Source organism: Dermochelys coriacea, chromosome 9 (assembly GCF_009764565.3).
Source record: "Dermochelys coriacea isolate rDerCor1 chromosome 9, rDerCor1.pri.v4, whole genome shotgun sequence".
Lineage (NCBI taxonomy): Eukaryota > Metazoa > Chordata > Testudines > Dermochelyidae > Dermochelys > Dermochelys coriacea.
The window spans coordinates 66028060-66099859 of NC_050076.1; the positions used below are offsets into that span (position 1 = coordinate 66028060).

The following is a 71800-nucleotide window of genomic DNA, read 5'->3' on the forward strand; positions in this document are numbered from 1 at the left end:
TCTCTGTATTACTATTGCATGGTATTAGTGGCCAGTACCATGAAGGGTATTTTCACCACAGAGAAGAGGTGATTTAGGTAGAGCTTGCACTGTAAGATCATGTGACACCATAAAAGCTTTCGGTACTGAGATTGAGGATATCAAGGAGAGCTGGACAGAGGCCAATTGTACTGATGTGGTGGGCATTGAGCTTCAGTACTGAGGAACCAACATCATGGAGACTGGAGCACACAGTGAGAATGGCAGTAGGATGCATTCTGGGCCTTGAGCTACCCTTTAAAGGGGAAGGATGAGGGGATATCTTTTTGCTATTATGACTCCATGAGGGTGACCTAGTTTTATGCCCCCACAGAGGGGGTGGGAAAAGGCCTCAAAACATCACAAGTTAAACTTCAAATAAAAGTTCATTCTGTCAAGAGTTATTCTGAAAGTCTTTCAGCAAAAGGTTCTCCTGCTCTCTGAGAAGATAGGAGCCACACTGGTGGGCATAGCCACTGATGAGAAAGTAAAAAAATAATTTCTCAGATCCACTCTTTGAACATAAGTGTTTATTAACAAAGTCATTAGCCAACACCATGACCCCAAGGCTAATATGGTCTTGGAGACAAAGGAACAAGCAGGATTTTTCAGAGGCAAGACACCACCATCTCTTGGTAACCATTGCTGAAAAAGGAAAAACCCATCAACATTTCCTGAAATGTCTCCTTTTCTGAGGCTGAAAGAAAGTACAAAACTACTTGGAATCATGATCAGTGTTCTCTCTCTTGGCTCTTCAACTTCCATGCTCAGAGGACTCGACCCTGCTTTACAACATCAGTGTGAAGTTCACCCAAAATATCCTGCTTAGGAAATGGAGTTCAGTTTCTTTTAACTGGATCCGAGTTTTAAAAAGGGTGGGAAGGAAGCAACATTTCACAAGAGTTCCTCCGCAATGGCTCTAAGCAGTATTTTACATAATATAAACATATAATACACAGTTATATACATTGCTACAAGCACAAAAGGGAAAACTGCATTTAGACTTGTCACAAGAAAATAGTGAGCTGTTAGCAATGCCCCAAGGGTGCTCAAAGCATCCATAGAACATGAACTTCAGCACAAAAATCTTCCAGCTACAGTGCGAGAATATCCTACAGAGTGGTACAAAGGAAAGCATCCTCAGGAGATTTCATACTGAAAGCAAAATCTAAGGGGTCAATTAGGCCAGCCTGTTTCAGACACCAACACAGAGGACCCAGCAGGTTCCTTAAAGTCCCCGAGTCAATATATACAATACCCTAGAAAAGTGTGTGCGCATGCATGCATTTATACATACACATGGTATTCCTCATTACACACTGCAGAGGGAAGTCAGGAATCACTTCTATGTGAAGGAGCACTGCTAAGTGCTATAACGAAATAAGAAAAGCAGAAGTGTTTGTGGCTTAGTTGAAGTAGACATTCCCAGATGAGGAAATGGATAGTGAACAGTGACATTGCACAAGACACAAACTCAGCAGTATCACACTACAGAAGTCTGGCAGGGACATCCAGGTTCAGTGCACTGTTGAATAAGGTCAGTTCAACCATTCTTTCTCTGTCCTTGTTTTCCTAAGGAGACATCAGTATCAAAATATAAACAGCTAGCTGCTCAGTCTACTTCTTCCCTAGATTACAGAGGTGTCAGAGGCAGGGCCTGCTATACTCTGGTTTCCTGGTCTGGACAATCAGAAGTATCCTTATGAACCAGTTTGTTACACCTGAACATTCCCTGACTTGGTTTGGGAGACCTGGGAAACACGATTGATGCTGCTTTCAATGAAGAGTTTCAGGCCTTGTAACCCCTGCATGTAGAGATATTCCAGATACCAGTTCCACCTCCTCCCCTATAGAAAAAGAAATATGGCAGTTAAGTGTCTGGGGCCATAGATGCAGTTGTATCCTCCTTTTGCCTTAACCTGGAAATATGCAAATACAGACTATAAAAAGCCTGAATACACCTGCCCTGCCACATGATTATGCACTGCACAAAGATTACATCCCATCCCAGGCTCCCAAGTGACTGGATGCCTCATAGGATCCGACACTGAGCCTTTTACAGATAGATCACCATTTCAAATCTGGCCTACCTTGATAGAGATCTAAAGTCATTACCATTTGGTAACTACTCAGGACCTACATAAATCCCATTTCTGGGAGACTGAAGCCCACTGGTTGTCTCCTTGGCAGGTCCAGCAAAGTGGTTGAGGATTGAATGAGTCATAAAACTGAACTCTCCATCCCACAATGAAGTTACCCTAGTTCAGTTTTAAGGCACATTGACAGGGCAGCACAAGGGGAAGCTTGAATCGTCACTGCCCAGGCTGATCCTATTCAGTGGAGAATTTCTGTCTCTAGCAGTGTTCACGGTCACTTTAGCAGTACGTTCACTTTAAAATTAAAGAAAAGAATATCCTGCTACCCCAGATCGTGAACGCTATTTAGACTGGTTTCAGAGTAGCAGCCGTGTTAGTCTGTATTCGTAAAAAGAAAAAAGGAGTACTTGTGGCACCTTAGAGACTAACTAAATTTATTAGTCTCTAAGGTGCCACAAGTACTCCTTTTCTTTTTGCTATTTAGACGGATTTTGGAAATTGACAAGCTTAATCTATTTGTGAGAGAACAATTTCCCCAGGAGCAAATTCTCCAATAGTTAAGAGGTAAGTAGAACTTCTTGACCTACAATAAATGAAGCCTCAGGACAGAGGCGTGAGAGTCCAATGGCTGTACATGGCTGCTATACCAAAATGCTCCCAGACCAGAGTACACTGCTGTAGTCATCAGGTAACACACAGTCCTGTCCTCATTGTGAGCAGCTGGAACTCTAGTGAATGCAACCGAAGCAAGCTTCTCTGGATCCACAAGTGAGTCGTCATCTTTGATTGAGTTCTCATGTGTCATGACCAGACGAGAGCATAAACCCCCCTTTCAGGCTCCTTATCTTTCTCCTGGACATGGTATTTTTGAAGATGGTGAATAGCACCCCTGTACTTGTATTACTAACCTATAGCTCAATATAGCCAGTTTTCACATACTATTTAAAAATAAAACACATTACCTTAATTAAGTTGAAGTTGAGAGTTTTATCTTCAGGCCAAGCCTTGTGGGGGGGGAAAAAAAATTAAGTAAACAGAAGTCAGATCAGATAAAACCCTCTGTCCTGAGTTGTTGGGCCTCAGCCCTGCTGAGTCCCCTTAAGGCAGGAGTTCTGTGAGTGCAAGAAAGCTATGGCAATTGTGAATACGCACCAGGATGGAGCTGTAGCATTCTCCTGACACCAGTCCATAAATAGCAAGGTACCATGGAAAGTACTCTGCCAGAAGTCAATACTTCTGGACAGAAACAAGGAATATTTATAAACTTATTGAATTCCTGTGCCTCAAAGGCTAAGGAACCACCATCTCAACACTACCAATGGGAGCAAGAATAGAGAATCCTATGAGGCTAAGTTTATTGCCTCACTGTTTCACGGATCGTTGTCTGAATCTGCTGCAGAGCAGCACCCTCTGGTGCTCTGGAAAGATTTACTCAACAATGGAGCATGTTTTCAGGAAAAGCAGGCACTGCAGACAAGAACTTTTCCTCTCCTTTGTTTTCCTAACAATGTTTAAACCTGTTTGCGGTTCCCATGCAGAGAAGAGTCAGTGATTCCGGATGAGGAATGCTAGCACTGCCCATCAGCAATGTCTTCTACAGGGTGTGGGGAGGTGTAAGAGGACCTCAGGACAAAGATGGAAGGAAAAGAAAAAAAAAGTCTTGCTATAAAGCTGAAGAAGTCAGAATTCCCTTCTCCCAATTTTTGTTTATCATGTAAAAGCATTTTTAAGAACAAAGAAAATCCCTTCGAAGTTCAGTTAAGTGAACAAGCAGCACAGTTACATTTTATAATTAGAGCAACTGGGTAGCACAAGGTAACATGCTGTGGTCTTTGAATCTAAGCAGCTATTCTTGGGGGAATTCTGTGCCACTGTGCAAGAATAGAATTAACGTTCTCACGGAAAAATTGATTTATGCATCCCTCAGGTAGTGGTTTGTGGGGGGGTAGGGCATATCTAGTTCGGGCATCGAGAACAACTGGGAGAGACTTAAATCACTGGTTTGGTGGCGGCGCTGGGCTCGCTCTGTCCCTCTCGCTATTGCATTGTGCCCAGAGCCAGGGGACACCCCTGTCAGTGGCTCCTACCCTGTGCTGGGCTCCAGCTGCTGCTCGCAGCTGGGCTGGGAAGAGGGGCAGTATACAGGACTTTTTTCCCCCTGCCCCAAACAGGCCGCTCCCATGGCTGGGTCAGACCCGCCCTCAGGTCTGCAGGAAACTCCACACACCCCCTGCTTCCTGCCCCCATGATGCCCCAGCCACAGGGCAAGGGGCCACTGTGCAAAGAGCTGCCCTCCCATCTGCCCCCCCCGTACCCAGACTCCCCTGCTGAGCCCCACCACTCTACATCCAGACCCCCAGCCCACCAAGCCCCCGCAAGCTGCACCAGGACCCCCACCCCACCCAGACCCCCCCAACCCACTAAGCCTGACTCCCCCAGCACCTGGACCCCTCCACTGAGCCCCCTGTACCCAGAACCTCTGCCATGCCCCATTCCTCCCATACAACCCTTCTGAGCCCCCAACCACCTTCACCTGGATCCCCCGAGTCCAATTCCTCCTGCACCCAGAACCTCCCAATGAGCCCCCGTGCACCCAGATCCCCCCCACTGAGCCACCCACATTAGGATCCTACCAGGCTGAGCCTGCTTGCCCTACACCTGGATCAGGGGGGTAGGGCTGGGCATGTGCGCAAGACACTGTCCCCTCTCGCTCACTATGGAGCCATATAGATGTACTAATATGCTTAGTAAAGAAACTATATCAAAAAACATTTCCTAAATTTTTTGTTGACTATTGTAACAGACATACTTGCTGACAGTTATTTGAAATAAATTACCAAAATAATTGAAAATGGTGTGTTGCATTTATGTTGACAAATAAAATATGGCGTGCAGAATTTTTTAAATATTTTTGGCATAGAATTCCCTCAGGGAGTATAAGCTGCACCCATGCACTGAACATTCAAGGGTAGGATAGGTCATGGCAGTTTTCAGAGAATGCATATGATGCATGTCCCTTGCTTTGTTTGCATTCTGCATGGGCTCCTTTTGGAAATTCTGCCCTGAGACCAAAGACTTCTGGTTTAAAAGCAATATTTGAAAAAAGTGCTCTAACACACACATGCAGACTTTGATTTTACGTTAGAAGTATTGTTAAGGAAATTAGCAGTTAGTGACTAGAGAGGAAAGGTGAAAGACAGTTAGGATAATGTAATGATGTTTCCTAAACAATGGAATTGAAGGCTTGCCTACACTTGAAAGTTAACTTGGATTAAGGTTGAGAGTGAATTTGGAGCAAAATAAAATAGCTCCAAGTGTAGATGTTTATTTGAGAATAAGTCCCTCTCCCTGCCCCCCAGGTGAGCACTGAAGTTAGACCTCTGAAAACCAGAAATACAAAGTTAAGAGATACATGCCACCCCACAATGTGACCTTAATTCAAAGATGGCAGAGTAAGGTCCCAGCATGCCAATAAAGCACATACCAGCACTTCCCTTACAGATGCTGCAAAACTCTTAGTGCTCATGTGCTGTCTTGCCAAAGTCTAAACATCTGTTTGCTGTGGGAAAACTCAGGTTTAAGACAGGAGTGGCAAACAGAACCTACTTACACTTGGCCTACACTCAAAACACTGAGGTATGTCTACACCGCAGTTAAAAACCCATGGCTGGCCAGTGCCAGCTGACTGGGGTTCACAGGGCTCGAGGTAAGGGACAGTTTATTATGTTGTAGACATTCCAGCTCAGGCTGCAGCCCAAGCTCTGGGACTCTCCCATCTCAGAGCCCGAGAGTCTGGGCTCCAGCTAGAGCATCTACACTTGCAGTTAAACAGCCCCTTAGCCTGAGCCCCACAAACCAAATCAGCTGGCATGGAACAGCCGCGGGCGTCTAACTGCAGTGTAGGCATACCCTGAGCTTACTCCACACAAGCCACCCCAGATTTGCTAAACGTTACCGCCCTTTCACCCATGTCCTAAGGATTGCTTCTGAGACATTGCCTTCATTTCCTTCTCATTAAGTCCTAAAGACCACTGTTATGTATGCCACAGAATGTTGACAATCCCCAAACCAAGGAAGAACCTGTGCACATCTCTGTGGACACACTGTACAAAACTCCGTGCTGAAATGGGGCATACTTCATCCTTCCAAGTACACATGCATTTCATCATATCACAACAGCAGCTCCGTCAACCTGCTTCAAGTTATTTGTCCCTCATTCAATACAGCTACAAATAACACAATGAAGGCATTTGGAGTGCATGCAAGTAAATGCTGGAATTCAAATCTGTGGAGACTTCCACAAATTCTCATAGAACAGCCTCATCTCTATTAATTATGCTTCCCCCCTGCTTATTGAACTATTGCCAGTAGTTAGTGCCAGCTCCAGAGGACAGCTAAGGTTGTGTTGTGGGGGAGCATGTACCCCAGTTCTGCATTTACCCGATTTTCAAGAGGTTTAAGTTTAGCCACTCTCCACATTCTAGAAGGGCGCAAGGCACCACTGGGCAACCTCAATTCCACACTAATAAAGTTTTTGGACATTTAATATTTAGCCAGGATACTTCTACCCATGCCTCAAAATGATTTGGCCACACTATAATCATGGAGTTTAAAAGCAAAACACGTTTAAAATTGTTGCCTTATGTACTTTTATACCAAGCAAACCACCAAAACTAAACTGTTCAGACTGAGCTACTTGGCTGAGATGAACACAAAGCACTGGTTTCAGCCCACCTAGCAGAGTACCAATGCTTGAAAACACAAGTCAACTCAAGCAATGCAAGAGAGGGGACAGTTCTCTACCTGAATTCTCAAGGTGGAGTGACTGATTCAGAGTGGCCCCCGACTGTTGTGCTGCCAAACATTGCTCACACCTTTACCTGCTGCAGGAATAGGATAGCATAGCCCGTCAGGGCTGGGTGGTGGACAATGTTGAAGCTGTTCCTGACCTCCTGCACTCTGGTTTTCTTCAGTACTTCCGGATCTAGGCGAATGCCCTGAGGGTGGATATCCTTCTGGAATGCACTGGAGGTCCACAGACAGCCTACCATGGCCATTATGTACTGGTTGTACTCTTGGTAAGTCTGGCTACTGAACTTGAATTGCAGTATTGTCTGATGGGATCAGAAAACAATTCTGTTGCACTGGTGTACTACCATTATTCCTTGCAACAGTGTCATTAAAGCACTGCCTCCCCAACAACTTGTTTATAACCCTTTTATTACTGTCCACTTTACTTTACTGCAAAGGTTTGTTCATGGTACCTTTTTAACCAGCTCATTTTCTTTCGCAGCTACCAAGTTGGTTCGATACCTAAAGAAATGAACAAATGGAAGAGACTTAAGTGCCCTCTGAATTCTAATGCAGATAAATGCAGGCGTGCTGCTTCAGAACAAGTAAGGCAGCTTTTATCCTCCACTAGTAAGACTACTGAGCTTTCCTCCTCCTCCAATTATAAATAAGGCTACCTTTTAGTCACGGGTATTTTTAGTAAAAAAGTCATGGACAGGTCATGGGCAGTAAACAAAAATTCATGGCCTGTCCATGACTTGTACTATATACCCCTAACTAAAACTTGGGCTGGGGGCGGTCCAGGAGTGCTGCGGGTGCTGGTGGGCCGAGATCCGCGCTGGTGCTGGCGGGAGGGGGAAGGGAGGCAGTAGCGGTGTGTGGCCCAGGACCCTTGCTGGTGCTTGGGGTGGGGGAGGGGGAAAGAGAGGGTTTGCGGGACTGGCAGGCTCCCTACCTGGTTCTGCACAGCTCCCCTGAAGCGGCTGCCATGTCCCTGCAGCTCCTAGCAGGGGGGAAGGCCAAGGGGGCATGGTGGGCTGCTCCCTCCACAAGCACTGGCTCCACAGCTCCCATTGGCCGGGAACCAATGGGAGCTGCGGGATGGTGCCTACAGGCAGGGGGAGCACGCAGAGCCCCTGGCCTCTCTGCCTACGAGCTGCAGGGACATGCCGGCCACTTCTGGGGAGCCTCCCTCCTTCCCCCCCGGCATGGTAAGCACCACCCCTTACCACAGTCCTGAACCCCCTCCCACTCCCAAACTGCTGCTGCTGGCCCAGGGGTTGCCCAGCTTGGGCAGCCCCCGAGCCAGCCACTGCAGACGTTACAGAATCCATGACCTCTGTGACAGACACGCAGCATTAATTATAAACACTGATGGAAGGATGAGTTCAACGGGACTTCACCACTTAGCACAGGGCCAGCCTCCATCCAGGGACTAAGGAGAAGGAAGATACTAAGAGATGAGCTCTCGTTCAACTAACAGACTTTGAGGTTCCTTAGTAACAGAGAATATAGGACTGGAAGGGACCTCCTTGTTGCGTGAGCAATGTGTTCCAACCAAATCAGGGACAAAATCATCTTCATATGACTCAAGCTATATGCAGTCTGCAGCCCTGAAATCTAGCACAAAAATGCAGTGTGCTTTTAAAAAGGAGCCTTTCATTCAACAAGTATAGAAAATGGAAGCCACTGGAAGTAATAGAACCCAACAGTTTTTCTGTATAAATAAGCACTAGCTGCTTTTATCTCCCGGAGAGCGCACTGTAACGTTAATTACCCTGCAGTCTCCTCAGAGAGAAAGCCACATGGACAGCCCTACACCAGCCGTCAGCAATTGGCTACTTTTCTTATCTGATGCAACCACTGGAACACACACACCAAGAACAGCAGCAGTTCAGTAGGTCCTACAGAGAAATGAACAATGCTCTCTCCAGACCTGCAGGCAGCCTTCAGGCCTCCTAGACTCAGAGGCAGCAAAACCCCTCATACTCAGTGCTGCCTAAACAGAACAGCACAGCACTCCTCTTTCTGCAAGTGAGTCTAATGGTTAGAGCAGAGGTTCTTAACCTTTTTCTTTCTGAGGCCCCCACAACATGCTAAAAAACTCCAGGCCCCATCTGTGCTGCAATAACGGATTTTCTGCATATAAAAGCCAGGGCTGGCATTAGGGGGTAGCAAGCAGGGCAATTGCCTGGGGCCCCATGCCACAGGGGCCACCCACAAAGCCACATTACTCAGGCTTTGGCTTCAGCCCCGGGTGGCAGGGCTTAGGGACCTGGGCTTCAGCCCCATGCAGTGGGGCTTCAGCTTTCTGCCCAGCGAGTCTAATGCTGGCCGTGCTTGGAGGCCCCCCTGAAACCTGCTTGAGGACCTTGGACCCCTGGTTGAAAACCACTGGGTTAGAGCACAAGCCTGGGAGTTTGACGCCCTAGGCATCAGTCAGGAATTGAACCTGTTAGGTGAGTTACTTAAGGTCTCACAAAGTATTAAGGGAATACCTCCCTCCCTCCCTCAGAAATGGCATCCTGGGGAGGGAGCAGTGACCTGAAACTTGTTTCTGTTACTTGGGATAACTATATGGAAATGGTTGAAAAAATCACTGCTGTAAAAGTATATGTCCAGCACTCAGAATAGCCCAAGAACTCTCACTCCTGCCCCTTTCACACAGAGAGTGGGAGAGAACACAGAAGATTTCATGGAATTCCCGTGCTCTTGTTTGACAACAGAGAGGCATCTCCCCAACGGATGATCAGAATAGAAGATGTGATAAAGTCAAAAGACTTCCCCCATCTTTTGTACCTGTACATAACGTAGCAGAGCTGGTTCAGACTGACAGAATCCATGCTGAGCAGTGCTGGGTAGAAAACTCCAGGAGGCGGCATCACCAACAAGGGTAGGTTATACTTAAGATAGACATCGCACACCTGCAGGAAGGAAACAAATCCAGACAAGTTGTTACAACAACCACTGTTATCAATCCCAACAACACCTACAGAGGAAAACAAGCTTTACATCACTTGTCTGCGCTCCTGTTAACTGACACCTTGGAAGGGAAGGTGGGAGAGAAGCAATTCCATTTATTCTCTCCCCAACCACATCATCAAGTCCTTCATAGATTCCAAAGCCAGAAGGCACCACTATGACCATCTAGTCTGACCTGCATAAGACAGGCCATAGAACTTCCCCAATATAATTCCTAAAGCAGATCTTTTAGAAAAACATCCAATCTTGATTTCAAAAATTGCCACTGATGTAGAATCCACCATGACCCTTGTGCAGCAGCTTGTGTAAATATCAGTCTAACCCTGAAAATTAGCCTACACTCTCGCACTGGGTAGTGGAAATCTAAATTTTTCCTTTTAGAGAACATACAGCAGCCACCTTTTCTCTGATACTTCTGTATCTGTAGCCCAGGTCTGGTTCAGTCCAAGCTAACAGCAAGTCTGGGTTAGGTATTACCAGTGAATCACATAACAGAGACCAAATAATTTTATCAGTTAGACAATTCAAGTAGTAATAATTGGCCTGTTGGGATTCCATGGTCACAGCAGAAAGCTTTGCCCTCAAGAGATTTTAAATTAAAGTGCTGTTTTGTGCACTTTGAATTGAATTTGTTTCCCTCTACATATAGCTTGATACAGAAAAGGTGCGATTTATTCATGATTTAAAATCAGCAGGCAGTAAACCTTGATTTAAAATCAGTTTTAATCTTATTTTGCATTTGTACTTTTCAGGTTATTCTTCTAAAGGAAGGTTGATTTTCATTGGTAGGTAACCATTAAAACACAGGATTTGCAATTAAATGTAGGCAAAAAGTACCAATTTTAGCAAACTGCAAGATTACGCTATATATATGCATTTATTTAAATCAATTATATAGATTAACAAAGTAAAAATTAAGAATCTGAATTAATGTATTATATTAGAAGAGGGCGACTGATGCATTTTGGATTTAGTAGATTAATATTTTACACTCGTGATTTGTATCACATTGTATGTGGATAGAAACAAATTCAATTCAAAGGACACAAACAGTTAAATAAAATTACCTTAAATGTGCTGGACACAAGAAAAAAAATCAAAATATGTTTTACGTTTAAATAACTAACCGATCTGTTAAATAAATGAAGTATTAGTAAATTGAACTAATTACTTCTGGTCACAATATCCTTTAAGATTTTAGAACTGGGATGCCTCATCCTATCACACATTGTTTTTATTCATTGATTGAAAGACGAAGACAAGTTTTTTTGCTTTTTCAACGCCTCATCAATTTCTCAACTTTGAATGAACTAGTTGATTCAAACAGTTCTGTCAAAAGCTGGATTAGCACTTCAATAAACTCTGGTTCCAGGTGTTTAGCCAGAGACTTCCTCCAGGTTCAGTAGTTTGACTTTATTTAAAAAACTATGGCCGCAAAACATGGACTGCTTGAGTGTTGGTTTTAAATTTAAAAAGATTAATAGATTATAGTAAGTTTAGACCCTAACATTGTCGTCAGTTTCAGATAGGTTTATTTTTAAAACGAAAAAGTAATTTAAATAAAATCCCTTTATTTTTAAATAATTTTAAACTCTCTGAAACAAATAGTAAAGAAAAGGTCTTCTTTTCCTGAAAAAGAGTTTTTAAAAAGTATTTAAAAGGATTGAAATTTGAGTTTTTTCTAGTTAGTTTAAAAAGATTCAGGTTGGTAGTATCCCTTTAATATCTTGCTATTGCGTGTGAGAGAATATCAATAGCACCCAATCCCCCTTTAAAAAAAAAATTCTCTAGGATAGCTACTTGGATCCATGCTTCAGGGCTTCAGCTGGTCTCCTGGAAGGGTCAGGCTGTATAGAGAATTTTCTCAGATGCTTGGCTTTTGCTCACATGCTCAGGATCAGACTGCCCTTTTTGGGTCCAGGAAGGAATTGACCCCCAGGTCAGATTGGCAGGAACCCTCTGATTTTTTTGCCTTCCACTGGAACATGGGGCTTGGGTTGCTTGCTAGGATCATCTGGTCATCTCCCACCTATTCAATTCCATGCAAATAGAGGCCCTGGGCACTAGTACCTCTCTTGGTCCCCGCTATTCTTTGTCTGTGGCACACAATTTAGTCTCCAGAGGACTGAAGTACTTGAGTCCAAAAAAAATCTACATTAGACTAAATTTGGGGGTAAACTGGGTGGAGTTTAGTGGCCTGCAATGTGCAGGTCAGACTAGATGATCTGGTAGTCCTTTCCAGCCTTAAACTTGGATGCAGAAGCTATCATCTATGATTAGTGGACCTGTCCAGCAATTAGGAGGCTCTAGCACTTAATCAGGCATAACGTCTAAAAATTATTAGAAGGAAGGATATGTTATGCTCTTGCACAATGAGTGGAAACTGCTCTTAGAGAAGTGGGACATCTTAAAATGCTAAGAGTAATGGGATATACATACTGTCTCATAGAAATCCAGAATAAAGTACAGCAAGAAAGTAGCATTGTTCTCCAAGCGCAATGCTACAGTGGAGATCCACCCTACAAAGTGGATCAGCTCAGCCACAGAGTTCACCAGTCCAGAAAGAGTGGTGTTCCTACAACAGCAGTCGGAGAAACAGACAATGTTAACACAACTCGTCAGCTTTAAAATACAGAACAGAGTTAAGTAGAATGACATGAGAACTCTAGGTTTCCCCACCCTCAGTGTTGAAGTCAGCAACATTAATTTGGATACATTCACAAAATTAAACAGAACAGAGTTATCCAAAATACTACACAAAATATGGCCACATCTTCATTGCTGGAGGGCTCTTGACTTCAATTTGCTGACTTTTGGGCCTGTATGTTCTCAATGTTAGTATTTTTATTAACATAGCTTTTTGCATCACTGCTTCAGTATTACAGCCTCAAGCCTGGATTGAGGAAACTAACCCCAACCTGCCTGCTTTGTGGTCTAAGATAAGTTGGGATATTTACATTTTGACAATTTAAAAAGCACTCACAAGTCAGAAAGGAAGGGATATGAATTAAATGTTCAGATATTACGATGAAGAGTTGGGTATGAGAACCTAGGCAGATGATTGTTCTTTTCTAAGCCTAGAAAATACTGTTTGTGTCAAGTAGAAATGAGTGAAAAAGGAATTTTGACTTAGGGAACACAAGGATTATGTGGAGGCTATCCAGCCATACCCCAGAACTCCCTTAATAAAATGCTGTAAGTGTAGTTCATGCTATTGGTACATTCATTCTCCTTTGAGTACTACATTGCTGAAAAGACATGCAAAACATTAAGATATGTACTTTTACTGACATTACTGCAAGATACAAGATATGAATAAAACCATAGCAGCCTTAATAGAAGTGATTGCAATAAATTAAAAATAAAATAAAATAAAATAGAATTCACAACTAAGCTAATTTTCACAGAAGCAGTAAAGCATTTTCCGACCCTCTAGTCAGCTTTTGTGGTGGGGAATAAAAACAGGATATTTTCATGATCACACACAAATACTGCATTGTGTGCAATTCAGATAAACTTACAAAGGACTGATTTTAGGATCAGACTCCACATCCAACTGCATTACATGCCAATTCAGCCAGTTCTGCAACAACTCCTTCAGACTCTCAAGAACACTACACTGCAAGAGGGAAAGAAAGCAGTGGATTATGTACATTGTAGAGGAGTGTCTGAATGCTAAATAAAAATAGGCCATCATTTTCAGAGTATACTGTGAAGGTTTCAGAGACGGTTTATCGTCAGGACTATGAGAAAAAAAAGACAGAGAGAGCTAGCTGAAATCTCCACGTAGGACACCTGCACTTAAGGCAGGGAGATTAACAGAGGGTCTAACAAGTGCAGGGACACAGAACTCAGGCTGAAACGATGAAACAAAAGAAAAGCTGTCTTGCTGGATTATACCAGCCTAAATCAGCATCATGGTGGGTGCAAAATATATTTGTATTTCCAATTCAAACACTGTGCCTTATTTCCAGTTGAAATTGCTTAATTAAAAAAAGGGCCAGGGGCTTCCTAAAATAGTTACCTCCCCACTATACATTTTAACCCTCTCTGTAAACTGGAGAGGACCCATGCTGGACAGGCGCAGATCCAGCTCCAAACTGGGAAGCTCATTTTACTGTCTGTAGATTGCGTCACCTACTTCCCCTAGTGGGAACAGCAATACCAACTAAATCTGCATGTGACCAATATAATATCCTTGAATTACCTTAAAATAAAGGGATGATGTGAAAAAAAGCTGTGCCAGAGGTTCACAAAGATGTGGTTTCATTTCTGAAAACAGAGGAGAGAAGTCAAACATCTGTGGAAGAATCCAATCCAGCCAGACCAGATATAGTCCAAGATCATAGTCTAGACTACATACCCGAGAAGCTGCTGAGGGGGATCCAGCTCACCAGCCTGAGGATTTGTGATCGACAGCAGAAACCATCCCAGAGGGGAAGGCTCTTATATAAGAATTCTTCACAGGAAGAGAACCCCTCCTGAAGGGTACAAGATTAAAACCTTCAACAAAAAAATTCAGCAATCCCTTCCCTTTTCCAATTCCCTGCCACAATTCACTAGAGAAGCGCAGAGACCCTACCTCTTCCCCTCCCTCATGCAATCCGTCAGCTAATGACTGCAGCTTCCCAAATTATCTTTCCTCCAGAAAGAGGAGACAGTTCAGCAACCTGGACTTGCCTTTCGAACACATTTTTGCTGATTTCTTATTGACGTTTCTAAGATTGTAATCTTTAAAGCATCTCACAGGAAATGGATGAGCCACCAATACATCTTAAGCAAAGGCTTAATTGGAATACAGGGCTTCATTAAGTAGGTGCTTACCTGCAAGAAACACTCTGTCTTGTAGATGATATCCAGGAAGTCCTTGAACTCTTCTTCATACTGCTGGTTATCAAGCTTATACCAAGTGCATTCTAAACCAGAGAGAATAAAGTAACAGAGTACAAGGAGTACAGACAAGGATGCAACAACCAGAAGCAGAATACAAACCCCCCTTCCCTGGACGGATACTGTTAGAGTCAATGCTTTCATCTCAGATATTTTTATGTACCAGTCACATATGCCTGTACAGCTAAGTACCATTACGGCCTCAAAGATATCCTTTTTCCTCCCCACCATACCTGGAAATGTTAAGTTCCTACCTTCTTGAAGAGTCTGACCCATCCAATAATAGAGCCTTAAGTAGATAGATTCATCTTTGACACAATTAATGTAGTGAAGCAGCAAGGAGTTCCTTAGCACTGAGCCCATCTGGGAAGGAAACTGCAAGAGAAGCCAGGACAACCAGCTATTGAATGGTCTGCTTCTTAAAGGTGCCAAAACAAAGCTGACACTATCAGAATAGTCCAAACCCTTTCCACCAGGGAATACACACAGGTCCCAGGTGGTCATATCACTCCCCAATACAGTATATCCCTTTGGAGATGGAGAACGTGTGCACCTATTCCCCAATAAATAGGTTATTGTGTATATATCTCCATCCATCCCTGGGTCACCTTTAAGGTTACACATGCTCATGCTGAGGCCTTCATGACACTCACCTCTAGGCGGTGAATGTTCTGTAAGAGCTGGGAGAAGGTGTTTAGCTGCTCCACTGGGAAAGATTCACTGTGACTGAGGATGTCAGCATGGTTGATTTCCTTGCTCCTAGTTGGATTGTTTGTGTTTGTGCTGCATGCAGGCAAAATCAACCTGGTATTCCATTTCTGGAGAGAGAAACAAGAAACCAAAATTAATAGTAGCAAACAGGATTTCAGTGCAGTCAGATAAATACATTAAACAAACAAGAAAACTAATATTAACCCAAACTGGAAATCACTCACTCGCTATCCTGCAAAGTGCTATCCTGTGAATCATATCCCAGACTTGCAATATAAAGGCAGAATTTCCCATTAAGTTACACTACCTTCCCCAATGTCTATCCAGACCCCAGCTCCTTTCCACAATTCAGCATGCTTGGCATTGTCTAGGATTCACATAAGTTCTCACAACTTACTCTTTTCCGGGACTGAGGGTGACCTGTGCCTAGAATCAGTTGCTGGGATGTTGGAGACGTTCCCTGATTTCTTCGCCTTATGGTGTTGATTGCTGCCTTCCACAGGCTTTCCGAGTTCTTGAAGTAGGTCTGAAAACACAATCCAGGCACCTATGTGTGAGGCCAAACTCTAAGGCAGAGTGACAGAAAAATCAATTGCCAATTTGATACATGCCACTACAGTGACATGTGCTCTATTGTAAGGACTGCGCTTGACAGTCCTAAAGGTGCTATGTTTCTCTGTCACAGTACAGTACAGCTTTTATTTCTCTGGACTTGTTATTCTTTAACTACAATCTGAAAGATGTGTTAGTAATTTTCAAGGCACATGGCCTTTCTCAAAAAGGTAAGAAAAAAAGTCCCCAGGATCTCAAAAGAATAGGAATTTGCATCTATTTTAGGATCCTGATGCTGATATGCTGTACATTCATAAAGACTGGATCTAAAGTATTTCATGTATTAAATAAAACCTGACCAGGTATACGTGTGTGTTTATAGTGAAGATCCCATGCATTCAAACAGCAGTGAGGTCTATCATAGAAGAGAACTGGGTAATCACAGCTTTCATTGAACATTGGATTAAGTTTCTAGATATCATGGCTGTGAAGAAAACTTTTGAAATAGAAATCAAATGCAAAATTGCCAGCATAAGTCTTTATCTGAACAGTTTGCATCACTGAAGTTACAATCAGTTTTTAAATCATAACCCTTAATTAATGCAAGCCCCCCCAATCCCCAATGTGGGAACTCTAAAGTTGCCTTATGAACCAATTTAACTAAAATAGTTTTAAAAAAAAATTAAGAGGTGAACTGGCCTAAGCCTGGAAATATCTATCTCCAATGCATGTGTGGATACCAAAAGTTCCAACTAGTCCCACAGATAAATCTGCAGCACAATGAAAACTGCAAATTTGGGGCAACATAAAATAATCTGAAATGAACATTAAAACAAATGCCACAAGGAAAACTTGACTGATTGTGTAACTTGCTTTCATACTGTAGTCAGTAAAAGCCTCAATTTTTAGAGCTGTACAAGTCTGCTTCACTGGAGTGCCAGAAAAACCAGGCAGCCTTGCTGCAAAATGTAGGTTTTGTTTGCTGCAGAGTTCTTGGGGGGGAGGTGTGTGTGTGTGTGTGTGTGTGTGTGTCTCTGTCTTTGTATAGTATTAAGCATATAAATAAGATAGTCAGTGTACATATTTTAATTCACCAAATACCTTGCTGTGTACACAGCACACACACATTTATGAAAATAAAGCCATCCAGTCTGTTCCTACCTTGAAACTCCCCCAAATCCATCTCAGAACACATTGTCATCTTCCCCATCATTACTTTTCATATAGCTAAAACTTTCACTGTGGGTCAGGACCCCAAAGTGTGTTGCAACACCATTTTAATGGGGTCTCCAGGGTTTGCTTAGACTTCCTGGGGTCCGAGGACTTCAGCCCTCGGCGGCGGGGCTCAGGTTACAGGCCCCCCCGGCCTGGGGCTGAAGCCCTTGGGCTTTGGCTTTTCCTCTTCCTGCGGTGGTGGGGCTCCGGCTTTGGTCCCTCATCTTGGGGTCGTGTAGTAATTTTTGTTGTCAGAAGGGGGTCACGGTGCAATGAAGTTTGAGAACCCCTGATGTAATGTTTACTCTGATTGGTGTCTTCCATTATTATTATTGTGCTGCAGCAGCACCCAAAGGTGTTTGAACAATGCCCAGCAAACTCATAGGAAGATATTACCTTCCCCTGCAGCGCTTATGATCAAATGTACAAGACATAAAAAGAGTATAACAATAAGAGGGAAAACAGGCAAGGGAGAATGAGAGTAAGGACATGGTTACACCTGCTCGCTATGTGCCCTTTTCTGCTGAATTGTTTTATAGATCTTCTCATTTCAGTATAAATAAACGGTAGCAATTCCCATAGAAAACTAATGGTTTCATTTTACTGAGTGGAGAGAGGGTACAGAATTATTCTTTCACCACTGAATTATGAAGCAAAGCTGCTTACATAGGAAGGACAGTACACACTTTAATCCCAGCACGGACACATCAGTCACTCCATTCCTCACCTTCATCTTTGCAGGCAGAGTTATAGACACCAGCTCAGGGCAGAAAAGTTTGTACAGTGATAGCAGAGCCTGCAGGTGAGGCTGCATTCCCTGGAAGAAAAAGAAGAGAGTTAAAAATGTGCACCATAAGAAACAGCAAGGAAAACCCAATTGATACTGTAAGTCTACACACTAGTGTGTCATTAATCAGTCCAAAGTAGCATTGTGCAACTGAGGAGGGAGGAAAAGGAGGAAGAAGAGAACATCTCTACTGAGGACTAGAAATAGTAAGGAAGTTCAGGTGGGAAAAGAAGAAGATACAGTTTAAATTGCCAGAGATAAAACTACTAATAAATCAAATATAATGTATGATATACATTTTATACAGCTATTTTGCCTAAATACACACGCAAGCGGTTTTATTGGGATACCCATACTCCCCAAATGCACTTCATTACCTGGAGGAGTGAACATAGCATTATATAGTTAAACTTCTTGAAGTGCTACTGATTTTGTAAAATATATTAATAGGAAGAGTTCTTATTGTACAATATGTAAGATATACAAGATAATATCCTCTAAGATTATCTGTTACAGCTCCCATGTAAACGTTAAATTGACATTAAGCCAAGGGGTGACAAGGGAGGAATTATGCCACACAGATAAGAAAAAACTGACAATTGCAGGAGTTTAACACCATTTTAAGACTTCTGTGAATAATACCAATCCTTCTGGGATAGATGTCTTTAGCTAGATTACCCAGATATAGCCACAGCACCACATTTTGTAGCCTACTCTTTCCCTCAAAACAATCATACCAGAAGCACTTATTTCCAGTCATGAAGCCTCTAAAGCACCCTTCCCAAATCATCATCATGGAAAATCCCAAAGGGACAGCCTTCCTGGAGATCAAATGCCATTGAGATCATATCTAGCTACGTCCTTAAGACTCTCTAGCTGGATGTTCAGTCTATGTCCATTACTGGCAATCTTTTTGCACCACAGATATTTTTGGTGCCCATGTGATTGCTAGCCAGGTAGCAACATTCCTTGGTAAATGCATTTCATAATTTGTTGGTCTTCCATCCTAATAGTATGTCCGTACCAAAAAAGTCAGCAAGACTGAACCAATGCTGATGAGGGTGGTGGAAGGGTTCAGCTACCAATATGCTCATTGCTGATCTTGTCCCGTCTGCCACTTAATATGCAGCAGCCAACAAAGACCACAAGAATAGAAGACTTCAGTCTGGTATTCTTCAGCCTCCCCAGCACCCATGTTTCACTGGTGTATAATAGTCCTGTAGATCCACAGCTTCATACTCTGACATTTCCTCAGAAGTCAATCAAGGACCCAGAACTTGGTGGTGGTGGCTGCTGCTCTACGAGTGTACACATCTTTTGAACATTCTCTAAAACGGTCTGTTTCCCAAAAATTCAATAGTTGCCAATTGCTCAATGTCCCATCCAGAAAGATTAATACCAAGCTGATCAGATGATAGAAAAAGTGAGACTTGGTCTTTAATGCTTCAGTGACCTTGAGCAGTTTTGAACAGAAAGCCATCCACCCTAACTAACCTCTCTGCAAAAACTTCAGCAGCAGAGCCCCAAGTTATTTGCTTCTTGCCATTGCCAGATCCTAGTAAAAAACAGCATAGCTGAAAGTGGACAGTTTGATGGTTTTAAAAAGTTAAATTATTTTCTTGGCATTTTTGTATACTGAGAATCCAACATAAAGATGACGACAGCTATTTTAATGGCAATAGCTTTGGTGGGTGGAAGAAGGGAGAGGGAGAGGGAGAGGGAGAGAGAGAGAGAGACTCCTCAACATCCAAGTGTTGAGTATCTTTCATATTTTTCAGTTTTTCACCCCCTATGTCCTGCACTATGTGAAACATTTCAGAGTCAATAAAACCCAGAAGTGTTACAGTTGGATAGACTAAAGCTCTCTCCCAAATCATTTATATTCTGTGTCTGCATATCTGTGTTGCACTCTAATACTATGATGGACAGTTTGTTAGACATCAGTGTGTTTTACGATCCATGATCTCACTTGGTAGATCTTTTACAAATCTCAGTTTGTCTGTAGGAGGTAGGGAAAGAGCAGTAGCTGCTCCTCCCTCTGGGTTCAGGTTCCCACTACCTTTCTAGTAAGGGAAAGAAGAGATGCTGGGATAACCAGGAAGATGCTGCAGTTGGGAGTCTAACGCAAGAGAAGGTAACAAAAGGATAAAAGTACCAAAGGAAAATAAATGACGTCCAAGATTGATTATAGATGCAAGAGAAGGGAAGAGAAGACAAGGAAACAGAGGACACCTAAAGAAGGGCAGACAGGGGATTGGCAGCAAAGGGAAAGAGGGAACACAAAAAGAATCAAACAGAAAGAAAAGAGAGAATAAAAGTATGGGTTGGAAGAAGCAGTCTGGTGGTTAGAAGAAGTGACCTGGCGTCAACATCCCAGGTTTTATTCCTGGCTCTGATACTGACATGGGTATCATGAGCGGGTCACAGCTTTTGTGCCTCAGTTTCCCTTTCATATAATGGAGATATCTGCCCACTGTTTTGATATTCTTGGATAACAGTGCTATAGAAGTATAAGAAATATGAAGTGAACAGGAGAGTGGAAGATAAAAGAGGGAGTGCAGGAAAGGAAAAGGGAAGCTAAGAGATCGCTTTCAAATTTGTGTAATTTTATCTTCTCTAGCTGTAAAATGTGTAATTTTTGTAAATGTCATTGTGTGGGTGCTTGGAAGGGACACAAAGTCCAAATTAGGGATATGTGCAGGTTTGGAGCAGCCCTTGTGCTAAATGGCAAGCTGTGTGCGCAGCCCCTGGCATTCCAAAGGCCGGAAGCTACTGTTCTGAAGTCTAACCACCTCATCCTTTGCAACGATATCTGCCATTCCTGTGAAAACATTAACCATAACTGGAATCTAGGCTTAAAACTCTTATCTTGCTTACTTGTTTCAGGATTTCTAGTGACTCACCATCTTTGCCTGTAGATCTACTAGTCTCCTCACGCGAAAAGGCTTAACTGGGAAAAGAAAAAATAATTAAGACCATTATAGGTAGAATACAACATATCAGACATTTGGGTACAAACGAGAAGCCTCTTGGCCAATACACCAAAGCAGATCAAGTTACACGTGGAAAAAGGCAGAAACAGCAGCAATAGACAGACCAATCATCAGCTTTATGCAGAAATTACTGGTCAAGGGTTTTTGGCCTGTTATGCAAGTCAGCCTAAAAGAGCATAATGAGTCCTTTCTGGTCTTAAAATTGATGAATTTTTGAAGCCATCATGTTAGCACTGCAGGAAGAAAGCACTGGGGAAGATAATGGTCATCGCTTTTCTGAGCGCATGAAACCAGCCCTGTATCACACAAATGGACAGTCAATGCATATTTATGTTCTGTAGGACCAAATCAACTGGAGCCATAGGAGCTGTCAGGAAGCTGACTGAATGGACTCACCGCTCTCTCTTCTGGTCAGCAGATACAATAGATGACAAACATAGGGGCACTGCAGAGAAAAAGGATGAGTAAGCAATCCGATTCATCAGGATGGTTAATAGGCTAAATTCAGAAACTATTTCCACTGGACACAACTAACAGGCTGGTATCTCATACTGAAGTAAATCTCCTCAGGATCCTGCTGCCATACTGAGGTTGAAGTGCTTCAATCAGTTCCCAGGATGCAGAACATGCACCAGATTCCTCAGGAAGAAGTCCTCACTGTCATATGTATACAGTACCAGTACATTTCTGCATTAGAACTGACAACCAATGCGTATGCCAATAGTTTCATTTGACACCATTATGCACATTCCTTGGAGAAGCTGTTCAGTCAGGGTCCATGTGGGAGATGGCCCTTGTTTCTCAAATTTAGGGCTAATCAATTCAGAAGTTGGTGAGCAAAAAGACATGAATTAATGTACACTAAACCAGCTCACAGCTGTATCAAAAACAGCTTCTTTTATCAGTGCTTATAATTGAGGCAAATGCATTGGGAATCTGGCATTGATTTCTCTGTGCCAGATATTAATCTTTGCTGCACTTTCAACTGACCTATTCCTAAAGGGTAGGAATTCAGTTGTAGGAATCCAATTTTCAGCAGAGGTCACAAGCGAAGCTGATCAAGACCAGCCAAACATACTGCAGGAAATATATCCTCTTTGGTGTAAGTCTACTGTACTGCAATACATTTTAAACACACATCATGCAGGACTTTTCACAATTAACAGCAATTAATGCGTCTTCTCTCTCATGGAAAATGCCTATAGGATTTAATAGAAAATACTCTCACTATACTATATTTTTAAAAATCCTACAGAAATAGAATGATGCTCCTGCTAGAGTATTCCATATGTCAGTTAAAAAATTCTATAGAAATGGCCTCATTCTCTCAAATTCTATAGGTTTCTAGCGTAATTTCTATAGAACTCTACGCATCTTCATTTGTTTGATGTTTTCTAACAGTCCCAGAGGGCAGCATATGAAAATGTTATATACTTTTCTGACCCCAAGTACAGTTCTGAAGAGATCAGTATTTCACACCTTCCTGACATGAAACAATGGGTGGTGACCATAAAATACTTATGTAACTACCATATAAAAAAAAGTCACGACTGCCTGATTTCCACTTAAGTGACATTTATCTTAGGTGGAATAGCATTTGGAGTCTGTTTATTAAATAAGCATTGCTTTAAAGGGCTCTTTTTATGCCTATGGTGTGCAGTCAGTTCCATCCTGGGACCTGGAGGTTTTATGACCATGTTCGCTGTCTGACATTAAAGGCAACGCTAGACACTGCAGTGTCACACTGTCTCTTGGGAACTGAGACAGCATTCACTGTCACTCTGCTCGTTACAGAGCATGAAGTCCTGGATAATCATTTACACAACCTTGCTGTAGGTGCCCAAACTAGATTAATCTTATGTTGAACTTCCATGCTGGGTGTCCTAGATTCAGAAGAAATTTTGGAATCAGTGGAAAAAAGCAGAGTGAAGAGGCCCAGTCACTCTACTATAAACACATACTCCAGCACTAGAGGAAAGGGCTCCATTCTAGTTACTCCAGACCAGCGTAAATGAACATACCGTTCAGGTGAAAACACTAAATTTGTTCAGAGCCAAAGGAACATTCTCTTGTTCTCCTTACCAGCTTCTCATCTTGCAGGGAGCAGAAGAAGAAGCCGTAGAGCGCATGAAGCTTTTCTTTGTGATCAATGAAGTCAAACATTGCAATCAACCATCTTAAGAAGAGCAGCTGCAGTGAAACAAGAGAATCACTCTGCAGTAAATGAGGAAAAAGACCAGACAGACCGAACACCACCCCATTCCAGATGATTTATTTAAAGTTGTACACCCTCCTTGAGATTAGCAAGGCAGTCAGGGAACGTTTTGAACAGTTTGGTATAGCCACTCTCTTTGTAATGGTGTTAAAGCTTGGGGAGAACAGTAAACACTAAATTTAGAATGTAAAAAAAGTGCCCTGTTTTTGAGCACATGCTAACCTCTAAGGAACTGATCACTTAAATTTAGACTGCTCTGACTAGTCTCCCATGCAGACCAGTCAGATTTATGGGATTCCAAGACAAAGACTTCAATCTATGCACCTTCAAGGATTATTGGAGGCCATATTTTGTTCAGACCTTGAATTATCATGATAGGCAGGAATGTCTTGCTGCATTTTGGGGAAATGCTTGACACCACAGGCATATTGAACATCTTGATGTAAGTAGCTTCCCTAAGAAACTCAAAAGTACAGAACTCTGTCAAAGACCTGCTCTTCCAGTGCTGGGCTTCTCTGCCAGTTTTGCTAACGGGTACCAACTATGTGATGACATTAAGCCTCTGGATTTCCTCTTCCTACAAGCAGCCTGCTCTGAATCATCTGTCCCCAGTAGCTATTACTACTACAAGTGTTTGTAAAGTTACCTGGGTGCTGCCAGAGCATTTGCCAACACAGAGCCAGGATACTGCTGAAACCACTGAACTTTCTGCTATTACTGAGGCTGGAATCAGGCACTTCAAGATCCGACTATTTACTGTATCAGCTAGAAAAAGAGACCATTTAGAGTGAGACATTGCTTCAAGTTCTAGGTTCTTTGACATGTCATATGCAGGTGAGACCATCATGTCCTTTCGGGGACAGATTATTTACATATTTGCAGCTATCACAGGCTGGAAAAATAATCTAACAAGGACTTACTGGAAAAAATTCTTACAAAAATCTTTAAGACTGGTTAATAGTCAAAAAGTAGGAACCCAATTCTCCTCACACACTCTTTTACAGATGTGCAACTCCATTAACTTCAATGCAGTTACTCTGGATTTACAGTAGCATAACTCAGAGGAAAAAAATACAGCTAGTTGACGTGCATACTGCCTTTATTAGCCTAGATACCTGGAGTATTATGGAAGTATGAGCTGAAGGAAAAAAAAAAAAGAATTTCCTTTGAATCAGCATAACGTGAGAGTATCCAAAACCATTTCAGATTATAAATCCAAGTGGCCTGAAAGCTAAACCACCACCACCTTAATTTTCCTATATTATTAGCCATTTCCAAGTTCATCCCAACTACAGATATTGTCTAGTGGACATAAAATTGGACCACCCCAGGACTTTAGTTAAAGAACTAAACACTATTTAAATAGTGGAGTCAGGCAAAAACAACATGAATTCTTTATAGCTAATATTTGACTAAGGAACAAACAACGTAAGAAAATAATACAAAACACATCATTAACAGCTGTTCTTTTGTTCCCATACAGCGTCTGAGTCAGTAGCATGACAGTGCTTGAAAGGGACTTGGACTACAAGCCAACACTATTCAATAGTGGTCTAGGATGTAAAGCACTAGTGTGCCTATTTTAAACTTATAGACTTTAAAGGTCAGAAGGGACCACTGTGATCACGTAGTCTGACCTCCTGCACCTTGCAGGCCACAGAACCTCACCTGCCCGTTCCTGTAATAGACCCCTAACCTCTGGTTGAGTTACTGAAGTACTCAAACCATGATTTAAAGACTTAATGTTACAGAGAATTAATAATTTACACTAGTTTAAACCTGCAAGTGACCTGTGCCCCATGCTACAGAGAAAGACTAATCCCCCCAGGGTCTCTGCCAGTCTGACATGAGGGAAAATTGAAATGAACCTAGCAGGTCAAATATGGACTAAAATTCGAGTTTTGTAAACATAAAACCAATAGAAATGTTTCCCTTGCTCTTTTCAAAATTTCAAATAGAGTATACTGAATGGCATTCATTACAGCATTTGCAACATGGTGCTAGTACACAAGAGCTAGAAAGTGAAACCGACTAGTCTATCGTGATTACTCAGGACAAGGGAAAAGTAAAAAAATCAGAGTAAGAGAAGAGAACCGAATTAAGTGTTTAAAATTTCACTTATGATTTGTAATGTTATCTACATGTAAAATGCGAGATTGTCAGTTTCACATCAGCAATTTAGTTTTGTAAAGAGGCACCAATTATTTTAGGCCAATAAAAAGGGACCTACTAAAGCTGTAATAATCAGAAGAAAAATATCCTCCAAACTCTAACAATCCTCCACGTCAAAAAACTAAAGATGCATGTTATTTGTTTTAAATCCATTGGCTCATCACCAATTTAAAAGCAAAATGGTGGCCAGTAATTTTGAAGAACACACTTATCAAGTCTACACTGACAATCCGTTCCTTTGTCCCTATGAGACACTACAAAAGTTGAAGCTAATATTAAGCAATCATGTCAGTTGCATGTCAGGGGAGAAGAAACCCAAACAATCCCCAGCATGGAAGAGGAGAGAAAGGTTTCTAGGGACTACAAGCCTTTAAGAGATTTTATAAAGTAAGTAAAACAGCCATATTTTTTTAAAATATTGAAGACAAGCAGTAATCCAATATTTTTTTATATATATTAACAATTTTTATCTGAAGTATTCCCTGTCCCTATTAAGTTTGCTGCACTTTTTTTAGCAAGAACTTAGAATTTACATTAAAGAACTTTAAGGATGCTGTAAATTTACAGTAAGGGACAAACCATGACAATACAACCACCATAACATATTCTCTCAAAGCCATAGATATGGTAAAAAAAAGTGGTGTCTTCCTTCCCTCCCACGTTCACAGTGGACATGTTAGCAATTTCTGAATGTTTTACCAAGGTGGCCACTGAGTGCAACATTCAGCAACACATCAAGTCCTTCTGGGGATAATCCTCTCTGCAGGGCAATGTTTTCCACAGTAGCCAAGTGTTTCTGTAGAACCTCATTCTTTTTCAGTGGAATGTAGTCTTTAACTAAAAGAAAAAAAATGTAGGGATTAAAGTGCATCCTAATAATCAGCCTGAGAAATGTGTATGTCCACATGCATTCTGTCCCCGAATCTGTCTTCTGCTCATAGTTTACTACTTTAAGAGAAAACACCCTGGTTTTCAAAAGCTGCTGTCCACCCAGAGCTCCCATTAACAGTTCCCCTGTATAGTTTGTTTTCTCTATCTGGGTGTTTTACAAAGCAATGGGGAGGGGGGAAGAATCAAGATAGGAAAATGATTATAAAACCACAAAAACAGCCAGATGGACTCAAGTTGTATGTGAAACTATTTTAAACTCATTTTAAAATGGACTAGATTTCAAGTTGATAGTACCCTTTTCAATATCAGAAGCAAAGTCATATCACTGCTCCTACCTCTCTCAAAATAGGTCAGAGCTTGCTCCAGATGGTCTTGTGTGCTGTTGCCTGCCTGGTCACTGGCAGATTGCCACTTCGCTTTCTCATGTTTCTGCACACTTTTCAAGTCCAGAGTCTTTGGGCCAGTTGTTCTCTCTCCTATTTGCCATGCAGAGAAGCTACTATGGCGAACCTGCAAAGCCTGCTTTGGATTCTTGGCATTCTCTCTTTGCTGCATCCCTTCAGTCTCCCAGCTGGGAAGGGCGAATTAAGTACTCACTCATCTGCCAGTCTGGTTCCAAATCTTTCCCCCCAAAAAAGAGGCAAGAATATAAATCAAGGCCCCACAGCCAGATATACCCCCAGCAGCTGAAGAACATCAAAGAGCCACTTGCCTGCAAGAAAATGAAAGTCAGTTTATCCACAGCCTTTCCAACAAACCCACTAAAGGATCCGGCATAAAATAACTAACTATGACTTGCCATAAACCACTTAGAGCAGCATGTGCCCCACAAAGGTCAGATAATCCAGTTAGAAGAGTACCTATATACACAGGCCATCCAGTGTGTACATACAAGCCCAATGCTTCCCTCCAGCAGAGAAAGATGAAGGAAAGCTCACAAGTAGGGATTTTTAAAGGGAAATGTTTCAGAGAATGTCATCTTGAAAAATAAATGTCTGAAAGACATTTACAATTGTAACATATAACACTGAAAACATCAGCAAAAATAATCAAATTATTTTTCCAGTTTATTTTGTGCATTTGGCACCATTTGTGCACAGTCAGTTTCACTGTTTTATTGACGACAACTTTCCACCCCAAGGACCCTCAACTTGTGAGTTATGACCCCCTACAAGGTAGAATTTGCAATTTTGCCACAGCCACAGACTTGATATTTTTTCATCTCTCTGTCCTACAGGGACCTGCCTTAAGCTGCCTCTTGTTGCTCTCTGGCTTTCCCTTCAAGGGGAAGGGAAGTAGCAGGGGAGGTTGCAACCACGGTCTCTTTTCTATGGATTAGTACTTGCAGTCTGACTTTCTCCTCTTGCACTCAGACCAAAACACCAAGCAGAATGCTTGCTAGCCCACCACAGAAGTAACACCGGGGATTACTATCCTACCCCAGGCACGAGCAGTTTGATATTGTTGGCTCTCCAGCCCACCGAACTCCCCCTGGCTAGAAAGGTTCTTAGATACATCAGCAACAGAGCAGGAAAACACGCATCTAATAACACACAGCACATATATTCTACATTTAATCAGAGTTTAAACATTCAAGTTGACAGGGCCCTTTTAAATAACCCCCACTTCTGAATTTCCACTGCCACTCGGCCCCCGCAGCACACTCCTGCAGCAGGGCCCTCAGCATGGAGCACCCGAAGGCCTCTGCGCTGCTCGGAGCTGCCCCGGCCCTAGCGAGGCTCAGAGCCCGACCCCGGACAGGACTGCGAGGTCCCCAGCTATTCTGCGCTGCAAGCCCTTGAGCCCTGCCCGACGACTGTCAGCCCCTGCTTCCCTCAGCCCCCGGGCACGGAGAGGGCTACCGACCGGCCCTCTGGTAACACGCCTGTCCCTCGAGTATCCACTTCCTCAGGCGGCTGCCCTGGTACCATCCCCGCTTTACCTGACTCCACTGGTACCGGTTTTTTTTAACCGTCCGATCAATTCAAACCCCCGCGCCACTCCCCAAGCATGCGCAGATCGCAATTGTAAGGGAGCAGAGCGAGCGAGGAGGTGATCATTTGCGCACGCGTGCGGAGCCCGCGGGTGCGGATTGGTCGGCAAAAACTGACCTCATGAGAGCGTCGATGTTCCTTGTGAGCGCGCGCAATTCTCGCGCGGAAGGGGGGGGGAAGGAGCGGGATGTCTGTACGCATGCGTATTAACGTGATTGAGGTTTGTGACTGGGCTATGCGCGTGCTCAGTGCTGTGGAGGACTTTTTTTGTCCGTTGGGTCAGCGTCCGGTGGTCACGTGACTCCAGGGGTATTGGCGCGCGGGGCGGAAGAAGAACCTTGAGTTAGCCAAGAGCGAGGTCGAGCGCGGGCCAGGCCTACGTAGGGGACCCTCCCTCATTAGGGCAAAGGGGCTTCCCCCTTCCCTGGCAGCGCCACACCCCGCAGGGGGCAAACAGGCAGAGAGCCCGCGTAGTGCCTGCCCGCAGAGGAGCCCCGGGGGCCTCTTCCCCAGTGCGCTGGGGGTACAAGGGCGCCAGAGGTTTCCTCCCTCATGTCCCTGTGGCGTTCGCACACCCCTGCCCACGAACAGACTTGTGTGCCCTGTGCTCGGGAGCATGCAGGGGAGCCATGCCCACCTCGACCCCCATGCCTGCCTCCCCACCCGCCTGCCCAAGCCCACCTACTCAGGCCTGCCTGCACATTCCGGCCTGCCCACCTACACATACCTGCCTCCACCCTGCCTGCCCAAGCCAGCCTGCCTGTGCACCTACAAATACCTGCCTCCACCTGCCTAACCAAGCCAACCTGCCCATGCCTGTCTGCCCGTCCATGCCTGCATACATACCTGCCTCCACCCTGCCTGCCCAAGCCAGCCTGTCTGTGCACCTACACATACCTGCCTCCACCTGCCTAACCAAGCCAACCTGCCCATGCCTGTCTGCCCGTCCATGCCTGCATACATACCTGCCTCCACCTGCTTGCCCAAGCCAACCTGCCCACCTACACATGCCATGCCCACCCATGCCCATAAATGCCCACACATGCCAGCCTGTCCACCGATGCCCACTTACACATGCCCACCTGCCCACCCGTCTTCCTACCCACCCATTCCCACCTACACGCATATACCTGCCCACTCATACCCATCTGCCTGCCCACCCCTGTGCACATTCCCCAATGCACCTCAGCATAGCGGGCAGCAACATGCAATCTGGCATGCCTTGCACAAGTGGAAACACAGCAGAAGGCGTGTGTGGTTTTCAGCAAGCCATGAAATTGATGCACCAACTCACCATCCCTCTTGCTTTGTCAAAGTTGCCTTTTGACTCCCACAGAGAGAGGCTCTGCCCTGTAAGCCTGCATCTCTGGCAGGGAAGTTGCTGCAGTGCCAGTCGCAACAAGCAAGGTCTCTCTCCTGCAGCTCCTATGTTGTTTCTAGGGAGGATAGGTTCTTGAAAGGGGCTGCCTAGAGAAGAGCTGAAGTGGTGGCAGCATGATGGGAGGGGACATTGCTGAATTCAGGGCAAAAGGTGAAAAAAATGAGAGTAAAAAGGAACCTGAAAGGGAAAGTTAGCATGATAAGATGCTATGCTGGGGCCTGGATTCAATTTCTGGCCCCTTATCTCTTTACTTCTAGCAAGCAGGAATGACTAGTGCTCCAAAAGTAGCACGCCAACACACATTGGGGCAGGGAGAGAGGCAAATATAGGCAAATAAAGAGCAACCCAATATAGGCAAATAAAGAGCTCTGTTGGTAGACTCCAAAAAGCAGGCCTTATCTTGTTCCTTAATGAAAGTTGTAGCTGCACTTGGGGGTCATAATAATAGTCCAATGTGGGGGAATTGTAAAGGCTCTGAAAAGGGGATGGAGGTGAAGTGATGGGAAGGTTTTCAGGCTTTCATGGCATATGAAGTGCTTTGAGATATTTCACTAAAGACATGAACCTGCTCCCAAAAGCTTTATGTAAATTTTAGATGTGACACAAGTGAGAATGGCAGCCATGCAGAGGATCACAGCAATACAACTGTGGGCACTTAGTTTAAGCATGTGCATGTCTTGGTGGTTCTGTAAAGATATTTTAAAAATAAACACAGTGACATTTAATTTTGGGTATCAGGTAAGAAATTACTTCAGAAGGTGGAACAACTACATATGCATTTGGGCTGACTTTGGAATAGTCACTTAAAACAGAAGATTCTATGACAAGCATGGTCTGTTTTATAATTTTCCCTGTATTCTCCAGGACAGCTATTGTGAGAGGTAACTAAGCACAACTGGAAGTTCTGCAAACGTCAGTCTCAATCCCCCATATTCATCCAGTTCTCCCCATAAATGTATTTTTTCACCTCCAACCTAATCTGTTCTCCAAGGTATCCTTATGACTGCATCATGACAAAATGTTAGGGAACTTGAAATAAAAATGGGGGAGATTATATACATGCAGAACAAGCTTACAAAATTGGTATCTCTCCCTTAACAATGGGGGCATCCTTAACATATATGCAGCTGAATGCTGTCTAATGTGCTGAATACAATTTTTCAAGGGCTGGGATTGAAGGTTTCTGCAATATAGGTGGCACCTAGTCTATTTCTGCTACATCCTTAAAAAAGGGGTAAAGTGGGTGGGTAGACCTGACACAGTACTCCAGGTTAATATGTATCCTTAGTTTATATAATGATAATATTTTCAGTATTATTCTGTAGCTCATTCTTCGCATACCCTAGCAAGTTTGCCTTTCTGATTGAAAAAATCTCTGCTCAGTGTGAAGAGGCAATGACTGCTTCATAATAATGGTCAGTCCCTTTCTTAAGTGGTTATAGTAAATTTAGAACACAATGATGTAGTTCAGATTGTTCTTTCCAATGTGCATTATTTAGCACTTTTCAGCACTACATTTTCCTTTCCATGATAGAAATGGTCATACTCAACCAGGAAGGGACTTTTGGGCAGATGTCATTCTAGGAAGACATTCAACTCTGCCAAGACATTTTCCTCCAAATTTCAAAAAGTTTATTTTCATGAATAATTAAAAAAAAACAAACCACAGATAACTACCAACAAAAGCAACAAAATTTAAATGCATCTGCCAAATTTTCAGATATAACACAGAGAATCAGGCGCTTTGTGACAAGACTGGTTGCCTACTTGCTCAGTGAACTCCTGTATGGATGTGAAAATGAGGATCCTGGGCACCCATAACAATAGCTGGCAATTCCATAAAGTCTGGGTGAGCAGTTGGTAGGAAAGGGTATTTATTTATTTTTGGAGGGAGACACTGACCATGGCTCCTCTTTTTGTCAGCACGTGAGTTTATTACTTGGCAAATACCAACCTTTGGACAGTTCTAATCCGTAATCCTTATTCTCCACTGAGAGAGATGGAAGGGATGCAACAATTGGCTCATGCGAAGCAGGAAACATAGTTTCTCTGTCCAGTTCATTGCTCTAGTGTTAAACCCTATACAAAAGGGAAAACCCAGGCAGGTGAGGTATAAAGGGATCACAGACCTTTTTCCCCATAACCAGTCCACACAGAAGACTTGTCACAGAGGTGGTTCTGAGTAGGTCCCTCCCATGAACACACACTTAACAAGGTACATTTTCCCCCCATGGACTAATTAAAAGACAATGTGCATGGATATGGTTAGGGAAGAGGGTAGTTCTACGGTGTTTGGGTTGCACAAGCCAACATGTGGTGACTGGCTGACAGACTGTTTCCTAAGCCCCGAATGCAACCTTTTAAACAAACAAACAAAAAAGAATAAAAAAAAAACTTTTTTTTTTTTTTGGAGAGAGCTGCCTGGAGGGTCCGTGTCCCCCAAATGCATCCTTCTAAGACACCTTTACTTTGCCTTTCTCAGGAGCTGCCTCGTGGGCAAGTGGCTGCTCATCACCATTCACCAACAGGATCCTCTTCTCAGGTGGCTGCTCCTCAGGCTGGCGGGCGATCAGTAAGCGGCAAGTGAGCAGGATCCCGAAGACTAGGGCATGGGCATAGCGCTTGAGTGGGTCACCCACTAACTGGTGAAAAAAGAGCACAGCGAGCACGAGCAGCAGGAGGAAAAAGTTGGCCACGTCCTTGGGGCGTCCAGGCACCAGTGTCATGACAATGCCACATGCCACCTCCAGGGCACCAATGCTCTTGCGGAGAAGGATTGAGCTGACTCCCATCTTCTTCAATATGGGAAGGGCTCGGACGTAGCTTTTGTAGGCTCGTTTCTGGAATCAAACAATAACAGTACAGGTACAGCACTCATTAACAGAGAGCAGTAAAGGATAGAGAAGGATAGACTGTATCTGACATTTCATCCCACAGGATTGCACAATGTTTTATTGAGTTAACTTCATATATAAAACTGTACATAAAGATCACATCACTCATCACTGTGGTATAGCTAGATACCTCTAGGGTGGTATACTGTTAAGGAAAAGTTAGTATATGTGACTCCATTTTGGTTTGGGGCCCACCATTGTCTAAAAGCAAGCACATCATGCACCAGGAGGAGTGTTCCTTAGATACTGCATTCCTGTGAAAACCCTCCCCCTTGTTTCCAGCCTGTCTCGACTCCCGGTTTCTGTTCTTTGTCTGTTCCTAACTCCCTGCCTCCTGGCCTTGTGATGTGGGCCTCCCATCCTGATAAGAATGGTTACTGATGCATTGCTTTAGGACCATGTTGTGTAGCTGAAGTAATAGTTTAGCACGGGGAATGTACCTAGCAGGGATAGGTGGTAGATAAGGGAAAGGTTTGTCTATTGGCTAAGGTTTCCGATGCACGAGAGCAACATGCTTTACTAAAAGGTATATAATCTTTGTATAACTTGCATTCGGGGTCCCCTTCTGACTAGTAGGGGGGCACCACGCTTGAGCGTAATAAACTTAATATCTTTGGGAACTCTGCAGTTGTGGACTTTGTTCGTGTGCCTCAGCCTAGACTCGAACTGTGTATGACCTATCAGGTATAATTCGTAACAATACAGCAGATGTTTGGCGTCCCCACTAGGGAATCTGTTGGAACAATATTCCCACTCACCCCAGCTCCCACTATCAACTTTCATGGTCTCTTCTTTCCTAACTGGAAAACATAATTCTTTGAGATGGGAATAAAAGGCAGTAACTGTCAGGCTAGGAACTGGCTAAGACACAGTGTAGTGGGCATATATTCCACATGTTCTTGGGAAATTAATTACTAAAATCTGAAGATGCTATTTATTGTTAAAATTAATAACAGAAAAGGATTGTCAAAAAAAAAATCCCTCTCCCAAACTGAAATGCCTTTTTTAATTAAAAGGCAGATCCTAAATAATGCATCTTAGTCCTTGCAGAGCCAAGGGACAGAAAATAAAAACAAGATGCATGGCAAATCTCGAAATGGCCTAGAAACTCCCAGGGTTCTAAATTTCACATACAGTAGAGACTTAGCTGAGGGCTGTACATCAAAGGTAGGATTTGCTAGAGCATGCGGTTTCTCTCCACATCCCCTTTAATGATCTTTTCTTTCCTGTACAGAAAGCAGGCTGGCATTTGTCATCCTGGTTCTGAAAGTTATGCTGGATTTACAAACAAACAACCTTGTTCCCCCGCCCCAAGTTGCCACGGGGAGAAAAGTAGGTATTGGACAGAACAACCTAACTTACCTTCCCACAAATATTCAAGCTCTTTCATTCCAGCATCACCCAATGAGAATTTTTTTCTCTTTGAGCACACTTTCAATTTTTCTGGGTTTTAAGGAGGCCCCTAGTTTACTAACAATGCCTAACACTATTTTCACTTCCACTGGAGCGTACCGGTCACCACAGATATTCCTGACGTACTGGATTCACACCCCATTTTCGTATTTCTTAGGAGGAGAGAAATGGTAGACTTAGATAATATGAGCTCAGCAAAGCTGACCGGTAAGAATCAGTGACTTAGCCAATTTCTCAGTACTCTCAATGTCATTATGGAAACATGGTCAGAACATCCAGTCAGATGCATGCAGACAGCTTTGCTTTTTCAGCTTTATAAAGTTGACACTCCCTTCCAAGGACAGTTGGTGATGTGTTTCACACACACAAAGTCATAGCATTCTTGTTGCTATAAAGAGGTTAGCACTTCTGTTCCAAGCCTACATTTTCAGGTTTTAAAAATACGCTTTGAAGCAAAGCTTCTTCCCAAAGCAGCAAACTTTGTAATCAGATGTGTAAAAAATATTGGTTTAAAAGCGAAATTTTGCAGTAGCACTCTCTAATCACTAGATATTTTTAATACCGTAATAAACTGGTTCATGAGTATGTTCTTTGGATGGACTTAGAACTGCTCAGGTCAGTGTTAGGTCCTATGCTGTAAACAGCTAACAGAGGTTCTTCCCTTAGCTCAGGTAGCAGGGGCCTGTGCTTTTCGGAGCTGCAGGATCTGAGTTCTAACTCCATTGTCCCATATGGGGTTCAGCATAACAAAAACCATGAACTTCTACTGGGCCACGGCTATATTACAATACAATATAGTACAGATGATGGGGATCATGTCTAATCTGCGTGCCTCAGTTTCCTGATTTGTAAAAGGGGGATAATAATTTTCACCTACCCACACAGGGCTGTTGTGAGGCCTAATTCACGAATATTTGCAACGCAGAGAGGAGCCAAGGATTATAATCAGAGCGATCAAGGATTTTGTAGTGTGTTTAAATTCAAAATCTTGTTTTTAAAACTTATTTATTTACATTATCATAGCTTGGGAGCTGTGGCTTCTCGATATTCTCTCCTTCCTTTCACCCTGTCTCACGAGTCGTCTCTTCACACCCTCCCCCTACCGAGAAACCCATTCTGTGGGCACCAGCAAGGCCACGGAGACTCAGACGTTGTTCGGGAGGAAGGGGAAGGCAGCTGAGCAGGTGCGCTGAAGAGGGAGAACAGAATGTGCTGGAAGCGGCTACCATTGTTTCCCAGTGATCCAGAGAACCTCAGCATGCAACACCTTCTAGCCACGTTAGTAAATAAGAGACAATGAAACAAATAAAACCACAGAAGAAGGAATTAAGCACAATTGCTTTGTCAGCCTGCACCTTGCGGCAGGTCAATTTCTGCAGCGGGTTCGGCCCTGGGCAGAAAGAGTGAAGGAAACTCACTGACAGACAAATGCGTATGCTGATCCCTGCTCTCCTTCCAGCCCTCTCCGGTGCTACAGACAAGTTTCAGAGTAGCAGCCGTGTTAGTCTGTATTCGCAAAAAGAAAAGGAGTACTTGTGGCACCTTAGAGACTAACAAATTTATTAGAGCATAAGCTTTCGTGAGCTACAGCTCACTTCATCGGATGCAGCCACCAAATGCATCCGATGAGGTGAGCTGTAGCTCACGAAAGCTTATGCTCTAATAAATTTGTTAGTCTCTAAGGTGCCACAAGTACTCCTTTTCTTCTTTCGGTGCTACAGAGAGGCAGGCAGGCTCGCTGCTTGGTGCTGAGAAGAATGATAATATCTAGTCCTTTTCTAGCACCTTCTGACTCAGGATCTCAAAGTGCTTTACAGGCGTTAATTAGTCCTCACAGCCCCCGCGAGGTAGAGTCATTCGGTGTCACCACCCCCCTTTTGAGGGACAGACAATTTAAGGATCTTTGAGTATCTGGTTTCCAAAGCAGGCACATTCCCCTTCTCCACCCCAAGTCCTTTTCTTGTCACACCCCCTAGTGTGCCTGACTGATCCCGGACTCCCCCTCTTTCCACAGGGGCACCAGACTGGCTTTGGGTTTCATCCTCCTTGCACTGTCCTCCCTCTTTTCATTCATCGGAGATTACCGGCAAAATCAGCTCAAATAGAACCAGACCCAGGCCTGTCGGCAGGATTTGATTCTCAGCAGCTGGGTTTTATCGGTTTCTTTGTTTAACACCAAATAAGGCGGAGAATGAGCTTCCCACTGCCCCCCCCCCCGCCCCAGAACACCAGGCTCCACAGCATTGCTGCCTGTATATCCTCCAGCAGACATCCCTTCTGCACGGCTGCTCCTGTTGCAAGGCTGTGGGGAAGAGAACATGCAGGCCTGCTCGCGGAAGGTCTCCCATCACCGCCACTGCTGCTGTACTGTACTCACCATCTCGTTGTAGGCATCTTTGTTGAGCCTTGGGGTTAATTTGATCGTCCCCATGAAGACAAAGAAAAGCCCCAGAGCCACCGAGAGAGCCACAATGGTTACAGCTCTGGGGGATGCCATCCGGCCCGCGAGAGGACGTCCTAACTAGGCCTCTTGCTCGCTGTCCGTGCAGGAGATGGTCAGCCACCATGGAAGGAGATCAGGAGCAAAGCTGCAGAGGCAGTGAGAATGACAGGCACTGGGAGAGAGATTCTACCTCTTCCACTAGCAACCTCTGGGTCCTAATGCCCCACCAGTCATGCTACCTGTTAGTTGCCTTGTGCTACCACTTGCCCTATAACAAAATAAATAATAGTACATAAATATGATTTATGGCAGAGTTACATTTATGTTGCACCTTGCCTCTCCAAAGATCCAAAAGTACTTTATAAATCCCCCTCCTCTGGGGGAAAAAACAACGAGGAGTCCGGTGGCACCTTAAAGACTAACAGATTTATTTGGGCATAAGCTTTCGTGAGTAAAAAACCCACTTCTTCAGGTGCATGGAGTGAAAATTACAGATACAGGCCTATATATATATATTGGCACATGAAGAGAAGGGAGTTACCTTACAAGTGGAGAACCAATGTTGAAGGCCAATTTAGTCAGGGTAGAGGTAGTCCACTCCCAATAATTGATGAGGAGGTGTCAATACCAAGAGAGGGGAAATTGCTTTTGTAGTGAGTCAGCCACTCCCAGTCCCTATTCAAGCCCAAATTGAGGGTGTTAAATATGCAACGAATTGTAGCTCAGCAGTTTCTCTTTGAAGTCTAAAGAAAAGGAGTACTTGTGGCACCTTAGAGACTAACAAATTTATTAGAGCATAAGCATCTGATGAAGTGAGCTGTAGCTCACAAAAGCTTATGCTCTAATGCCACAAGTACTCCTTTTCTTTTTGCGAATACAGACTAACAGGGCTGCTACTCTGAAATCTTTGAAGTCTGTTTTTGAAGTCTGAGATTGAGAAAGGCAGCCAGATGCATAGCACAATGCATCCTATTGGGAGGGTGAGGCTATTTTGACTAACAACACTGGAGCAAACCCCTATCCTTAGGAAAGGCGCTCTATGATTGCTAATGCTCAGGCAGAGCAGTCTGCACTTCAGTTTGCAAGGGCTCATTCAAATGTTACAAACAGAAATTGCGTGGTGCTCAATTTATCTACATCAGAAGGATAAAAGACGGAGTCATCCCTGCTGGAATTTGAGTCTGTGCTTCCAGTGGAGTCTGGTGTTTGAAAGCTGAAACTCAGTCCACTAACTCGTACCCTCAGCTCAGGGACAAGATATATAGCTCTTTGCTCCATATGTTTAATCCAAGGGCTCAATACACAGATGAAGTGTCTCTCTAAATCCTTTACCCATTGATTTAAATTTATCATCTCTTCTCCAATTTACAATGCAAACAATGTCACTTTCTTTTTGACAAAAATGTATCCTGGCTGAGCAGAAATTCATTCAAATCCTACCAAGAGAAGCCATGCTTTGGATTCCTAGGGGTGTTTTAAGCTCCTGGAGCCTGAATGGAGTCCAGCCACTGCCCCAATCTCTGGATCCTGAACCATATGCTCAGGATGCTGACCTTCTATCTGGCACCCACTCCAAGTATAGGAGACTGCTGTCCAGCCATCTAGCCCTTTTGGGCACAACTGACATTTCAGACTTCCCAGGACTCAAACATACCCCTCTCCCAGAACTCCACTTCAAAAGGTGAGACGCTTATGGCTTACAGTTTAACATCCTGGGGCATGCAGTAGCTGTGCAGCAGTCAACATGCACACACTTTGCTGTGTTTCAACTTTATGCTCTTTACATTTAGATCACACAAAACAATAAAGCATCCTAAATGCAGTGTCCCTCCTAGCTTCCTGTTCCCTTGGGGGATCATCTGTGTTCTGGCAGACAGGATTCTCCATCCTCTTGCCTATCCTGCCTTGCAGCAGCCTCTCTCATCTTAATCTGCTGCAAGATGGCTCCCTCCCCCCAAGTACCGTTTTATAAACTCCTGCTGGGGTCACTTGCTTCTTTTGTTCCACCTTGTGATAATTTTCCATTACTCCCAAATCCCCTTCCTTTCAGACAAGAGGAGGAAGTGTCTTCTCCCAGGTAGAGCAAACCAATTGTCCTAAAGTGTTTTACTCTGAATAGATGATAGTTGAGTGTTCATCATTCACCATTGTCTCTGGCTTGGCAGCGACATGACCCAATCCTTCTAACTCGTGATCGATTCACGTAGATATAGGCTTTCCATAACAGAGAAAATTCATGATATGATTTCATAAAATCATCCAAAACTCAGAAGTGGTACAGACAGAACCCCAATTTATCATAGGGCTACCCTGTATCAGTGGGCTAGCGGAAAACAAAAAAAATTAGGCCCACTGCCTAAGAAAGGTGTCAGACACTGCATCTGTAATAATTGGCCTGGTCCCTCTTCTGAATGGGCCCCAGCCTGTTGTAAATGGACCCAACTCCTGGGCCCACTTGCTCCAAAGCCTGCTGCCTCTGGGTAGTGACTGGTCACTGTTCCTAGTTCTCGGTCTCTTAGACACACTCCGAGGTGCAGACCCTGTGTCTGACACCCTTCTTAGGCAGTGGAAACCTGTAGTTCCTCTGCCTAAACCAGTGGTTCTCAAACTTTTGTACTGGTGACCCCTTTCACATAGCAAGCCTCTGAGTGCGATCCCCCCTTATAAATTAAAAAACACTTTTTTATATATTTAACACCATTATAAATGCTGGAGGCAAAACAGGGTTTGGGGTGGAGGCTGACAGCTCGTGACCCCCCATATGATAACCCTGTGACTCCCTGAGGGGTCCTGACCCCCCAGTTTGAGAACCCCTGGCCTAAAATCATAGAACCACTGCCACAGCCTTCCCAAGCCCCAGTGGCTTAGACACATTTTTCCACAGAGTGCACCTGGCCATGGGAGCTTTGGTTTCCTAGTTACCCCTTTAGAGATAATGTGGCAGTACAGTAAGGAACACAGACTTAGCAAAGGAATTTCTTGTCCACAGACATTTTACTCTTAAACAACCCTAGAAAGATACAGATCTATGGGAAAACAACAAAATCCTGAATTCAGTTCCTCTGGTCTGATCTCATCCCTCCTGTGAGTCATGGGTCTGGTCCAAGTCCTTAGGCCAGGCAGCTCTTCCTGCCTGCTTGACCTGGGCTCTTTGCATGTCACAGTGGCTCTAAAATAGTGTCTGTTCCTCTTTTACCCATATGCTAACTATGGGGAAGTTCTGGGTTCTAGTCCTCTTTGGAGGCCCCTCCCTGTCCACATCAGCTCTGTACAGAGAGCCACTTAAAAGTCAATAGCCCAACAGGTAGAAAACCATTGTTCAAGCCATTCAACACCAAGGGCTCTGCCATAATTTCTTGGACATAGTGTTTCCACAGGGTATCAAGCCCCTGCTACAAAATGGATTCTGTAATCCATAGAGGTGGTTGCAATATATCAAAGGTCATACTCCAAAATGAAAATTACAAACAAAGTAGAGCCCCTGAAACAAGATGGGGTTCACAATTTGACAAATTGATGTCCCCAATCTGTCACAACATCATCCTTTGAAGAACTGGGCAGAGCTGTTAATCAGCAAAGTATAAGGGTAAATGGAGTGATACAGAATGTTAAAGAGTGTATATTGCAGTACAAATACGAAAAAGGCCAGATTTCTGAATGGGACAGTGCAGACTACTTTACAGTGAATGCAATAAGAAAATGGCAGTTTGCTGCTGGCATCTTGCAGGGACAGTTCATATTGCAGGAATCAGCAATATACAGGAGAGGAAGTATAATGTGGAGGGGAGATGCTCTGAAATCTGTTTTCTCCTCATTTTCTCCCCATACAAATTGCCATTTCCAAACAGACTGATGGTCCAGCTAGTGGGGTAGCCTGTCTCCAACAGTGGTCAGTGTTAGATTTTGCACTTTGTAGTTGGGGTTTATATGAGAAATATTTTCCTGACCCTAACAGGTGATCAGATTCTGCCATGAAGCATGAGGATTAATAGTCTCTGCAATTTTATCCTACTTAGTGTCACCATAGATTTCTGTCATCTTAATTATCTAATTGGTTCAATGTGGGGCTGTCAAGCGATTAAAAAAAATTGATCACGTGATTAATCACACAATTAAAAAAGTTAATCACACGATTAATCGCACTGTTAAACAATAATAGAATACTATTTAAATAAATATTTTGGACGTTTTCTACATTTTCAAATATATTGATTTCAATTACAACACAGAATACAAAGTGTACAGCGCTCACTTTATATTTATTTTTGATTACAAATATTTGCATCGTAAAAAACAAAAGAAATAGTATTTTTCAATTCACCTACTACAAGTACTGTGGTGCAATCTTTTTATCATGAAAGTTGAACTTACAAATGTAGAATTATGTACAATAAAAACTGCATTTAAAAATAAAACAATGGAAAACTTTAGAGCCTACAAGTCCTTGTTCAGCCAATCTGCTCAGACAAATAAGTTTGTTTACATTTGCAGAAGATAATGCTGCCTGCTTCTTGTTTGCAACATCACTTGAAAGTAAGAACAGTCATTCTCATGGCACTGTAGCCGGTGACACAAGATATTTACATGCCAGATGTGCTAAAGATTTTTATGTCGCTTGATGCTTCAACCACTATTCCAGAAGACATGCATCCAGGCTAATGACGGGTTCTGTTCGATAACGATTCAAAGCACTCTGGACCGACGCATGTTCATTTTCATCATCTGAATCAAATGCCACCAGCAGAAAGTTGATTTTCTTTTTTGGTGGTTTGGGTTCTGTAGTTTCCACATCAGAGTGTTGCTCTTTTAAGACCTCTGAAAGCATGCTCCACACCTCATCCCTCTCAGATTTTGGAAGACACTTCAGATTCTTAAATTTTGGGTCGAGTGCAGTAGCTGTCGTTAGAAATTTCACATTGGTATCTTCTTTGCATTTTGTCAAATTTGCTGTGAAAGTGTTCTTAAAACAAACAACATGTACTGGGTCATCATTCAAGACTGCTATAACATGAAATATATTGCAGAATGTGGGTAAAACAGGGCAGTAGATATACAATTCTCCCCAAAGGAGTTCAGTCACTGATTTAATTAACGCATTATTTTTTTAACAAGCGTCATCAGCATGGAAGCATGTCCTCTGGAACGATGGCCAAAGCATGAAGAGGCATATGAATCTTTAGTGCATCTGGCTCGTAAATATCTTGCAATGCCAGTTACAACTGTGCCATGCAAACACCTGTTCTCACTTTCAGGTGATGTTGTAATTAAAAAGTGGCAGCATTATCTCCTGTAAATGTAAAAAAACTTGTTTCTCTTAGCGATAGGCTGAACAAGTAGTAGGACTGAGTGGACTTGTAGGCTCTAAGTTTTACATTGTTTTGTTTGAGTGCAGTTATGTAACAAAAAAATCCTACATTTGAAAGTTGCACTTTCATGATAAAGAGATTGCTCTACACTACTTATATGAGGTGAATTGAAAAATACAATTTCTTTTGTTGATCATTTTTACAGTGCAAATATTTGTAATAAAAATAATATAAAATGAACACTGCACACTTTGTATTCTGTGTTGTAATTGAAATCAATATATTTGAAAATGAAGAAAAACATCCAAAAATATTTAGTAAATTTCAATTGGTATTCTATTGTTTAACAGTGCAATTAATCGCAATTAATTTTTTAATCGCGATTAATATTTTTTAATCATGTGCGTTAACTGTGATTAATCAACAGCCCTAGTTTAAATAACATGGCAATAGCACTAAAAGTACAAAGGATTTGACTTGTATTTAGTATATTTAAAGTAGTTTCACCAAATCCTGCCTATGAAAACCCAGAACAGCAGAGTAGGGGTTAAGAGGTGTCTAAGCCATTTTGATTGCCTGGCAAAGGGGATAGGGTTTGAGTGGGAAAGAGAACCTACAACAGATGATCTTTTCACACAGAAAATTTCAGTACACACTGGCTTCATACTTCATAGGATATGCAAGGGACAGCACAGCGAGGCAGGCTGAGAATTACCAAAAGAGTTTTAATTTACAACTTTCAAAAGAATAAATTAAATCAGAGCCATGACCATTCCAGCTTTCTGCACATTTGTAGTTCTTTCTCACCCTCAACTTTTAAAAGGTATGAAGACCTGTTTTGTAGGAAAACATATAACCAGGACGGCCCTTCAGCGGGTGAAGAGGATCACCAGCTCACAGTGCACGGTGTGGGGAAACATGTCAACTGGGACAGCCAACAGAGGGGCAGAAGGCTCTCCCACAAGCTTCTTCCCAGAGTCTGGTGGGCAGCAAAACCTATAAAAAAAAGAAGGATCAAAAGGCATCAGTTTCCCGATTAATCCAGAGCCAGAGGAAAGTTGTCTGTGTTTCTAAAATCCTTCCCCTCTCCATTTCCTTCCTTTAGTAATAGCTGACCCATGAAGAAGCAGAAGATATATTAAAGATACTTATTATTTGGGAAAGAACAACCACTGAGACTGAAACTAACACTGGGTTGAGGTCTGGAACCTGCTCTCTTTAGTCCTGGACTGTCATAAATATAAAGGGAAGGGTAACCACCTTTCTGTATAAGTGGTATAAAATCCCTCCTGGCTAGAGGCAAAACCCTTTCACCTGTAAAGGGTTAAGAAGCTAAGGTAACCTAGCTGGCATCTGACCCAAAATGACCAATAAGAGGACAAGATACTTTTAAATCTGGAGGCGGGGGAACAAAGGGTCTGTGTCTGTGTGATGCTTTTGCTGGGAACAGATCAGGAATGCAGCCTTACAACTCCTGTTAGTTAGTAAGTAATCTAGTTAGAAATGCGTTAGATTTCCTTTTGTTTAATGGCTGTTAAAATAAGCTGTGCTGAATGGAATGTATATTCCTGTTTTTGTGTCTTTTTGTAACTTACGGTTTTGCCTAGAGGGATTCTTTATGTTTTGAATCTGATTATCCTGTAAGGTGTTTACCATCCTGATTTTACAGAGGTGATTCTTTTACCTTTTCTTTAATTAAAATTCTTCTCTTAAAAACCTGATTGATTTTTCATTGGTCTTAAGATCCAAGGGTTTGGGTCTGTGTTCATCTGTACGAATTGATGAGGATTCTTATCAAGCCCTCCTCAGGAAAGGGGGTGTAGGGCTTGGGGGGATATTTTGGGGGAAGACTTCTCCAAGTGGGCTCTTTCCCTGTTCTTTGTTTAACACGCTTGGTAGTGGCAGAATATGGTTCAAGGACAAAGCAAAGTTTGTACCTTGGGAAGTTTTAACCTAGGCTGGTAAAAATAAGCTTAGGGAGTCTTTCATGCAGGTCCCCACATATGTACCCTAGAGTTCAGAGTGGGGAAGGAACCTTGACATGGACCAGTTCCAATAAAGCATGGCTAATCTGAATGATCAGGGACAAATTTAAGATTTGATTTCTCACAAAACGCCAGAGCTAGGAAAGGCTTTATACCGTTAGAAAATAATCCTAGGTTTTGAATTATCTACCATCTTCACTGTTCCTCTGCAGACCTTTCGTTCTCTGCTATATGGCCCTGACACGGCAAAATACTTAGCCATGTGATTAACTATAAGCATGTGAATGGTCCCATTGACTTCATTTGCCAGATGGGAGCCAATTTATGGTGAATATATTGGATACAGTAACCCAGATGAAGGCATGCTGCTTGTTAGATTCTGTGCCTTTAGAATAAGTTTTGCATTATTTTCTATCTGTCTATGAATGTATTTAAGCATCTCACTTGCTTTTTCCTCCCTCCCCTCTTTTTGAACAGCAGTTCCCCACTGAACCCACATCCTCACTAAACTCTTTACAGTGACCTGGAAGTCTTTTATCACAATGTGCAACTTGTGAATAGACATACCAGTAGGGACACAGGTGTAGTAACTGCTGAGCGGGCAGGGCTGAGCCCTACAAGGCCAACCCCAATAAGGTTCAGACCAAATGAAAACCTCCCCAAGCAATTTGTTGTGCTCTTTTCCTCTGGGCATGGCACGTCACCCTCATAACAACAGAGACAAAACCAAAAAAAAAAGGGGGCTCCTTCTCACTCTCACTTCATGGCTTCTCCTTCAGGCTTGCAGGAAACATAGATCAACGTACGGATGGCCTCGCAGTTTTGAATGGCCTGCACTACACGATAATCTGAGAGCAGAAAAACATCAGACATTTACATAGAGAAACATCCCCAGAATAGAGATTTTCCTAAGGACTGGTCAACATTTTCCTTTTAGGCCAGCATCACAGAACTACATTTGGATGACCAAAACCAATCACCCTTAACAGAGGGAAAATAGAAAGGCAGCAGGGGAAACAGACAGTGCTCAGGCGCAAGGGAGTTCACATTGTTAGGATCCAAAGTGGCAGGTTAGTGTCACCGTTGCAAGGCACACCACACTAATAGGATGCAAGCTTGTTCAGGCAGAGCACTGATGTAAGGGAGCTTGTCTCATCTTCCCAAGGAAGTGAAGGATGGCAGATGAATTCACTCACCAAATTGATGAGAAGCATGCACAAACTCCCATATCAAGACGGATTTAAAAGATTGCAACTGTTTAAAGAGGAAAACTGGTAAAGGCATAGAAAAATAATGAACGGAATAGAGAAGGTAGATAAGGCAGTGTTACTCAACCTCTCTCAAAACTAGAGCAAGAGGGACATTCGATGAAATTGAAAGGCATCATATTTTAATCCAATTAAAGGAAATACTCTTTCATACAATGCACAGTTAGCCTGTAGAACTCATTGCCACAATTCATAATTGCGGACAAGGTTATTCTGTAAATGCCTACTGCAGAGTTTCTTGCACTTTCCTCTGAAGCAGCTGCTGTTGGCCATTTTGATGCCAGCATGCTGAACTAAATGGGCTATGACAATATGACACTTCCTACATTTCTATTTAAAGTTTTTTTTCTTTTCTGTATTTATTCCTTCAAAACAAGAGAGATATTGTCAGGTCTCAAAAAGGAAGAATATGTTCTCTTACAGAGTCCAGCCCGGGATGGGTTCACCACAGCAACAAGGAGCCAGTCATCCTCTCGCGACATGAGGAACTACAGCAAAACTGTCTCCGTCTTTCCACTATGAAAATCACAGTTTGAGATCCCTGTGCAGAAAAATCATTCACCCAAACGCTCCCTGCAGGTACAGAATCAACCCCACTGGAAGATGAAGAGAGAGGACCCCTCAGGCACAGAAAACCTCAGGGTCTCTCATCCCAAGAGAGTGTCTCCCTGAGAAATGCATACCTGGCATAGGGATGCTTTCCATGTCAACACAGAACATATTAGGGATTCTCCCTACCTGCACCCTCCTGGATCATCTCCTTTCCTTGCCACTTTCCCCCAGTTTTCCTCTAAAGGTAAGTCAACATTGCTGACTTTCCATGTGGGGAGCCTCAAGTTCTTGCCCGTACCCCCCATCATCTACACTCAAAGCCCTGAGGTGTGTGTGGAACCCAAGATGGCGTGCTCGTCTGGGGGTGTGGGTCAGAGCACATGTTAATCTTTGCCCATTTTGCAATGTGGAGGTAGAAAAGGCACGAGGACCTGACATCAAGTCTAGATAGTCCTCCACTTCCATTCCCACAGCCATTCTCTCATCTCCCTCCATTCTCTTTAGCCACCAAGACCATTTCATGCCCCTTTCACGTCACAGAGTTAATAGAAACAGGGGGGAGGAGCATTGTTGTGCAGTAGGAAAGGGACGAGTGAAGTGGTTATAGCACAAAGCTTCTCCCCTTACTGGAAGTTCTGCAGGCCACCTTGGGACTATTAGGAGCCCTCCACTTAGGAGATTCTTTGTATTTTGCAGCAATGGATTTTAAACTCCTTCCTCACACCATTGAATGTTGCATTCCATTTGGCATCCTCTACAGCTTGCTCCATCACCTCGACACCAACAACCTTAGGTGCTTGGCAAGCCAGAGAGAGACTAATGGCACCTGGAAAACAAGAGAGAGAGAAAGAAAGTCAAGGTTTTAAGATGAAGAAATAGGGAGCAAGACAGTGGTTAAATTCTGGAGAGACCACATCCTTCACAACCAGAACAAATTATGACCTTGTCAAACACAAACTTGTGGCGACCCCACTGCATTGTCAGTTCTCACCAGTTCCACAGCAGACATCAAGAAGGACAGTGTTCTAATCAGCCCAGCTTAACTTCCCAACTATCTGGTACAGAACTTCTGCCCCAGCTGTGTTGATTTGGAAAAAGGCATCTGGAGAGATGCGGAACTTCAAGCCCAGGACCTCCTCAAAGATGTATCGTTCTCCATAGAGGAGCTGATAGAGGGATTGCTGGTGGGAACTTCCAGTCATGATGCTTGAAGGGGATATAACAAGAGAATTCATTAGAGAACAGGATTTTCAACAAAGAGCCAGTTTATTTAACGTCCTTTTAGTACAGTGTTAAAACACAGGGAGAACATTCCCCCACACCCCACATCCATTGATCTAGACCAGATCTCGATCTAGAGCAATTCTCTGACTGATTTCTTCTCTAATCTAAAGCACCACCTTTGAGTTATTATTTTCTGTGAACACTTTAGCAAGTTGAAGTAATCATTTACAAAACTTCTGTCACTTTCAAAATCTGGAATTAATTGTTGTGGTCAAAACAGAAGACTGGGAGTGAGACCTTTTATTTGTAATCTTGGGAAAGTCACTTCAGCTTTGTTCTTTAGTTTCCCAATCTGTAAAACAGGGGTAAAAATATTTATTTACCTGCCTCATAGGAGTTTTGCAAGGCATAATTTATTAATGTTTCCAGAGTACTTTGAAATACTCAAATGAAGACATAGCCATCCTAAAATGGTGTCTGTAGAAGGGCTGGCCAAACAAATATCACTATTATTTGTCAGTCTCTGAAAGAATTGTCCTGATAGGAGAGTGGTTGGATTGCAGGTTTGAGGATATGGGTAAGAAATAGGGGGTAGCAGTGAAATTTCATTTTCAGTATTCCTGTTGCCTTTCCCTCCACTTTCTGACATGATGCAAGTTTTATTAGGTGTTGAAAAAAATTAGTTCTCTTGGAAATAAAGTGAGGTCAGGTTGCAGATTGCTCCAGGCCCACAAGTGAAAAACTCCTTAAGCAATGCTTTCTGAGTACACAGTTCCTCCTCCCGAGAGCAAAAGAAAAAATGGATCTGGTTATGTTGATTTTTATAATACCTATCCTCAACTATACACCATAGCTATCTCATATGAACTAGCAGGTCTGGCACTGCCATGGTTATATCTACCATAAACATGGTAGACCTTGTACCGGCATTACTATAAAATGGCATTAGGTTGGTTTCTGACATTAGCATTGCTATGACCCTCATGAGAAGCATAGTTTTGATATTATCTCTGATATGCTCCCACAGGCTTAGTAGTTCTTGTATTGATACTGCCAATATTCCCTTTGTTCTGAACATCAACTAGACATTCTGGTACTGCCACTACTTTGACTCACATTGCTTGGTACTGGCAATGTCCCTGGGTCCAGAACAGAGGTGGTGGGAAGCTGTCATTGTCACCTGACTGAGGTCCTGGGGGTGGAAAGTGATGATGGCCATGGTGTGTCCACTGCTATTGGTGCGTACTGTGAGCTCACGCCAGTGGCCACCCTGGTGAAACAGGAGGCAGTGATCCAGTGAAGAAATTCCTCATAGCACTAAGTATAAATAAAGTTGTACAGATAAATACCACAGATATTAGGAATTCTCTTTTTAATTTATAGTCCTATACATAGTATTATAATTCTAACCTTATTACAGGGGTTGGCAAACTTTTTGGCCTGAGGGCCACATCTGGTGGGGAAATTGTATGCAGGGCCATGAATGTAGGGCTGGGGCAGGGAGTTGGGGTGCAGGAGGGAGTGTGGAGTGTGGGAGGGGGTGTGGTGTGCAGGAAGGGGCTCAGGGCAAGGAGTTGGGGTGGAGGAGGGGTGTGGGATGTACAAGGGGGCTCAGAGCAGGGGGTTGGGGGTCAGGAGAGGGTGTGGAGTGCGGGGGGAGGCTCAGGACAGGGGGTGCAGGGGACTCAGGGCAAGGGGTTGAGTGCAGGAGGAGTGTGGGGTGCCTTAGGGGGCTCAGGGCAGGGCGTTGGGGGCTCAGGGCAGGGGGTTGAGGTGCAGGAGGGGTACGGCAGGGGGCTCAGGGCATGGGGTTGGGGTGCAGGAGGGGTAACAGCAGGGGGCTCAGGGCAGGAGGTTGGGGTGCGGGGTGCAGGACCAGTTCAGGGTGCGGGCTCCATCCCAGCACCACTTACCTTGAGTGGCTCTGCACAGTAGATAGGAAGGTCTATCCCCAGATCTCTTGGAACTGCACTACAGTGGAACAACAGACACACTTATGTCTCAATTCCCCCTGCTCCACCTTATTTGAGTGAGGGTCTAAGGCAGCCTCCACTAAGTATCAGGTTTGTCCTTGCCCAGTTATGTAATTTCAGTAGTTTGCAAGAAATGTTTAGTTTTCTGACAGCTTCCTTAAATCCATTTTAATGCAAAACCAATTCACTCTGCTTCTGCTAACTGGGGAGTAATGGAATGAGCCCCGAGTGGTGACACAGTTTAGACTGACATGGCATTGCTCAGACAGGGCTTATGGTGGGATGGCCAAACCCTGTAGTTCAGCAATCAGAAGGCAAAGCCAAGCGAACTCATGAGATTTATTTCCAAATGAAAATGATCACGATCACTGCCCTCAGTGCATGAGTCTGCATCAGGCACATGTGCAGCATGGCACCATTGTTAGAAAAGGGCTGAAAATATAAAGGAAAATAGACTGGGTTTGGTTGGCAGAGGCTTTGCTCCCTCTTTAATCTATCCTTTCACTCGTGATCCACTTACAACTAAGCTCCTCAGAGCTCTGGTTTTTGGCTACATCCAGGGTCCCCTATATTCCATGGCTGTGAACTTTGCCATGGAATTCACCCCTTGTCACATAATTTTGATCTGGAATTTAAGTTTTCCTTTAAAAAAATTGTGGCTAGTTCTCATAGTTACAAAGAAAAGCTTAAAAACTTGAACTGAGGGCTAGTCTACATGGTGGAGTAATGCACCTTACAAGGGTGTGATTTCTGAAGCACACAAATGTGTTGTGCGTTAATTGTTCGATGTTGACCCTGCTAGTGTATACTAAAGATTCCTTAGGGTGCTTTAATTTAGTGCTGTTCCTAATGCTGTTTGAGACAGTACTACGTTTAAAGCACACTAGGGATCCATTAGTGCTCACCAGCAGGGTCTACACAAACCAATTAGTGCACCAACACACTAGTGCGCTTTAGAAATCATACCCTCATATGGCGCATTACCCCACCACCTAGAGAAGCCCTGGGTACAAACAAATCAGCAGTACCTTCCTGAGCCTACAGACAGCTGGAAACAACAGCTTAGAGAGGTGTGAACTGGACCATTCATTTTATGAAGTGTTAATCACGAAGTCCAAAGATGACAATTTAAATGTCGCAAAAAGAAAAGGAGTACTTGTGGCACCTTAGAGACTAACAAATTTATTTGAGCATAAGCTTTCGTGAGCTACAGCTCACTTCATCAGATGCATTTGGTGGAAAATACAGTCAACATTGCTAATGATTTCACTACCAAACTTTTAGCGGGAAGAGCCATGCGATGTGCTTATCCCACAATCCCAAACTGTCTTCCATGACTGCTCAGGTGCCCAAGCCACAACTGCCACCTACCCAACTGCCAAAACCTCCAGCTTCCCCCTTGATGTGGTTTTGCAACGTGGTTAGCCTTAGTCAATACACACATCTACAACATACTGAAAATGAGGGCTCAGCATAAAATCAATACAACTCTGTAAACAGAGAGAATAGGGGCTACTATTTTGATTGTAGTGTTTATTTCCAAATTTATTAGAAACCTTTTTTTTTTTTAAATTTATCCATAGTCACCACAGAACTGCTAACATTCCCACCAGAGCTCCACAGAATTCAGGGACCTTGCTACACGATTAGATCCAAACTATCAGAGTACAGAGGGCCGTGACTATGCCTATGACCCAGTATGATCTAGGTAGCTTTCAGGCTTGTACTTTGTCGTGCACTGACCTCTGCCAGTTCCCACATAGAGCCCCACAGTTTTCGAGTTCCCATCAGGTCCTCGGTTCACAGAGAATGTGGATTTGTTTCGGTAGCCGTTAACGACGGGCTGGGGGAGAGAAGAGGAAAGGGTAAAGCCAGGAACCAAAAAATGATGGGGGGTGAGAATCAATTCTGGACATTTTATTGGCAGCATGAGATGTAGCACATGACTGTCAAAGAGTATAGGATGGAAGGGTGTGTCAGTACCTGGACCCCATAGTGTTTGCCAGGGGAGCAGTTTAGCCACCCACTCTTCCCCAGTTGTGCTCTGTGAATACAGGGCAGGTGGTTTATTAGAGACTGGGATCCCTGAGATACTTAAGGTGGTGGAGCAACGGGGGTGATGATTGGAGTTTTTCAATGATTGGGCTATAGCCAGTGGATGCACACTGGAGGCTGGGGTTGGATCCAGGGCAGGGGTTCCTAGTAGGTAAAACTGCCTCATAGCCCAGGGCTCTCACTAGATGTAGAGTAGACAGTTTGTCAGGAGCTGGATTCAGTGTGGTTGTTCTGAGTGCATAGCAGTTTTCCCCACCATGATGGCACTCAGCAGAAGCAGGGGAAGAGATTTGTCAGGGGCTTAGCTCTTCTGACATTCCCATGAAAGATTTCTCTCCAGTACTCACAGAGGGGACAACAGAACGGAGGGGACAGCAAAGCCCATCTGGTCTTTGTGTGATTTCCAGTTTGTCTGTACCAAGCTCCCTCAGACGAGAGGCCAGTGTCTGCAACACGTTCTTCTGACTCTCAGACTTCACCTGCAGAAAAGTTCCAAGGCACTAACATTTGCACTGAAGTGAGCTTGCTCATCACAACTGGAGAGGGAGAGCACCCCACTGGGCAGGAGAAAATACTGTAACCAAGCCACAGCCCTATAGGAGCTTCACACTTGTCCTAACATTGTACACGCTGGCCACTCAGAGCTTCACAGCAACCGCAAGGATAGAACCTGGATCCTCTTGTTCTTAAAGCACAGGCCTCTACCACTTGAGCTAATGGAGAATCTCAATATAACACCATAGGGCCTATAACACACAGTTGATCAGTTCTGATTCCATCTAGTAGAGGAATACACATATACTTCTATCCAGTTCATATAGTATAGATCCATCTATGAGGTTACTATAAAAGAATGAAACTGGCAGTAATGGGATCTGAACAGAACTAGAGGATTACATGAGGATGAGAGTCTAAGGAAGTTTCCTGGAGGAGGTGGGGAGGGAATGGTTGGTGGAGGAAACTCCTTGTGAGCACATCTTACCTTCAGCTGCTCTTCATAGGGGAATCTCCACAATGGAGTTGCCACATTGGTTAGCCTGAAAAGCACAAGACAGCTGTAAACCCCAGAACCATCTGCTTCCCAAACATAGCCAATCTCAGGCCCAGGTAACACATGGAGTGGCATGGGGCACTGCACCACACACCTAAATAAATTGATTGCTGCTTACCTCATGGCCAAAGCAGGTAATTCTTACACAAACTCTAGAAACTTGTAAAACCAGCTTTGCCCCACATTTAAATCCCAAATAGTCACCTTCACTATTCCTCTTTGGTGACATACTTTGAGCAAAGGAACCTTAAATGGGTGTTCCCCTTCCCCACTAGAGGATTGGTCCAGACTTTTGCGTAGCACTGGCTAGGGAAAGCCAGTTGTCCTGCAGATCCTGGCTACCATTTTGAGTCACACTGAGTTGACAGTGCCAGAAGCAATGCTTCCTCTCAAATAGACCAAGAGAGGTTCACCTGAGCCCAGCATGAGGACTGACTCCAGGTTGTGAGGTAGGGGGAACAAGAGTGGTCATCTAATATTGTGTTTGTGGAAAAAGACTTTAAAAATGTTACGCTTATAAGAAGCACACGGGATCTTTTTCAGGGGAAAAGGCAATATGTTGCATTTATTGGAATACACCTCTATCCCAATATAACGCGGTCCTCGGGAGACAAAAAATCTCACCGCATTATAGGTGAGACCATGTTATATTGAACTTGTTTTGGCCCCCCATTCCTTGTTCCCTGACTGCCCGCTCCAGAGACCCTCATCCCTAATCACCCCCAGGACCCCACCCCCTACCCAACCCCCCTGCTCCCTGTCCCCTGACGGCTCTGACCCCTACCCACACCCCCTGACAGGCACTCACCGGCAACTGTGGGAAGCGGTGCGACGCAGCCCCAGCCCGCTCTGATTTCCTTGCCCCAGCCCCAGCCGTGTCGCTGGGGGGGTGGGAGGTTGGGGAAAAGTCCTGCACTCACCTGCGGCGGGAAGCGGAGCGCCAGGGCTGGGAGCTGGCGGAGTGGAGCAGGCTGTGTCTGGGCTGCTCTTCTTCCACCGCTGCCGGTGAGTGCAGGGGGGATCCCATCCCCCAAGCTCCCTCCCTCGAGCGATACGGCCAGGGCCGGGGTGAGGGAAGCAGAGTGGGTTGCTCCCGGCCCCCTGCTAATCCCCTGGGCCACTCTGGGACTGCGGTGCCCCCAAAAGTGCCCCCCCACAGCTCCTGCCTCCCAGACCCTGGTGGGGGGGAGCCCCTGACCGCCCCCAAGACCCTCTGCCCCTTATCCAATCCCTCGGTCCCGGCCTGGCACCCTTAACACACTGCTCAGAGGTTCTGTTGGTCGCAACACGATGCTTCAGGGAAGTCTTGGCAGGACGAACGCAAAGTTTCATGGCATGGCACCTGTTTATATAGTGATTTTTCTTCATTGGGACAAATGAGTTTTGCACCATCATGCTGTAAGCAATTATCGTTTGACGAGTGCTTGTTTTCTTAAATTGTTTTTCTCATTTTTTATTTTGTTCTTTCATTAGTTTCTCAGGGAATTACCCGATGCTGGTTTTGATCACAGCTATTTTATCCCCATTGATAGGTGCCTGTCTCATTTTTAGAGTCATCAATCTGCCCTCCTCTGACATTTAAATAGGGGCATGTTGCAATCTCCTGGCACGTTTACATCTGTCCTCGATTTCTCCCTAGGAGATCTGGTCCAGTGATGGCCTTCATATCTCATTCACACACAAAACAGGACTGATTTACACAGAGCATTTGAACAGGAACATCAAATTGCAATGCAAGAGAAAACAATCATTGCATTCATAGAATCATAGAAGATTAGGGTTGGAAGAGACCTCAGGAGGTCATCTAGTCCAAGAATGCTAAACCTACAACAAAGTGGTAACCCTAAAAGGTCTGTTACTGCCTTGAAATCAGCTTCAGACACAAAATTCTGGCTGATGCATCTCTACCAATGGCACACTAGGCCATTCCTTTCTGCCCTCAGAAAGGGTGGCTGGCAGGATATGGTCAAATTATACATCAATACATTTAATACATGCTACATTATTATTCTTCATAATTATGCAAAATACAAACATAAAATCCTACTACTACACAATAAGGGGAGAGAGAAAGAGTAAAGAGATCATGTTGCCTTCTTAACAATCCTTATTTTGAAAACCCTCCATGGGCTTCCTCCAGCCTACGTCACAGACCTCGTCTCACTGCACTAATTGCTCTGTCCACTCTGACAATGGTCTCACTTTGTCACATCCCCCAATCTTACCCCTATTAATCAGATTTTGTCATTTGAGATATCCATCCTGTATCTTCCACCAGATCATCTTTCCATTTATTGTCACCTCTCTTCAGCAAACATCTTAACAGTGTAGTCAGTTGCACTACTATACATATTGGAAGGGAAAATCTGAACTGCTCATACACATTGATTAACCACTTAGGCAACAGAATTCTACATGTTACTGGACAGCTCATAATTATTCTGTGAAACTCTCTGCCACATGGCATTATTGAGGCAGAGCAATTAAGAGAACCCATAAAAAAAGGATTACATTAAAAATAAGGATAAGAATGAAAAAAGTATATAAACCAATGTATTTCAGGATATACACCAACCACTTGCTCTCTGGGTTTAGCATGACCTTACTCTACAAATAGGTATACCATAATTTTCTCTTATTAGGCTTCTTATACCTTTATCTGAAACTTCTGGTATTGACCACTGTCAGAGACAGGATGGCAAATTAGATGGACTTCTGGTCTTATCCAGTATGGCAAGTCTTATGTACCTATGATGTTGTTTCCCCCTTACCTGTGCCTCTTAATTTCTCTCTTGTTCTGTTATTATTTCTCAGATTGCGCTCTAGGGAAACCATCTCAATGTTTCTTTATCCTGCCCCAAGATGGTTAGGAGAAGGGAGAGCTGAGCACAGTTGACATCAGGCAAGTACTTGCTGTCTGAAGAAAAGGAGTACTTGTGGCACCTTAGAGACTAACAAATAAATGCCACAAGTCCTCCTTTTCTTTTTGCGAATACAGACTAACACGGCTGCTTCTTTGCTGTCTGAGCTGCTTTAGGGTTGGCATGCAGCCATCTTATCAGGTGATTAAGCCAGTGCTTCAAGCTGTCAACAGAATAGGCAGAAGCAGAGCTGGATTACACTGGAAGGGCTAATTGCACTTGGTGCAGTTGCTGCACCAGACTTTGCTGTCTACACTGACACTTCAGTAGTACAGAGTCACATGTTGAAATATAGCAGCAGTGTGCTTTCCCTCTGAAGGTGTCAACATTTGCATCACTGGGAGTAACTGTGTGAGATGTGTTAAATGCAAAATGGTTGTGCTGGGGACTTGCCAGGGTAGATGAAGTTACAACTTTCTTTTTTGCATAGGCAAGGTCTTTGTTAAACTTTGCTACTTTGGTTGTGTAGATGAACCCTAGACACTGATCTGGGCACACTTGAACTCTTCCCACTCCAGAGAGTGAATGGTTAGTTCTTATTGTGGTAATTTGGTTCCTTTACAGTTATGAACACCTGATCTGCAGTCAGAAACGGTGCAGATTCCTTGGGCTTGCACAGCATATGCTGCATAAGTTCTAAACCTTTCTTCCCAGGAGGACACCAGGCCTGGCAAGCTGCAGCCCTGTCTAGGCTTTTTCTCCTTCATCCACCTTTTCCTGGTTCTTCATTCCTCCCAGCCACCTGTCTGCAGTGATCGTCTGGTGCAGTGCTCAAAGATGCCTGTTTCAGACTCAGCGGCCAGCGAGCGTGAAGGCGTATCAGTCTCAGTGAGCAGGAGAGAACCATCCCAGAAGGCAGGGACTGAAACCCTGGAACCAACACCACACAGTGACTCCATTATTAATATTCCAGATAGTGGGGAATTCTATAGAAACGCAAACTACACAACAATGACATGAAAAAGACAAAAGCTGGGAGAAGCATTGCTTTGGCCACCACCTTGTGTTTTACCCACTGTGCGGTATCTAGATATATTACAGTACTCAGTGAAATTAAAAGGCAGCAAGTTTAAAACCAATCAAAGGAATTAAAAAATACAAGGCATAATTAGCCTGGGGAACTCATTACCACAAGATACTATTCAGGCTAATAACTTAGAAGGACTAAACATTTATAGAAATAATAAACATATCAAAAGTTACAAAAAAAGACACCAGTTCAGCCTGCCATATCTGAATTGCCCTAACAAACATAGGGAGTTGTGACACCCCTCCCGGAGAAGGCGCAGCTTCTCAAGGGGCAAGGAGAGCTGCAAGTGAAGCCCTGAAGCTTGGGCTGCTAGACTTACATGCCAAGTGTCTCTATTTAGGATGGAGAAAGACTCCCCTCCCCGCCCCACAAACAATATTTTCCACCCAGTCCCCTATGGAGTGTCTCCAATGAGTGGCAATGTCCAAAGGTTTCAGAGTAGCAGCCATGTTAGTCTGTATTCGCAAAAAGAAAAGGAGAACTTGTGGCACCTTAGAGACTAACAAATTTATTTGAGCATAAGCTTTCGTGAGCTACAGCTCAGTTCAAATGTGCAGCCCTATGTGTCTCTCCAGATTTCTCTCTCCATTTAATATCTTCCAAAGGCTGACGGGTCTACAGGGAGGCAGCACTGAGGAGATTAGGGCAAGGGGAACCAGCGCCACAGAGAGGAGAGACTGGAAGTGGGCACCAAGAAGAGAAGGAAATGTCCTCCCCTCCTGACTCCCTCTCTTGGGGTTTAGCGGTATTTGCAAAGCTGAAAATGTGTGCACATTTTACACACTGTGCTTAGTTAAAGGAGCACCATCAAGGATTAAAGCCCCTCATCCTCAGCCCTTACCTTTGTTGTCAACACCCCAGCAAACTCCTTCCAAATCAAATTAGTCTCTCGTGTTAAGAAAAGCAGTACTTGTGGAACCTTAGAGACTAACAAATTTATTTAAATTTGTTAGTCTCTAAGGTGCCACAAGTACTGCTTTTCTTTTTGCAAATACAGACTAACACGGCTGCTACTCTGAAATCTCTCGTGTTAGGCTCTTTATTTCCCCACTTGCAACGGTTGTGACACTAGAAGGCGCAGTTGTTTCCTGGTTCCCAGGCACCAGCACGGTGACAGCACCTACCCATGACATAGCTGCTCACTTAGCCTTTGGCTTTAAAGAGATAGAAAAGGTTAGATTGCATCCAGTGAAGTGAGCTGTAGCTCACGAAAGCTTATGTTCAAATAAATTTGTTAGTCTCTAAGGTGCCACAAGTCCTCCTTTTCTTTTTGCGAATACAGACTAACACGGCTGCTACTGTGATCTCTGAAACCTGTCATTAAAGGGATAGAGAACTGCTCTGCAATGCCTTCAGAGACGAAAATGTTGCTGATTGTTAAATGTGCTACGTGAGTCGCTTCCGTTCTATTCCTATGGCTACCATACCATTTATATAGCACCTTCATTCCTGAATGATTCCATGGCATTTCACAGACTCTGTACATACAGCTCCACCGAGAGGCCACCACTTCTGGGTTAGAAAGTAGAGCAATGTATGTGTGTAGGGAACGTTTGGCCAAGCAGTACAAGGCAAACCTCTGTGCCAGTGAAAACTGCCAGGAGGTTTGTAATATCGACACACAGCTTTGGTTTTAAGGTTCCACCTCACAAAATAATCGGCTGTTTGAATGCTGGTGAATAATGAATAGAAGTCCACCTTATGCCATCTCTCTGAAATGTTCAGAGAAAGAATTGTTGAACATTTCAAAACCCTTGGTGCCCCAAAGAAAGGAGAAGACAAACATTGCTGCAGCAAGATACAACTGGCTAATATCTGGTACTGAATAATAACCTGCTATGGAATCACATGCCCCAAGTTCTGGGAACTGTCCTGAAGATTCAGATGATAAGAACACTTCAAATATCAAGGAACCCTTCTGGAAGAGTGGTTTTAAAGCAGTAGCATTCTGTAAATAACACACACTGGTTAGCTCAGTTCCAGCTATGCTTGATGAGGGAAACTCCCCTTTTGAGGGGAGAAGGGGCAAGGCACCCTGCCCCTTTGGATTTGTTGAACCATCCTGCTCTGGAGGGCAAAGCCACTGTTGGTGCCAAAAGCTCATGAAATCCAGTCAGGGCTTTTGTCTCCAGACCAGATGCCTTGGATATCTGTAACTGTCATTGTACTAGCTGCACTGTGTTCTCATTTGCTTCATCTCTAGTTTAACAGCAATAGGTAAATATGGACAGTTGGAGCACGGGATTGAAAATGATTCTCTCTAGCTACCAGTTTCCAGATGGAAAAATCAGTCAGGTCCAGTTAAAGAACTTAGCATTGGTCTCACTCACTAGTTGAAAAGACTTCAACTATTTTCCCCCCAAAATACCTTCCTGAGAACTCAGACTGCAAGTGATAGTTGTCTTATTAAACCAAAACCACAAATAAGGTGTAAATAAGACATAAAGTTGTTTATGCAGAATGGACTGAGAAGTAAGAGCAGCACTGGTTCTACAATGCTTCTTGAGTGAATTTCCCTGGGAACTTTAATGGTTCTTTACATGCCAGTCTTCATTCTTGAGCTATCTTCTGATGCTTTCTATGCATGAAAATATATACTCTTTCCTGCAGAGATGTTTTCATTAAGCTTCTTAGAAACTACACAGATCTGAACCTTGCAGTCTGGCCTTGGGATTCTCAGCATACCTGCACACCAATCTTTTCTGGAAACTTCATCCACATTTCTTCTTTCACCCTGCACACTAGTAAAAGGGAGAGTTCTCTGGATGCTGACATGGCAAAGGATTTAGTATTTGGTACCAATTTAATATTATATTCCCTGTCCTGTTTTCCCAATCCTTGGAATAATTTTTGGAACCTCTTAATAAATTCAGGTTTCAGGTAGAGTCTCATTTTCTCTCTCCTTTCCTGTGGTGGGATTCAGCTACTTTGGTGACACCACATTGAATGCAGAGAGACTCAGGCCACCAGGATGAAAGAACCTTCAACCTTGATTTCCTGCCATCTTAGAACTTCTGAACTTCTCATTAAAGAGCTCCTCCTGTCCTGTCAAAATGGTGGCTCTAAGCAACTAAAATTAACCCTAAACTCCAGACATTGCAAATGTTTCATCCCTCCCTAATGTGAATGGCAAGAGCTGGGCTCAGAACAAGTATCTGAGACATGCAGGTGTATAGTCACATACTTATACCTTCGTTGGGAGGCTGCTGTCTTGAACACCATGTTTCCTTATCAGTTAATTAATTTTACCTCAGCTGCTGTCAGTCCATGCTTCGCAACCCTCGGTTGAGAAAGGGGAAGAGAAGACACAAAAGGGAACAGGCCTCATACTGAAGCACGGATCTGTAACATAATAGCATAAACATCCCTGGAAAATGCATGTTGTGCAGCAGACACTTGGGGCACGAAGCTCAGAAGCCAGGCTGCAGTTAGGTTGCCAAGAATGGCCAAGTGGACATGTAGCTTCCACCAATCACCTTGCAAGCAGGCACAGTCTCCTGGCTTGTCAGAAGTTCCTAGGCCTGCTCCTTCTAGGTGAATGTCCAGCAATATCCTGCATGTAGGAGGAGGAGCATTGTAGCTTCTATTGCTGGCTAAAGAATCGTTTCACTGAGGGACATCAGCTCCACTCACACTAACTCTCCATAAGTCATTTATTTTTTTTATAGAGGTTCTCTCAGCTATGGGATATAGTCATAGTGTCTTTACTTGGATTGTATAGTCATGTGCATTAATCCTCATAGAGGAAGCTCCCTGGAACAGGACCCTTGCTATTTGCATATGAAAGTGTATTATTGTTTGTATTACAATAACCCCTAGAGGCCCCACTCGAGATCAGGGCCCCATTGTGCTCCATACTGTGCGTACACATAGCAAGAGATAGTCCCAGTCCCAAAGAGCTTTCAGTGCCGGATGCCCTACACCAAACCTGGAAGGCAGAACAGAAGCGTGCTCTCTCTCTCATTAACACTCTGGTTTTGCAGTATTTGTGGAAACTGAGATGGCCCCAGCCTGCAGTTCAGTCACAACGGCTGGGGCCCTTGCTGTCCTACAGGTTCTGTCCAAAATTTTGAAGAACTTGCACGTGCAACAGCTGGGCAAATAGGCCCTTCTCTCCAGCCAAGGCTCTGTGCTTCTCATGGATGACAGAAAGGATGCAGGTTGCTTGGGAAAGAGACAAGTTAAATGTCAAATCCTCACTTTGCCACCACACTTCACAACTTCTCCAGAGATGCAAGAAATATGCTTTGATGCTCTCCATATCTACAGGCAACAGAAATAGGAAGGCTATGCCACTGAAACAGCCTAACATTATGCCAACCTGGTACCACCCTAATGATATCACTGTTATGGGGGAAGATAAAGTAGCTTTCTCCAGCAGTTTTGAAGACTTCCTCACTGCCATGGAGAGTAGAGCCACTGCCTGAATCACCTTCACCGCTGACAGGAGCGGAAAGCTGCAGGTCACACAGGAGTTCTGTGCCACAGCCTGCTTTCCTTCAGGGTAGAGCATTGTGGACAGGACAAACCACTGTCTGAGGGCTCTCCAGTGACACAGCACATCACTCAGGAACAGGGAGCAAGTCTACTCCATGAATCCGTCCTCAAATGATGAAAGCCACATAAACCACCTGGCTTGAGGGAAGCCAGGTCATTGTGATAGAACACTCACGGAGCAAGAGTGCTCAGCAGTTCTAGAACTGCCGCTCAAAGGCCCCAGTTGGGGCCAGAGCTTGGAGGCGGCAGTTGGAGGTCAGAGATGGCGGGTCTCAACTGGAGGATGCTGAAGGCAGCCATGGAGCACTATCTCTCTGCTGGTTCCCAGACTGCAGACGAGGTGTTAAGGCCAGAGGAGAAGCTGGGAGAGGTAAGTGCCGGGCACATGGAGAGGGTGAGGTTGGGTGGGGAAGCTGGGCTGGAGGCATGAGGCTTTTCTGTGGGGTTGGCTGGAGGTGAGGCTGGGGGAGATTGGAGTAGGGGTTATGAGGTGGAGAAGCTGGAGTAGAGGGGTGGGACTCCAGACTGGGGAAGACAGCGGGCAGAGTGTATCGAAGTTGAGCAGGTGAGCAGTGCTGGAGGCTGCCATGGAGTATTGTTTCTCTGACAGATCCTAGACGATGACTGAGCTTGCAGGGGGGGAGAGAGAGGAGAAGGGGTGAGGATTTTGGCTTCCGGGGGTGGGGCTGAGGAAGGAGGAGGTGGTACATTTGAGTCCAGTGGGAGGGAAAAGGTGACACGCACCCTGGACATACTTTTTAAAGAAGTTGGACAGTAATGCATGCAGGGAGGGCACTTCCCTCCCTCCCACCCCAGCCCACAGTTTCCTGAATGTAATGATAAAAATCTTTACAAATGTGTCTTTGCTTCCTGGGTTGCTCTGAGTGTTTTGTTGGTGTCATCTGGATAGTTACAGATTAGATTTTAAGTAAAGATTTAGGGCTAGATACTCAGTCTCACTTTATCCCAGCCTCTGGCTTTAACCCACAGTTGCAATGTACTTCTTCCCACTGATCTCAGTGGGCTTTGTACCAGGCCTTAAGACATTTCAGTTACTGATGTGAGGGTAGTCAACGCACAGAGGTCTCACTGACCTCAACTACACCTGCAAATTCTGTGCTCAGAAATAGAGACCAGCCTTTAAATTTCTCACCCTTAGAAAGCTGTGTCATTTGTTCTCTGTTAGAAACTAATGTTTGAGTTACTAAACTTAAAGGGTTGTTTTTGATAATTGCAATGCAAATGGATTATTAAAATGTCAGCCTGAAATCCCATGACTGTGTTCTCTTTCTAGATCAGTCACAGACGACAGTTACTAGGCATAGGACCTACTCAGCTCTTGGAAATGCCACTTGGTGCCAAGCTCCCCTTGCTACCAGGCTCCAATACATTGTTCTATAGAACAAATCTGGGTGAAAAGGTAAAAAATTAAATATAGAGAGGGGAAAAGCACATCTTATTTTCTATACTCCTCACTCCTGCCAATAAATATGCAGAGTATGCTGGAGAATAACATAAGAACATAAGAATGGCCCTACTGGGTCAGACCAACGGTCCATCTAGCCAAGTATCCTGTCTTCCGACAGTGGCCAGTGCCAGGTGCCCCAGAGGGAATGAACAGAACAGATAATCATCAAGTGATCCATCCCCTGTCACTCATTCCCAGCTTCTGGCAAACAGAGGCTAGGGACACCATTCCTGCCCATCCTGGTTAATAGCCATTGATGGACCTATCCTCCATTAATTTATTTAGTTTTTTTTTTAAACCCTGTTATGGTCTTAGCCTTCACAACATCCTCTGGCAAGGAGTTCCACAGATTGACTGTGCGTTGTGTGAATAAATACTTCCTTTTATTTGTTTTAAACCTGCTGCCTATTAAGTTAATTTGGTGACCCCTAGTTCTTGTGTTATGAGAAGTAGTAAACAACACTTCCTTATCTACTTTCTCTACACCAGTCAAGATTTTATAGACACAGTCGTATCTCCCCTTAGCCATCTCTTTTCCAAGCTGAAAAGTCCCAGTCTTATTAATCTCTCCTCATACGGAACAATTCCATACCCCAATCATTTTTGTTGCCCTTTTCGGAACCTTTTCCAATTCCAATATATCTTTTTTGAGATGGGGCGACACATCTGCATGCAGTATTCAAGATATGGGTGTACCATGGATTTATATAGAGGCAACATGATATTTTCTGTCCTATTATCTATCCCTTTCTTAATTATTCCCAGCATTCTGTTTGCTTTTTTGACTGCCACTGCACATTGAGTGGATATTTTCAGAGAACTATCCACAATGACTCCAAGATCTCTTTCTTGAGTGGTAACAGCTAATGTAGACCCCATCATTTTATATGTATAATTGGGATTATGCTTTCCAATGTGCATTACTTTGCATTTATTAACATTAGATTTCATTTGCCATTTTGTTGCCCACTCACCCAGTTTTGAGAGACCCTTTTGTAGCTCTTCGCAGTCTGCCTGGGTCTTAACTATCTTTAGTAATTTTGTATCATCTGCAAATTTTGCCACCTCACTGTTTACCCCTTTTTCCCAATCATTTATGAATATGTTGAATAGGACTGGTCCCAAAACAGACTCCTGGGGGAAACCAATATTTACCTCTCTTCATTCTGAAAACTGACCATTTATATTTATCCTTTGTTTCCTATCTTTTAACCAGTTACCAATCCATGAGAACACCTTCCCTCTTAGCCTATGGCAGCTTACATTGCGTAAGAGCCTTTGGTGAGGGACCTTGTCAAAGGCTTTCTGAAAATCTAAATACACTATATCCACTGGATCTCCTTGGTCCACATGCTTGTTGACCCCCTCAAAGAATTCTAGTAGATTGTTGTGGCATGATTTCCCTTTATTAAAACCATATTGACTCTTCCTCAACAAATTATGTTAATCTCTATGTCTGACAATATTGTTCTTTATTATAGTTTCAATCAGTTTGCCCGTTACTGAAGTCAGGCTTACAGGCCTGTAATTGCTGGGATCACCTCTGGAGCTCTTTTTAAAAATTGGCGTCACATTAGCTATCCTCCAGTCATCTGGTACAGAAACTGATTTAAATGATAGGTTACAGACTAGTGTTAGTAGTTCTGTAATTTCACATTTGAGTTCCTTCAGAACTCTTGGGTGAATACCATCTGGTTCTGGTGACTTATTGCTGTTTAATTTATCAATTTGTTCTAAAACCTCCTCTAACGATACCTCAATCTTGGACAGTTCCTCAGATCTGTCACCTAAAAAGAATGGCTCAGGTTTGGGAATCTTCTTCATATCCTCTGCCATGAAGACCAATGCACAGAATTCATTTAGTTTCTCCACAATGGCCTTATTGTCCTTGAGTGCTCCTTTAGCACCTTGATCATCCAGTGGGCCCACTGGTTGTTTAGCAGGCTTCCTGCTTCTGATGTACTTAAAAAAAAAATTGCTATTATTTTTTGAGTCTTTGGCTAACTGTTCCTCAAATTCTTTTTTGGCCTTCCTAATTGTCTTTTTACACTTCATTTGCCAGTGTTTATGCTCCTTTCTATTTTCCTCACTAGGATTTAACTTCCACTTTTTAAAGGATGCCTTTTTGCCTCTCACTGCTTCTTTCACTTTGTTGTTTAGTCATAGTGGTATAAGGTATACAGAAACTTTATCTCTGCATCCCATCCTGAGGTGACATGTACCCAGTCAATATGGGAATTACTGAAATCCCCCATTATTATTATTGAGTTTTTTATTTTAATTTTAATAGCCTCTCTAATTTCTCTGAGCATTTCACAGTCACTATCACCATACTAGTCAGGTGGTCGGTAAGCTTTTATTATTATCATTCATATCACCTTGTATGTTGACAATGTGCTACACAGTGTGAAGTACAGCACATAAAACATGGGTGGTTAATTCATAAATCAGTTATCCTAGCAAAATATAATTTCTCAAACAACATACAATATTCAAATACGTATATTTTTCATGGCTCTAACAGACAATGTCCTGGCATTTCTAAGCGGAGTTACTGCTCTTGAATACTTATTCATAAGGAAAAAATGCTGCAAGTAATCAAAGAAAGCCATCAAATCCATGCCACTGGGAAGAGGAAGGAATTCCAAGTACTAGTACTCCCTGGTACACAAAAGACAGCAGGGCTCAGATCCAGCTCAAGGGCTTTTATCATTATCTAGCCATTCAGAAGCACAGATCAAAAGGAAATTCTACGATCATGCCCCTTGTAGAGAAAGGCTACTGGCTATGCATTATGGACAGTGCCAGTGCTTTGGCTGGAATTTTCCATTGAGCCTAAGGAATTTGGGTACTTAATTCCCTTAGTATCCTTTGAAAATCCCAGCCTACATGCATATAGGGATATACCTCAAATCTGTAATAGGAGAACAGAACTTCCAATTCCATATACTGTCTTCTAGGCCAGTGTCAGTGCCATGTGAGTTCATTGAAAACTCAGATGTTGTTGTCTACCTGCACAGGTTGGGAGTGCATGTATTCTCCTTTCTGGAACTGCCATTCATGAATCAACCATCGGGGTGCTGAAATCTGTAGGGTTCATGATAAGCTACCCAAAGTGCCAGCTTGTTCCCCAGCAGGCATTTGAAATAAGTAGAAGCCCTGGTAGAAATTGCTTAACTCAAAGTTTTCCCACCCCAGGATTTGATTCAGGATATCATAAGTGTGGTGGAGGGGATTTGTCAGTTTGCTACATAAGTTAGATCTTTTGATCTCAACAGTATTCACAGTAGTGAATGGCACATCTGCATAGGAAGCAACCCCAGTGGACCCAAGCTATACAAAGACTCTCACATTTCATGCAGGTGGCAGATGGCTTTGGGGCCTCTCTGCCCAGTTGCAGTCAAGAAAAATTTTCAGCTAGGACCTGACTTCTCAGTTCCACTAGTACATGTTGTATGAATACATCCACTCTGGGATGTGGAGACCACACAGAGGGACTTCAGACCAGGAACAGCAACTACACACAAATGTTCTAGATGGAAGAGCAAGCCTGTCAATGCCTACTAAGCACTTTAAGAGACTTGGTGTCCCAAAAGGTGGTCTTGGCTCCAATGGAAAATCAGGAAAAAGCAGGGAGGCACCAGGTCCTGTAGATGTGAGAATGGGTTTTGTCTCATAAGATATTTCTGGTCACCACTTACCCAGCAGGGAAAGAAAACAGTCACAAATTGACCGAGGCAGTTGCTAACAGACCTTGTCATGAGTGATACCTGGATTTGAAAGTGGTTAATCTTCCCCCCATAGGGAAATGCTGGAAGTAGACCTCTTTGTGATTTACTTAATCAAGAAGCTACCAGTTTGTTGCTTGTGATACTGAGAAGACTGCTTTGACAAGGGACACCTTCACTGTCCATACCTTGCATGCCTTTCCCCACCTGTATCTCGTGCAGCAAAGGTAAAGCACAGGTTCAGTGGTCCCAACAGACATCCTGACTTCACCTTGCTATAGATGAGGGTGGCTGATCCCATCAGGCACAGATGATCACTCAGACCCAAGACAATGCACTCAATCCCAACACAGGAGACTTCTCCCTGTCATCCTGCTTCCTGACAAGGGAGAGCTCAGGTGGCATGAGATTCCTGAACAAGTGTTGCAAGCTCTAGAAAGCCTTCTAGCAGAAAGATCTGAACTGAAAAAGGTTTTCAGCATGGAGCACTCAGGTGCTCCTTTCAACTCCCCTGTAAACCACTGCTTGACTACCTTCTTCATATGTCTGATTTAAAGACAAATCGGTTTCTCCATGTGGATCTGTTTGCCACACATTTGAACTCTAACACTAAAATATTCAAACCCAGTTGCCTAAATTTAGGCACCTAAATCCATATTTCAGCAGCTAAATTAGTGGCATGATAGTCAGAGGTTCTAAGGACCTGCAACTCCCATTGATTTCAGTGATGATCCTGTTTCTTGTCCAGTTCCATTTATTCTGGTCAGATAATGACTGACTCAGCAGAGGAGCAACCTACTGGGTGAAGCCATTAAATGTTTCCAGTTCTTTGCCGTCTACATAGTCCTTGGTTTTGGTGCACATTGTGTTTCCATGGTTTTTTATCAATTTTCTTTGTTTCCCTTAGATCTCTTGGTTCCTCAGAACACCCAGCTCTTTCAGTGTTTTTAGCTAAAGCCTTCACTGAGTTATCTGCTGTTTTTGGCTGCCATATTTTGCACATGTCAACAACACCAGCACACTGTGTGTCACTGGCCTGGTTATCTTCCTCACACAGAAGTTGTCTTTCTACACTTTAGTTTCATCTTCTCTTCTGTTATAAATTGCTCAGGATTCAGGAGTCCTTTGTAAATTCACTCACTGTCTTGGAGACATTTCACTAAGTTCTCAAGGTGAGGTCAGAAAGAACACTCTAACTGAGACTCTGCACTCTAATTTCATGGCAGCAAAAAAAAAAATAATTAAAAATACTCTTGTAACTTTCTTGCAAGGTGATAGCATGAAAATGGCTGAAAAGTTATCAGTCATAACTGGGGTTCTTTAACGATATTATCTCTAAGTTTCTAGTCAGCCTCTAAGTAATGGGGGTAAGAGGAAACTTCCCCCAGGGGAAGGTGTCACCAGCTTGCCTGAGCCAGTGGGCATCTTGTGAAGTGAGCTCGCTAATTTTCTGTTAATGTGTAACTCACGATAGTGAATTAATATGTAACTCAGGATAGCCTCTGGCCTTACACGCCACAAAGTAAATCAAAAGTCTCTCATTGACCTGAATGTAAAGTGCAGTCAGAAATAGGCTCTGATCAAGTCTGACTTCTTGGTTTAAGGGAAAGGAAATATCTTTCCTCTCCTCTTCTCGCTTCACCCAGAACTACCATTTGATAAAAGCAGCATTGCCAACATCAAAACTGGAGTTTTTACTGGTCAGGTGAGAAAAGTACTTATTTTATTTGAAAGTAGGTACAAAAACTACAAAACCAAAATCTAGTGCTATTTAGAAAAGAAGTAAAACTAACAGCTGATTGCATCCTCCTGTTTGAGCACATGGAATATCCTCTCAGCATCATCAGAATTGTCCTCTGCTAGATTAGAATTACTTATGTCACTGCCATTGATATTGCTTTTTTTGCCTAGAAATCATACATCTTTTCTAAATGGACAATCATCTCTCATGTTGGAGTGAACGATTTGCAACATATTCCACAGTTGTTGAGGGAAACTCTGATAATTAAAATGGCATTTAGTTAACCTGCCATCATCTTACATTGAATCTTGCATGTTAGCAAATTCATTATAGAAAAGACTCTCAGTTATAGCATTACTTATTGTCAGGGATAGTATGTTCAATGCATATTGTGAAATTTCATCAAATGATGTCTGCCAAGTGGATCTTTGTAGTCTTTCACTTTGCATCAGAAAGTGGCAGCATCAGTTGGGATTGGTCCAGTTTTTGCAGTCCAATCTATTAATATCAAATTGCACCATTGGTTCTCCAGTTCTAACATTTCACATTGGGCAAAATGTAATTCTAATGGCAGTTCTTAGAAAGTTACTTGACTAATCTGGTTCAAACAATGAGACAGAGAAGTGTTTGATTGTAAAGTACAGTGAGTGCTGGAGGAAGTCTCTTCAATATTCTGCCACAGCTACTTGCAGAAAATTGGAACACCTTTCTTTCAAAGTAGTCTTGAAAGCAGGATCAAAGCTCGCTGCTTGTAATTCCCTGTGAAATTCAAAACTAAAGTCAACCTTGTCAAGAGGGAGGTAAATGGAAACAAAATATATGTTGACATGCAGTAGAACATGCCCTGGGTGAAAGATGCATTTCAACAGAGAAAAGGCAAATTCTGTAAACTTTTTCAGTGAAGAGAAATTATCTGCTTCTGTTTTCTGGAAAAGCAAATTATTGAACAGGAACTCAGATAAGACTGATCTCAGAAACAGGAGATACAGCCTATTACTCTCATCACTATCCATGTCACTGAGTATTCAAGCTATGCAGCAATGCTCACGAGAACTTGCAAATTGGAAATGTGTTTTGATTTCAATCCAAGAATCAAGGATTCTGGCTATGGCTTCAGAACCAGACAGTCATCTTGTTGAGAAGACTGAACAAACACTGGAGTTTCTCCATCATTGATAAGAGTGTATATTTATTGGTATGCTTCATGAGGCATTGTGCTCACTTTAAACCAAGAATATGTTTCCCTCACCAGAAAGTCAATACAAGACGGAATTTCTCTGATTGCTTTTCAAGCACAGTGTGTGACAAACACACTGAACAATACCAAATTTGGACACTTTCCCTTCACTTTCAGTGAAGAGTGACTGACTGACTGGATCCACATATATTGGCACCATCTGTGCCAATTCCAATACAATTTTCAATGTTTATGTTAATTTTCCTCAAATTACTATCAAGAGCAGAGAAGATATCATCTGCTGTTGTTGAGATGACTGGAACCAAACTTAAGAAACCAGTAATGATCTTCTGTAAGGAATTGTTATAGTGACACACACACACACACACACACACACACTTTGAAACTGCAACATCTATATATTCATCTTCATATACATCAAAACTTGGAATTTCCAATATCCTTATACAGTCCATCAGCAAAACAAAGACCAATAACATTTTTGATCAGTGCAGTGCTTGGATATAATTTCTCTAGGCATTTTTGTCCTCATCAAAATCAACCACGTGATAAACTGTCCTAAGAGATAAATGACATGCAATATGGCAGCAGTTACTAGTTCAGTTCTTTCACTGACTCCTTCTAGTCTTGGCTTTGATGGCCCTGATGTAATGTGGATGACAGCACTTTTGTGCTTAGAATTTTTGATAGCATGCTTTCTTATATCATTTAGCTGTGGTCACAGCTCTGTTCTCCATTCAGTACAATAAGCTGCATCCTCATTACTTGGACTTTGCTTCAACCACAATTTCATTTCATTCATCTTTTCCCATTCAACTCTGTACTTCCTCTTGTATTTGGCATATTTCCCCATAGTCAAGGATAATGAAAAGGGCCCTACCAAATTTATGGTCCATTTTGGTCAATTTCATGGTCATAGGATTTAAAAAACAGTAAATTTCATTATTTCAGCTAGTGAAATGTGCAATTTCATGGTGTTATAATTGTAGGGGTCCTGACCCAAAAAGGAACTGGGGGGCGGGCAGGGTTTGCAAGATTATTGTAGTGGGGGTTGTGGTGCTGCTACCCTTCATTCTGCTCTGCTGCTGGTGGCGGCGCTTCCTTCAGAGCTGGGCTCCTGGCCAGCAGCTGCTGCTCTCCAACTGCCCAGCTCTGAAGATAGAGCTGCTGCCATCAGCAGCACAGAAGTAAGGATGGCATGGTATAGTATTGCCATTCTTACTTCTGTGCTGCTGCCTGCCTCCATTCGCCCAGCTCTGAAGGCAGCAGCGAGAAGTAAGGGTAGTATGGTATGGTATTTCCACCCTTACTTCTGCGCAGCTGCTGGCAGGGCTCTGTTTCTTCAAAGTTGGGCACCCGGCCAACAGCTGCTGCTCTCCAGCCACCCAGCTCTGAAGGCAGGGTGAGAATACCAAGACCCCTCTAAAATAACCTTGTGACCCCCCTGCAACTCCCTTTTGGGTCAGGACCTCCAGTTTATGAAATGCTGGTCTCCCCTGTGAAATCTGTATAGTACAGGGTAAAAGCACATAAAAGACCAGATTTCCTGGGGGGAGACCAGATTTCACAGTCCGTGACATGTTTTTCATGGCCATGAATTTGGCAGGGCCCTAATAATGAACTAAAACAACAATTCTCAAAGTTCATTGCACCATGACCCACTTCTGACAACAAAAATTACTACACGACCCGAGGAGAGGGAACTGAAGATGGAGCCTGCCCGAGCCCCACTGCCCAAGTTCCACCACCAGGGCGGGGGAGGGGAGGTGCAAAGCTGAAGCCCTAAGGTTTCTGCCCTGGGTGGGGGGCATGTGATATTAGCCCTGGGCAGTGGGGCTTGGGATTCAGACTTGCCGGTGCCAGGGCCAACACCAGCCTTGGTGAACCCATTAAAATGCAATGAAGACCCATTTTGGGGTCCTGACCCACAGTTTGAAAACCCCTGAACTAAATAATTAACATTAAGAAAACTACAATAGTATGTAATCGTTTGGCATTACTATCACATGTGACAACAGTTGCCACATGTGATAGTAGACAGGCCCCAAGATTCAGAGAAAATTTCTAGTAAGGCTTAGTTATTTTTGTCATGCTATTTTTAGCTGATATATTAGTTCCAGTCATTTCTGTGTTTTAAATAAATGTATCTGAATGAAATTCCAAGCTGTTCTCCACCCATAACATTTCTCCCCCTCCCCCCAGTCATTAAGTATGGAATCATTTTCTTTAAGAATGATGGTTAGGACATTATTATTAAATCTGTTTTCAGCTCCCAGTTAAGCAGGCTAAATTTGGCATGACTAATAAACCTGGTAACAGTTGTTGCTAGTCTTAGAAGTAATGCTAGATTTCAAAGCTGCTACTGTTGCTAGATTTAGCAGAATTGTCAAAAGCATAAGATCTAGATTATGGCATTACTAAATTCAGTGACAGTAGTGGCTTCCAAATCTAGTTGCCTCTAGCTGTTCAGTGTAGCATTACGAAGCAGCTAGACCTTTTTAGCTGGTCTGCTGGCTCCCAGCCCTTCTAGCTGCTGGAGAACCCAGTTTTGCTAGTTTCATCAGCTGCTGACCCAAGGAGGCCTTTCTAGGAAACCACTGGAGATCCAAACTCACTGTCCTTCTCTTCTTAAAGGACCACTTTGTGAAGCTGGGTATTACAAACCAACAGAGTGTTTGGCAGTAAGGCAGTAAATGCCTGTTGTACCCCATCACAGAAGATTATTTAATAACTGCCTACTGCATGGTTTCTGGTACCTTCCTCTGAAGCAGCTGACAGTGCCCCTTGGGAGACAGGATACTCGACTAAATGGACCCCTGGTCTGACTTGGAAGGGAAATTCCTAGGTTCTTACATATGGTAATATTTTCCAGTTTAATATTGCATTGCTATAGTTTTTTGGCATGGAATTTACTGTAATTAATTTATATGATAAGGTAAATCCTTTTCTGGAAACTGGTCTCTTTACTCTTATATGTCTTGACATCTTATATCCTATTACACATACACAAACACTATCTTGAAAGAACATTATTAAGGTTGAAAAGTCAAGCACTCAAAAATTAAGAAATGCCAGAATTATAGTTACCTATGCCAGCCAGCCCCAGTTCTCCCCTCACCTGCATCTCAGCTCCTTGTCAGAATTGTTACAGTAACAATTGTTATAGCTTCTTGTCAGATCTCCTTTCTTCCCCTTTTTATGTTTTCTCCTGCTGGTTTCCAGTCCCAGTCTCCTCCAGTCAACCCCAATTTCCCCCCCGCCCCCGCCCCGGCCCCCAGCACCACATCTGATGTCAGTGTTCTTCACCCTGTCTCAGCCAATCAGCTCCTTGTTCCTATGTGTTTCTCCCACTGTCTCCCGGGACC

General features: G+C 43.4%; 3 protein-coding genes across 12 annotated transcripts; all 3 read right to left on the reverse strand.

Annotated features, from left to right (window-relative positions):
• Positions 1-528: 528 nt before the first annotated feature.
• Positions 529-28438, reverse strand: CENPI (centromere protein I). 10 transcript variants are annotated; one of them, XM_043492411.1, is made up of 22 exons: positions 28256-28314; positions 27174-27308; positions 26649-27025; positions 26122-26259; positions 23897-24015; positions 23118-23225; positions 21432-21480; positions 20946-20992; positions 17983-18072; positions 15886-16014; positions 15431-15595; positions 15032-15152; positions 14712-14803; positions 14251-14368; positions 14095-14159; positions 13409-13506; positions 12327-12462; positions 9705-9829; positions 7379-7427; positions 6995-7228; positions 3077-3118; positions 529-1865 (listed from the first exon to the last, which is right to left on the reverse strand). In XM_043492411.1, exons 3-22 carry the CDS (start codon positions 26866-26868, stop codon positions 1734-1736), a joined length of 2277 nt encoding a protein of 758 aa, XP_043348346.1. In that variant the 5' UTR covers positions 26869-27025; positions 27174-27308; positions 28256-28314; the 3' UTR covers positions 529-1733. The 10 variants fall into 10 exon arrangements, with proteins under 10 accessions (XP_043348346.1, XP_043348347.1, XP_043348344.1 ...); XM_043492412.1 differs by having other exon boundaries at positions 27113-27308; positions 28256-28313; XM_043492409.1 differs by having other exon boundaries at positions 23118-23249; positions 28256-28297.
• A 2859-nt stretch (positions 28439-31297) lies between these two features.
• On the reverse strand, positions 31298-36644 carry TMEM35A (transmembrane protein 35A). Its single transcript, XM_038416765.1, has 2 exons — positions 36373-36644; positions 31298-32528 (listed from the first exon to the last, which is right to left on the reverse strand). Exons 1-2 carry the CDS (start codon positions 36490-36492, stop codon positions 32142-32144), a joined length of 507 nt encoding a protein of 168 aa, XP_038272693.1. The 5' UTR covers positions 36493-36644; the 3' UTR covers positions 31298-32141.
• Positions 36645-42537: 5893 nt separating this feature from the next.
• On the reverse strand, positions 42538-55620 carry TRMT2B (tRNA methyltransferase 2 homolog B). Its single transcript, XM_038415118.2, is given in 12 exon segments — positions 42538-42740; positions 44484-44577; positions 45419-45538; positions 46274-46375; positions 46541-46758; positions 47460-47551; positions 47954-48081; positions 50490-50589; positions 51149-51280; positions 51784-51838; positions 55416-55497; positions 55500-55620. Coding segments are annotated over 12 exon segments (1371 nt in total). The 3' UTR covers positions 42538-42613.
• Between the last annotated feature and the right edge of the window lie 16180 nt (positions 55621-71800).

Coding starts and splice junctions, on each gene's coding strand:
- CENPI (XM_043492408.1), bottom strand. CDS start 26,868: ATGCAGCAAAGAGAGAATGCCAAGAATCCAAAGCAGGCTTTGCAGGTT. Junction 9,830..12,326: donor TTCTGGATTTCTATGAGACA/GTATGTATATCC, acceptor TCCTTCCTGCAG/GTGTGCGATGTCTATCTTAA. Junction 1,866..3,076: donor TCAACTTCAACTTAATTAAG/GTAATGTGTTTT, acceptor CTTTTTCTATAG/GGGAGGAGGTGGAACTGGTA.
- TMEM35A (XM_038416765.1), bottom strand. CDS start 36,492: ATGGCATCCCCCAGAGCTGTAACCATTGTGGCTCTCTCGGTGGCTCTG. Junction 32,529..36,372: donor AAGATGCCTACAACGAGATG/GTGAGTACAGTA, acceptor GTTTGATTCCAG/AAACGAGCCTACAAAAGCTA.